Source organism: Pelodiscus sinensis, chromosome 2 (assembly GCF_052426305.1).
Source record: "Pelodiscus sinensis isolate ZL-2025 chromosome 2, ASM5242630v1, whole genome shotgun sequence".
Taxonomy (NCBI): Eukaryota; Metazoa; Chordata; order Testudines; family Trionychidae; genus Pelodiscus; species Pelodiscus sinensis.
In genome coordinates this window covers 114,598,072-114,659,019 of record NC_143053.1, presented here as the reverse complement: position 1 = coordinate 114,659,019, position 60,948 = coordinate 114,598,072, and the positions used below count along the sequence as shown (strand labels likewise).

Genomic DNA, 60,948 nt, shown 5'->3' with positions numbered 1-60,948 from the left:
GTTTACCCAGCCTTGTCTAACGTATTCACAAAGCATATTTTTTAAAAAATTAAGGGAGGTGGAGGGAGGAGATTACTATAAAAAGACAATATTTGTGGAGCCTTTACCTGTCAGATTATACGAAGTAGTCATCAAGTCAAAAATATGGAAATATCTATGGCTTGGGGCATGAAAATCAACATATGTAGTCATCATGTGTTTTTTGGAAGATTTACTAAACAAACTGTGTCACTTTTGCCTTGCAATAGAACCCGTTTTCTCTTTTAGGGATCATTGTGCCATTTGCTATTAGCGTTAGCAGCATTCTGGATTGCAAAATCTTCAGATTAACATGCTGAATCCTGTCATTTTCCCCACAGGCTGTCTAGCAATAATAATGCACTAAAGGATTGTTTCATCCAAGTGGCGGTGTCCAAGTCAAATGCTGGCAACAGGCAGGGAAACCCAAACCTGTTGAGGCAGACTTCTCCTGAGATACAAGGAATTGAAATGACATTCCTTATGAGAAGGGGGTGGGAGACATACTTTGTGAGCAGAAAAAGTCCATGGGCTGCATCTATGATAGAAAACTGAGACTGCAGTCATGATAGTTGGAAGTTTGTGGGCCATGATGCTGATCCTGGTCAAAGCAGGCCTGGGGCTGCATTGTTTGGAGTAGTGCCTTGTCAGATTAGCCGTATGGCTACTGTATTTGATGTTCAACCTGGACAGACAGGCCTGCCAGGCAGAAACTGCTCAGGCAGATGATGTTAGGGAGGACAAAAATTATCCTCTGCAAGACTAAGAAGACAGATGACACCCAGCAGGAACAGCAAGCCAAATCTGCAGAATCCACAATACAGCTGGCTAGCCTTAGGCTACCTGCCTCTTTGAAGTGGAATAGACATCACAGATGAGCTGTCAAATTAGATCACCAGGCTGGAAACATTGAAAAAGATCAGTTCTTCCAATAGAAAAGGGAAAGTTTAATAGATCAACATTTTCCTAAAGGGGCCAAGGTAATGTGGGAGGGGGAAATGGGAATCCTTAGGATGTAACTACAGTAAACAATTACTTACCTACCTTCTCCCTGCACAGTAGAAAATGAGCCTGGCCATCTTCTACAGTGACAGCAATTATTATAGTCACTACCAGTACACAGGCAAATAAAGGTAAAGTCTGAAGGAATGTGAGCTCAGAAGCAACAAGTAATTATTACTGCACAATCAAAGTCTCTATACTATATCTGATATCCCCATTTATTATCCTGGGAGTGGGGCACAAAGTTACAAATCCAGGATATAAAGATAGGAAGCCCCCCCAAAAAGCTTTGTTCAGCAAATACATGATGGCAACTTTATGGCCACTGCTTTGCAATAAAATTGCCCGAGCAGTTTTAAAAACCCTGTGCTCCAAGAAGGGCAAGGAGTATAATTCAGTTGCAATAAATGAGGGATAAAGTGAAGATTACTTGATACACAGAAGTGTGTTCAGGTGTGTGGAGAACATGAAACTAAGAACTCCAGTAGCAGACAGGAGTAAGATGTGCTAAACATGGATGCTAAGAGGGAATAGTGGGGGCAAAAGAGAAATGTACTAATTCTTCAAACAAGCACATGTCCGCAATTCTTATATTGTCAATAAAGACCATGAAATATACCTGAATTTTTTTAATAAAATTATGAAATGGAAAAGTAGAAGGAAAAATAAATATGTATTTTCCATTGTTAAAATCTCATTTTAACTGTGTCAATACAATAGCACAAATTTATTTACTTCTTAGTTTAAGACCACACTAATTCAAATGCAATTGTGGGAAGGGCATAGCAAGCCCACTTCTCCCACTAGCAGATCCATGTAGCAGATAACCATAATTCAGCTGCAGAAAGCTGGAAAGGTGAGAGAAAAATATGCTAGTGGCTCCAGAGACCTGTATAGGGAGAAACAACTTTACCACTATAAACTGGGATGGCTATCCTGGGTGAAGTGTATGATGCATTTGTAGATATCCCATCAATCATTGTCTATGAGTCTGCCTCCAACTTTCTGTGGTAGTTCTCTCTGCTAACAATTCATTGTCGTGGGGAACAGACTCCTCTGCCGAAGCCCTTTTGACAAAGACAAGGGGGAGAGACCCAGTTCCAGAACCTCTTCCTTACAGACCACTTCTGAGTGCATTGTTCCTTTCAGAGGCCAGACCTACGTGAGGGAAATTAGGTTGGTACAGCTACAGCTCTCAGGGATATGAAAAATCCACACTCACAAGTGACATGGTTAAACCAATCTAATTCCCAATGTAGATAGCGCTAAATTGATGGGAGAACTCTCCTATTGACAGAGCCATTGGCTCTTGGGGAAGTGGAGTACCTATACTGATGGCAGAAGACCTCCTATTGGCATAGGTAGCATCTTCACTGAAGTGTATAGAAAAAGCAAGCTATGAACTTCCCATTCTAACAGCTAAATTCTCAACAAAAGAAGATAGAAATGTAGGCAGAAGTATTTAAGACAAAGTGAATCCCATTTGAGTATATGTAGATTTAAATTATGTCCAATGGTTGTTCTAGTTAAGGGTACCTTAGTTTAAATTAAAGAAAACCAATTAATTCACATCTTTCTTGAATAACTTCCTGTTAGCATCTAGTCATCCAGTATCCAATCCCTTGTATGAAGGTCATTCTATGTATATGAATTGCCTCTTACCTTTTCTTGTAGACTTTATCAACCTTTATTGAAGGATTCATTGGCATCTCCATGAAGCTCATTCCCTTCTGCGCTTAACTCATTTACTCAGATCCACAAAAATCCAGATCCAAATACTTATGGTTTAGTGATAGCTATGTTATTTTGTTTTAAGGACCATATTAATCTCAATGGCCCATTTAGATGTTCCAGAGAAGGTTTAGGCTGTCTCAGATTTTTTTTAAAGCAAGAATAGTCATACCCACAATGACCTCCCCTTTCTTTGCAGTCCTACAATATAATTGATAAATGAAGGGCAGGTAGCTATTTTTCTGTTACAATTAGGTACATTAATGGATGCACAATGAAGATTTTATCAGCTTGAGAGTTGGATGGTCATATTATGCATGAATAAAACCTTTATACCACACTATTATGTACTCTTACATGTCACATGTTACAGAAAATCTACTTTAAGAATATTTTAGATAATTTTTAAAAATATTACTAGACTATTTTAAAATATTACTAGAGCAGCGAATAGAGCAGCCGCCAACAGGGCAGTTGATCTGGGAGTTCGCCCTGGAGGGAGCCCCATAGTGTCTGCTGGTTTTTTTTTCTTTTCTGCCCTTCAAGAGGGCATTTAAAAACATCTGAGGAATCTCTCTAAAGGAAAGAAGGTATGGATAGTGATATGTCTGCTGCCATGTTTGTCTTCCTCCTGGAAGATAGAAGGGATTCCATCTGCACTAAGTGCAAGCTCACTGCTGTTTGAAAGAAAAAGTTAGAGGACTTGAAGCCCAAATATCAACCCTATGTTCCATCAGAGAAGATGAAGACTTCCTTGATAGAAGGAAGTATTTAATACTGCAGGCACAACAGGCTGAAGAGCCAGTGAGGGCAGTACAGAACAAGGAAGAAAACTGGCAGAATGTAACCTCCAGGGGAAGAAAGCCAACTCAAGTATCCCCAGTTCCGCTAGTGGTAAGTAACCGCTTTCAGGCTCTCTGCACAGGCACTGTGGTGGAGAATGCTTTGGCAGGGACCTCTCAGAGAAGAAATCTGAAGGAGGCACCCATCTACTAGAAGGCATGGGATGCATAGTCCTAGGGATGGGGGTTTCACGACCACCACCCCCAAAAGATGACAGGTGGTGGTGGTGGTTGGAATTCCCTCCTGAAAGGGATGGAGTCATCCATCTGCCATCCAGACCTGCAGTCTCGAGAAGTGTGCAGCTTACCAGGAACTAGAATACAAGATGTGACCGAGAGTCTTCTGAAACTGATCAAACCTTCGGATAGCTACCCCTTCCTGCTTCTCCATGTGGGAACTAACGATATGGCCAAGAATTACCTTGAGCAGGTCACTGCAGATTATGTAGCGCTGGGAAGAAGGATCAAGGAATTTGAAGTGCAAAAGTGGTGTTCTCGTCCATCCTCCCTGTTGAAGGAAAAGGTCCAGGTAGGGATCATCGAATTGTGTAAGTCAATGTGTGGTTGCACAGGTGGTGTTGGAGAGAGAGCTTTGTTTTTTTCAACCATGGGACTCTGTTCCAGGCACGAAGATTGATAGGAAGAGATGGGATCCACCTAACCAAGAGAGGAAAGAACATCTTTATTAATGATCTGGATGAGGGCATGGATTGTACCCTCAGCAAGTTTGAGGATGACATGAAGCTAGGGGAGGGGGATAGATACGTTGGAGGGCAGGGATAGGGTCTAGAGTGACCTACACAGATTAGAGGATTGGGCCAAAAGAGATCTGATGAAATTCAACAAGGACAAGTGCAGAGCCCTGCACTTGGGACAGAAGAATCCCAAACATTGTTACAGGCTGGGGACCAACTGGCAAAGTAGCAGTTTGGCAGAAAGGACCTGTGGACTATAGTGGATGAGAAACTGGATATGAATCAACAGTGTGCCCTTCTATCCAAGAAGGCGAATGGAATATTAGGTTGCATTGGGGACATTGCCAGCAGATCTAGAAAAGTGATTATTCTCCTTTATTTGGCACTGGTGAGGCCATATCTGGAGTATAGTATCCAGTTCTGGGCCCCCCACTACAGAAAGGATGTGGACGCACTGGAGGGGATCCAGTGGATTGGGGGCTGGAGCACATGACCTATGAGGAGAGACTAAGGGAATTGGGGTTGTTTAGTCTGCAGAAGAGAAAAGTGAGGGGGGATTTGATTGCAGCCTTCAACTTCCTGGAGGGAGGTTCCAAAGAGGATGGAGAGAGGCTGTTCTCAGTAGTGACAGATGGCAGAACAAGGAGCAATGGGCTTAAGTTACAGTGGGGGAGGTCTAGATTGGATATTAGGAAAAACTATTTTGCTAGGAGGGTGGTGAAGTACTGGAATGGGTTACCTAGGAGGTGGTGGACTCTCCATTCCTAGAGGTTTTTAAGTCTCAGCTTGACAAAGCCCTGGCTGGGATGATTTAGTTGGGATTGGTCCTGCTTTGGGCAAGGGGCTGGACTTGATGACCTCCTGAGGTCTCTTCCAGCCTTATGATTCTATTTTTCACACAATCCTGCCAAAAATCAGGTGTCCTAGTCACCACCTGTCCAACTGTAGTGAAGTCAAAAGGGAGCCATAACAATCACATAAAATAGCCTAGTGTAGCATTTCTAGATCCCCAAGTGTAACAATTTTAAAGTCTGATAGCTCATTCAGAACTAGAAGTATGAGCTGTGTCTCTTATTAAAAAGTTAGAAATCTTATATTTCAAATGGTTTGAAGTTTCCATTTTTTAGTATGTGAGATATCAGACTTTTAAAGCAGTGAGATTTTTATATACTGAAAAGCTGTTGAGATATTCCTTGGAGATCCAGAAAGGGAGGCAAGTACGAAAAGGGAAAATTAAGAGTCAAGGATTTAAGACTACACTCCACTATGCCATGTCCAAAGAGTAGTTTACCTGGAAGCAGACATTTATTTTTTAAGGCATAGAAGATGAAGGCAGATAATGCTTTTTTGATAACTTGTTTGAGTGGGCTATTGAATGAACTTTTTTCATTAACCAGAATTCTGTACAAACTAGTTTGTGCACACAATTGGAACATTCTCTGGTGGTTGGTGGGGAGCTCATCAGAAAGAAAATGGTAAATGATGAAGGAAAGAAATCATGAAATCATGTTATACTACGATAGTGACTTAATGCTTGAGATTATGTGCCCCTCTAGTTTCTGCCCCAGTAACTATGACAGTTTATTATTTACATACAGCAACTGAGTTTTTCTTAGTTCATTCTTTGGTGCCTCAAGACCCATATTTTAGTCTCTGTTGATGACCATTGAGTCTGTGTGAATGTGGTCATGATTATTACACAATGTTGTTTCCTAAACAAAAACCCTTGACTGGATTTTATAGTTATGTGGAGTTGTCCAACTTCTGACTTTCTTCTTCACATATTTAATTTGGTTTGTCTTGCAAATTGTAAATTTGCAAATTGTAATTGCTCACATATGAAGAAACTCTTCACTTTTAGGAGGTTTTGAGATTCCTAAACGTAGGGTCTGGTATCCATACAAAAATTAAATTTCACGTAACGACAAAGGAAGTAAATCTTATCTAATTATGTATTTCTAATATATCCTGGGGTATCTGGAAACCAACTTCAACTCTTCCTGAAAGTGGTGATCATCAGCCTGATTTTGATCTCCATTGGAAATCAGAAGTACAGTAAATCAAGTCAGAATGATTAATGGTGGTTTAATTAAGTGCACACTAACAATGATTACATTTATTCTTCTACTGAATTCTTAAGTTGTTGAAAGGTTTTCGTGCAGTGCTATCACACCATATGGCAGCAACCTTAAATCCCAGAGGCACATACTTAAAAGACCATAATGTGTCAGGCCTTTGAATAAATTGGATCAAACACTTATTAAAAAATAATAATAATGCAATGATGAGATGCATTAAATAAGAGTGTCATTGTTCATGATATACTGTGAAAATAAATTCATCACATCATTATGGTCATCATCATAATCATCAGTTTGTGAAGCAACAAAACAAAGTAAAATACTATCTCACTATTTATTGCACCCTTAAGCAAACAGAAATTTAAGAAAGGAAAAGGGGAGGGGGGAAAAGGACAAACTACAGCACTTTTATTAGGTTTAGTGAGTGTATAATGAACTATTACAAAATAGAAGCAGAAGGACAAGGAGTAACTGTCTTTAATGAGAGGAGCATTTATCCATCTGCATTCTTTACAGAAAAATAATCAAAATGTCAATTTCACAGAGATCATTCACATTAATAAAAAAGCATCAGCTGCATATCATGTGAAGGTTAATTTTATCTTTAAAATGCTCCCCATATATCCTTAAATAGGCTAAGCTGCATTATTCGTCATGTTTTCTCAACATTCTCTTATAAGCCTAATTGCTTTAACATTCTAAAATATAAACAGAGACAATACATCAATATGATCTAATTCTATCAGCTTTTTCTAAAGGCAAAAGTACTAGCCCATGCTTTTTCACTCCATTCTGAAATAAATCGTAAGTGGAGAAGGAAAAAAAAATCAAGAATTTTAACAATGCTAGTATATGTTGAATTTAGAATATATGCTGCTTGAACAAATACCTGTCCAATCATTGGGAATAATCTTCAATTTACTAATTCCCTTCTAAGTCTACATTTCTAGGCACACTTTTAAGATGGTGTCAAAAATGTGGCTTGGTCTACCTTACTGCAGTAAATTGTTCTAACTTACATTATTCACTTAACTAAAATTGTGTAACTGTAGTTGATGTTGTTAGGGCCACTTGCCCTGGGGGCTACACTGTGCTGCTGATGAGAAAGTATCTTCTATTGACTTTCCTTACACTTCTCAGGGAGATAGTTGGGAGAAGAGCGGACTCAGGGCAGGAATAGAGGTGGCTGCTAGCTTCACCTTGGAAGCTGCTCAGGGCAGCAGGGACCATGCACCCTGCCTTCTCCCCAGGGGTCAGCGAAGGCTCTCTCCCTCCCCCTTGACCTTTCCCAGGGCTAGTGGGGGCCCTCTCTGGCCCTTCCTGAGGTGAAAGGGGCTGGCAGGGATGGACTCCTGGGAATTTTGTTCCTATTTCCACCCTATCTTCTGTCTGTCACTCTGCCCCAGTTCCTTCACAGACATAGCAAAAGGCACATCTCTGACAGCAGGCAGAAATATTGCCAAATTCCATGTTCCTGTTCCAAAGTATGGGAGCGCTAAGAACTTCTCAGTGAAACTGTTGTAAGAATTTTTTAACGATCAAATACAATGTAATCTTTAACTCCATTCTTGGAAATGACTTCATCATTTTACCTGAAATTCTCATAAAAAATTTCAGCCAGAGGCAGAAAGCCCAGCCTGAATTTGGCAAAGTTCTAAGCAACCAAAACCTGGATCTTATACTGGGCAGCATTGTGTAATCTTTCTTATAAGTGTTGCAAGCTGTGCCACATATTAATAATGAGCTTCATCATCCTGTTCTGTGATAAAATCAGCTAAAGGAGGAATCATTCTGTAGGAGTCCTCTTCCTCCCACTTCCAAAAGGTCAAAGGGGCCTTTGATCATTGATGCCAAATGTTCTCTCATCCTGTATTCTGGGTAGTTCTACTCCACTGGGATTACATTTAGGAGACTCTTGACTGTAATTGGCCTCAAATTCCTTAGGGAGGTGAAATTTAAAGAGAATGTCTTGAAAAAGTAATAGTGTGAGAAATTTTGGCAGACCAGGTTTCAGCTTATGTCAAGGTATCTAGGTCTCAAGCGAACACTGACACACAGCTGGAACCTGTCTGGCTTACTCGTTAGTTGTTAAAATATGTATTAGAGTTATAAAAATGTATTTGCACCTTATGGAATCCTTGTAACTGATGCATGCAGTAATCTCACTTATAATTATATCCCATGTTATAGAACAAAGTAAAAGTTTTTCTGTCCAGCATGTTGGAGGAATGGGAGGTACCAGTAAGTGAAAAATTCTGGTTAAGAGAGGGAGTCTGCGTCTGGGAGGAGATGGAGAGGTGGAGGTGGAGGGAAGACGGGGAGGGTGTGCTGGGTGCAGACTGTGGGGCTACGTCTAGACTGCAGACTTTTTGCGTAAGAAGTTTTTATCAGAAGAGATCTTCATGCGCAAGAGCATGTCCACACTGCAAAAGCACGTTGAAAAAGCGCTGGGCTTTTACAATAGTGTCCAGACTGCATGGATGCTTTCTCAAAAGGAAGCTCTGATTGGTATGCACAGAATGGGCACCAGGGCACCTGTGCTTTTTCCTTTTTCTGAACAACCCTCCTCCCCCCTTCCCTGTCCACACACGCCTTTTTGAGAAATAACTCTTTTGCAAAAAGGCTTCTTCCTTGTAGGAAGAGGAATACAAATTGCCCCAAAACCCCTCTGTTCTTTCGATTCTCTTGCGGAAAAACATGCTTGAGATGTAGATGCTCCATGAGTTTTTGTAGAAAATCAGCTGGTTTTCCACAAAAACTCTATAATGTAGATATAGCCTGAGAGTTTGGGTGTGGGAGGAGCTTCAGGGGGTGCTCACCTCTGGTGGGTTCCTGCAAACAGCAACCTGTCCCTGCTGCTCCTGGTGTAGGCACAGTGAACACCCACTAGACTTAGCACCTTCCCCTGCACCCTAAACACGTGTGGCCATTCCTCCATCTAGCAGCAGGGGCACATTGCTGCTTCCAGTGAGCCATGTGGAGCAAGGTAGGGAGCTTGCCAGCCCTGTGCTCACTAGACTATAAACTGGATTTTCTATGAAAATTAAAAATACCAGTTTATAAAGTTTTCCAGTTACTACAGGGTGGGAAAACAGCATTTACTGTAATATGTGTGTTTGCTCTGTAACTGTAAATCACAAGTCAAGAGTAAAGTATTACAAAGTGAGAAATACTAGTTGCCCCGCCATAGGTTTTTCTTCTCTTCCCAACAAAAGGAGGCCCACCAGCACCAGGTAAGCCACTGTGGAATATCAGAGAACAAAAGATGATTTTTGTGCCACTTGAATTCTAGGAGGCAAGGATTACTAAGCACAAGCAAAAGATCCCCAGTGCTTTGTCTAGGTTAACCATAAAGGACATATAATGCTTGATTATGGAAACTTCTATAGTCTTTTGAAATTTGATTAACTCATTTGTGTGCATCTCTCACCTGCTTTAACTTTCCTTTCCTAGTGAATAAATCTTTAGATAGTAGATCACAGTATTGACTAAGCATTGCATTTAATGAGAGATGTTCTGTGCAACTGACCTGGAGTGAGTGACTTGTCTTCTGGAACTGAGTAAATTAAATATAGCTGTTATCTTTGATGTAAAAGACCATCTGTCACAAAGATAAGTTTGAGTGGCAATATAAATGAGAGTCAGGACAACATTTTCATTTGGGCACAGTAGGCACACACCTTGGAATATCGCAATTCTATAAGTGCCTAAAAGTTAAACTACCGTATTTTCCGGCGTATAGGGCGACTGGGCGTATAAGACGACCCCCTATCTTTTTAATTAAAAGATAGGGTTTCATCTTATACCGCAGCGCCCCTCCGCCTCCTTTGCTCCCGGTGTCCCTGGTCTGCTGGAGATGGTCCCCAGCAGACCAGAGGCACCGGGAGCAAAGCCGCAGCAGCTTTGAAAGCCTCGGGGGAAGCCGGCGGGGGGGCATCCCAGGCGCGCCTGGGCTGCTCCCCCGCCGGAGCCCCTCCGCGGCTTTCAAAGCCTCGGGGGAAGCCGGCGGGGGGGCATCCCAGGCGCGCCTGGGCTGCTCCCCCGCCGGAGCCCCTCCGCGGCTTTCAAAGCCTCGGGGGAAGCCGGCGGGGGGGCATCCCAGGCGCGCCTGGGCTGCTCCCCCGCCGGAGCCCCTTTGAAAGCCGCGGAGGGGCTCCGGCGGGGGAGCAGCCCAGGCGCGCCTGGGATGCCCCCCCCGCCGGCTTCCCCCGAGGCTTTCAAAGCCGCGGAGGGGCTCCGGCGGTGGGGCATCCCAGGCGCGCCTGGGATGTATACCCGGCGTACAAGACGACCCCCGATTTTTGGGGGATGGTTTTTAACATCAGAGGTCGTCTTGTACGCCGGAATATATGGTAGGTTAAAAGTTTCATTCTTTATGGAGAACATTAAGGTCAGCTATAGGTGGCAGAGATGTGAAGGACTAGCCAGACCCCAGGCTCCACACAGGGTTGCCGCTTTAAAAAGCCACCTGCAGCCTGGGGCCAGCTGGGGTGGCCCCAGGCTGCACATGGCATTTCAAAGCAGCAGCTCTGCATGGAGCCCTGATCAGCTGGGGACTCCCCCACTGACCCTGGGCTCCGCAGCAACATCCCTAAGTGTAGCAAAATGCATCGACTATTCGATTAGTCAATTAACTAATACTTAACATTCTTAGTAGGTGGGGGGGATGCTTAAGACATTGTGACCAGGGGCATGTAAGATATAAATCCAGCCCTCTGATTGGAGTACCCAACAGCACTGTTTGTGACCCCATGTTAAGGCTGCTAATAGTGCTTGAGTTCATACTTGATAATTGATGGGTGAATCTAAGTTTAGAACTCTCAACCAATTATGGGCTGTGCCCTGGTTCTTAATAGTCTTCCTTGAGGTTGGTACTCATGCTCTTGAGCTTCTACCATACACTGTGACAGTATGAGAGCAGTGCTGGGCAACTTAAGCGAGTGGGTGGGCTGCATGACTGGCTCTCCATCCCAGTGAGCTGCAAGACTGTCATAACCAAAGGCTGTCTCCCAAGATAGGGTAGTTTTGCTAATTGTGCTTGCATACCTAGAATTTGCAGTGTGCCCATTGAACTGTAGTAGCACTTCGATTGGATGCAGAGGGAGCACATAGCTCTCTCAGTCACTATTATGTGCAATCTGCATGTACCTCATTTCACATGCATATCACTTTAGTAATACTGGTAGGAAAACAAAAAGACATGGATGGAAACCTGTGGAATCTATCAATCCTGTGCAACAGTAAACAAAATGTCTTCTTGGCCATACACAGAACCCCAATAGGCTGCGTGTTGGCCACTTCTGGTCCAGATTGTCCCTCTAGTACTGTTCAGAGACCAGCCCTGCTCTAACTCCCCTACTACCCAAGAGCCATATGGAGCCTACTCCTCTTCAGTGTGCGTGCATCTCTCTCTGATCCTGTTAATTTCAGTCACTGCTAGATTAAGCTGTCAGTGTCCATCTTGAAGGTGAGTGTACTCTACTATCTTGCATAATTTTAGGAGAATCGCTATCAAAAGCTACATTAAAAAAGTTACAAAGTAAAGGAGCACTAAAATTAAGAAGTGCCAGAAATTAAAGTTTCTACACAGCTTCCACATAATGCAGGATATGCATTCTGATTCAGCTGGAACTGCTTGAAACCAAATTATACAAAACTAAACAGTTGTTTCAGTACCAATTTATAGAAAAAAAATAACAGCCTGAAAGTATGAAGATAATGTTATGCAATTAAATTATGCATCTTAATACATTAATAGTGCTAAGCATTTTCATTTTAGATCTTTAATTTCCAAAGACTTGGAAGAGCCACATATTCACTAAAACTATTTAATAGAAACTCAAATAAAAAAGATTTTAATCTTACTTAAGCACACAGAGAAACCCCCTCACTCCCCATTTATTTAAAAAAAAAAAAAAACCACTCACGCACACAAAAATTAAGCTTTGTAAATAAAAATACTTTGGAAGTTGACTTTTTTTAAAAGAATGTTTTTCAGAGTTTTCAAACTTGTATTTCTTTTTGGGTGAAAATGTGTGGACATTCTGGAAATGCATAGGGCTGCTGAGGCAAATTACTTAAGTAATTTTTTAAAAGGAAAGGTTGCAAGATTCTGTCTTGGAAAATAACATGACTTAACATGCAAACCAAAAATCAGCTATCACTTCTGTGTAGTCAGTGCCCAAAATTCCTTGGTAGCCCAAATCAAAATAACCAATGTAAGTAATTTTTTTAAAAAAAGCTTAAAGGTATTTTAACTTTTTATTTCTTAAATTATTCTTTGGTATAAAATATCATAATCAGATCAAGTCTAGACTTTTTAAATACATTTATTAGATCACATAAATAGTTTGCAACTATTGCATTTATCTGTTCCCTTTTCATGTTCTTGGCACACAATATAGCTCTTACAATAATATTTACAAAATTGGTATAAACATCTATGGAAAATAAAATGAAAATAATGAAGTACATAAAAGGTCAATAAATAGCAAAATGGAGTGAATATAGAAGGACAAGTTGTTCATTTGTCCTGTATTGAAGATTTAACTATTACAGGGGTAAAAGAATAATCCACTTAAAAAAAAAAAAAAAAAAAAAAAAAAAAGGTTAAAACTTGATTCTTGATTCCTATTTTTCATTTTTTATTAACAAATAAACTATACAATTTTATGAAGTTCAAATCTTAATTGATAGTTACTGAATGCAATTTTCATTATTTTAGGCAACAGCTGTTCTGGTTTAGATAAGGAAGCTTACACAACACATCTATGCTTTCAAGTTAGTGGTTTTGAAATGTGCATGTTGAAATCCAGATTTCAGTTCCTATTCTCTCTTCCAATATGGCACCAAAGACGCCTTAATGGGCAGTAGTATAGAGTCTGTTCTTCATGAAGATGATACTAGACAGATGTTGCCTGATACCTGGGTAATGTTGAATGTGATTAAACCAGCGAGACACATTAAGGTATTTCTCCTTCTCTTGCACTGTAAGTTCAGCCTAAACAAGGGAAGAAATATAAGATGTCATATTCCTACTAACACAGAAATATGATAAATTACAGAATAAAAAGTAGCTTTATAAAGTCAGTTCTTAAATAGGCTGAAAAAAATTATGACAGTCTAGCAGTACTGTACATTTTTCTATTTTTGGTTGTAGAGTTTTAAAGCCATGTTAGCTTTATGAAAGTCAAGATTTTCAACCATAATTTGCACAAGTCAACAAACATAACTGGAGGCTCAACTGTATAGTTTTAAAGCAGAGATTACAAAGCATACAGGACCGATTCTTGTTCCAGTAGCTCTAAGAAAGAAAGAAAGGCTGAAATTTAGCATGGGGATTACTTTACAACCTCCCTAGGAAAAGTTCTGAAAGACACATAAGTAATCCTCATTGTTGAGCTCTAGTCTAGGAAGCACTTGGTTGAACTGCAGTATTGTATCTCAAAGCAATGCATAGTTTACATTTTAAAAAGTAGTACTGAATAGAGGGATGGGCAGCTTTTGGCTCTCTGCATGTTCAGGCTCTGTGGACCCATTCATCACCCCGCCCCCTTATAGAGGTGGTGGTTGGTGGGGTGGGAGGAGGGCAGGTAAGAGCCAGTGCTGGGTGGAGCCAGCTTAAAAGCCAGTTACCCCCAGCACCAGCTCCGCGGTGCCACCTGCCCCTATTAGAAGTAGCGGCACAGGGGAGGCGAGGCTGCTACAAAGCAGCCTCTGCCTGTGGCAGGCTGAGGCTCGCAGTGGGCAGAGGCTCTCTGGCAGCAGCCCCTGCCTGCGGCCAGCCGCAGCATGGGTGGCTCCTGGAGCTGACACAAGGCAGGACTACTCTGTCCTGGCTTAAGCTGGCTCTGTAAAGCTACAGAAGGAGTAGCTCCCAGAGAGGTCCTTATCGACTAATCATGTTATATCGACTACATGATTAGCCAGATAACTGCAATTTATCCTTTATATAGTGCAATATAAGGTAAGGATATTAGTTTTAAATCTATTTATCCAGATACTACAGACATAACATTCCCTTTGACTGCTCCACTGCTAAATACGGGTTGACCTCTCTAGTTCAGAACTGTCTGATCTGGCAACATCCATCATCCAAAATGATTTCAGTTAGCCAGATGTCCACTTTTCATGGGTGTGGCCAAGTTTCGTGTGGTACCATAAAGTTTTTGTTTATAGCCACCAGTCTTCTCTCTCTGTGTGCTGTGCTGTTATTTAGCTCTAATTTACCCCTAAATTAGGGATGTTTGATAGCATGTAATTGAATAATCATGTAACTGCATGAAATTTTAGCAGTTACATGACTATTCAATAGTCCCTGGGGGCAGGGCTGACAGCCCACACTGCTGCCTCTCTATAAGCACCAGCTCCTGTCCTCTCTATCAGAGGCAACAGTGCGGAGATGGGGGAGGCAGGCGGATCTGGCGTTCATGAGGTGCCTGCTTAAAGCCAACTCTTCAAGGGCACCGGCTCCTGCTCCTCCTCCCCACCTGCTGCCTCTGATACAGAAGTGGGGGGAGAAGAAGGAAGAGTGCGTGTAGTCGACAAGATTAACCGATAAGCCGAAATGTATCGATTAATAGTGTTGTAATCTATGCTTTGACCTCCCATGGTCCAGAAAATTCTCTCGTATAGAATCAGTCAGGTCCCGAGGGTGCTGGTCTAGAGAGGTTCAACCTAGGGATGTTAAGGACTAGTTGACTAGCCGATAAGCAAATGTTATCAGATAGAGGCAGCAAAGAGGAGAGGAGAGGGGGTACTTCAAAGTGGCGGTGCCGAGGTAGTGTTCAAAGGGGAAGCACTGTACAGCTGAGCCTGGGGTCAGCTGGGGAGTCCCCTGCTGATCTCAAGCTCCAGCAAGGCATTTCTGTGAAACCTTGGATCAGCAGGGGCATTCCCAGCTGACCCCAGGCTCTGGGGAAATGCTGCACAGAACCCCGGCTCCACTCTGCGCTGCCACTTTAAAATGCACAAGAGCTCCTGCTGGGGACTCTTGTACGTTTCAAAGCTGGCACCCACTTGCTGCCCAGAGTCAGAGGGACTTCCCACTGGCCCTGGGCTGCATGTGGATTTCTGTATTCCTCCTTCCGCGGGGGCTCTTGTACATTTCAAAGGAGGAATGTGGAAGTGCCTATTGAGTAGTCAATGGAAATTCCATCAACTAGTCAATTAACTGTTACTTAACATCCTTAGTTCAACCTGTATTACTTTAAATAGGGAAGCAAATTAAATCTGAAATACTGACAAAACTCTGTCCTTTAATCCGTGTTAATTACAGAACAGATAAAGTAGTATTTCAATTTATTTGGTAATCTTGTAAAGCAAGAAATGGGTATTCTAATGCATTAATAATTATGACTTAGAAAAATAATCAAATATTACTTACTATGATGTGATGTAGCCCATAGTACATTAGAATATCTGCTAAAGTGAAGTTGTTTCTGGCAAGGTAGACTTTGTCTTCAAGGTATAAGTTAAGATCCTAAAAGAATATAAAAGAATTACAAAGTCAATTCAATTCCAGTTGGATAGAACTTTAATGAAACGAATGAAATACCCTCCTAAGAAATTAGAATGCTTGGAAAATTGCTTCTTACATTAACTATCAGTTTAAAAAACTGTCAGCTAGTCACAATAGCTGAAATGGTCTTAATTATTCCCACTCAGAAGAGACTGTTAAAAAGAGTTTAAGTTGAAGCGTGATTAGGTGAAGATGAGCTAACAACCCACCCCTAAATAACCCTGAATAACTTCCCTTTATAAGCAGAACATCCACACTACCATGACCGTTATTTTGAAATAATAGGCTGCTGATTTCGAAATCCGTACTCTTGGTTTCCTCAGGGAATAACGCTTATTTTGAAATAGCATTAGTGTGCATGCTCCAGTACCGCTATTTTGAAATGACTCTCTAGAGCAGTGGTTCCCAAACTTTTCAGCATCATGCCCTCCTTCTTGATTTTGGAAAAAACCTTCACGTCGCCCCCGCCCAAAAAACAAAAACAAAACAACCCCTCCCTCCCCCCCCCCCCAAACAACCCACAGCAAAACTTGTTGAGAGAGAGAGAGAGAGAAAGAAAAAAAAGGGAACTGAGCGGGGCAGCAAAACTTGATGGCGGGGGGAAGGCTGCTCACCTCGTGCCTCCCTTAGAATTTCTTAATGCCTCCCTCTAGGGGGACACTCCCCCCCCCATGCTCTAGAGTAATTTGAACTAATTACTCCCCAGTAATTCCTGGGGCTCTAAGTCAAGGTAGCGTGTCCACATTAATGGATCCTAATTTTGAGGCTCCCCCGTTGCAGGGACACACTATTTTGATTTTGTAAAAATCTAGAGTTAAGCTGAACTTAGTTATTTCAAAAAATTTCCTTGTGTAGACATACCCTAAATTAAGAGTTAAAGATCCAGCTAGTTCCTTCACAGAATAAATCCTTCTTGTCACTAATCGCTCCTTCTACTTTCTTTATCCATCCAATTTTAACGTTCTTTTTTCTAAAATGGAAATATGCTACTGGTCATATACTGCTTCTTTTATATCTTTTGGTTTGTAAGATGTGCAAAAACTGAAAGAAACATAACTTCGAAGCAGAGCCCTGCAAATCTGTGGATATGAATAGCTACGGCTCATTTTTGCAGTTGTGGATACAAAATTTTGGAGTAGAACTCTGCCCGTATACAAAGTACAATCAGTCATGTAAGAATTCTGTAAATTCTCAAAGTCATGTATTGGTGGAATAGAATATTTATCATAATTTGGAATTCTTAATTCCCCTGTTTACATCATGTAGGTTTATGGAATTTTAATGGGAGAAAGATAGAGACCTTATATTTTTTTAACTCTTCACTATGAAGAGCCTACTCAGTTGATTTGAAATTAATTACACAGCAATGTAGAAATGGTTGGATCCTTTAACAGTTCAGACTAACATCTGGGTTTATTTTAAAGATACAAATATTTTGTAAAGACAGCACAGATTTTATTGGATGTTAGCTAGACTTCACTGCAACACACTCCCAAACAAAACCAAACCAAAAACAGATAGTTTGAAAAATCTCCTAGAATGTGTATCATTTAAAATGTTAATAGACTTCACAAAAGGAGAGCCCAACTCCAATATTTTATGAAACTTGCAAAAGTGCTTGCTCTCTCCCACAGATTTTAGCATGTCCATATGAAAGGTTGTGAAGATGGGTACTGAGTGGGGAGTTATACCTGGTAGGGATTTAGGCCTAGTGAACAGAGGACGGAGAAATGTATTCACAGTGAAGAAGTTCTATATCTAGAGATTTCTAAATATCCAAAGCTCAAAATACATAACACACCTTGCTTTTCTTTTGTATTTTTCCATATCTCCCAGCTCCCTGAATCTCACCTCTCTCTTGTACTTCATCCTGTTCTCTGCATTCCTCCCATGTTCTACCAGTCTTAAGCTCCCCTCCAAACATCCACTACCCTTGAGCCCCCATTCCAACACCAGCAAGGCACAGCTCTATTCTGCTTTCTCATGTCTCTAGTAGATTCTTTCTTCCTCCACATTTCCCGTCTCCAAGCCTCCTCTGTACCCAATCCCACACCCCACTAAACAGCAAGACAAGAAAAGCCAAACAGCAAACAAGAGACAGAGCACGGAGGAAAGAACAAACTGAACAGTCTTTAACTTATTACATCTCTTACACTATTCAGTTTTCCAGTTCCTCTGAGTCTGGGAACTTTCTGACTTTGTTCCTGTGGTAGGTTGAGGCAAGGAGTGTGTGCAACCATGTACACTTCTTTCTCTCCTCAATCTGTTTCTTCCAGCCTTCCCATGCTACTTCCCTCTAGGTCTACTCTAAAGAGAAAATTCAGAACCCCTTACTCAGATATTAAGATTGGTGGATGTTCATCCAATCCCTTACTTATTATAGATCTTTTTAATACCCAACACATCAAACCAGGAAGGCTGCTCTTCTTTCGAAAGCCAACAAAACAACATTTTCAAAAAGGTCAAAGATTTTTAAATACAACTTTACAACACCTTTTCTGATGTTTTCAAGTTTCCCTAAAAAATTTATCCTGGCATGAGATGTGGAATAATCCATTTCAGGCAGACTGGCTTCTTTTTGAGGAAATTTGGGGCAAAGGAAATGGGCCGATCATCAACTTTATAATTAGAAACTAGTTTCAGCATTAACTATGGAGCAGGTTCCATCATCTTTTTGGGGGTATACCACAGCATGAAAGTCAGTAAAATGGTGAGAATTTATAAATATTTTGATATTGCATTTGAAGAATTTGGCAAAACTGACACAATTATGCCAATTTACTATTTGTTTCAACCTTGTCTTGACTAGTCTTTTGCACTTTGGCAACTGCTGAATGTTCTGTTTTGTTTTCTATTTATACAGTAAATCAGGGAAAATGTTAACCCCTACACAGTTAAAATTGTATAAGGTCACTTGCCCCTAGCTAAACAGTTGTTTTTAATTTAAACTATTTGCTGCCTTGTTCATATTATTTAGCTCTCAAATTACTTTAAATATCAAGAGGGGCACAAAGGTATTATAGAAATTATTTAGTCACACAAAAATGCAAAGGCTAATGCAGTGTTAAGGGGAAAAGCTTGCAAAGCTAATCTGTAAATCAATTTACTAAAAGGCTACCTATCACCTTGCATGAAAATACAATATAGAGTCCAATCAACTTTTTTGTTGTGTCACAACTATAAAGCTCTACTTAGTAAGGGTATGTCTACATTGCATTCCTCCTTCGAGAGGAATGCAAATGCAGACAAATGAAAGTGCAAATGAAACGCGGAATTGAATTTCCCGTGCTTCATTTGCATAATCGCGGCTGGCCGCTTTTCCGAAATACTGTATTTCGAGGAAAAGGGGTTATTTTGAAAATAAACCCTTCTTTTGAAATAACCCTTACTCCTTAAAAAAAAATGAGGTTTAAGGGTTATTTCGAAGGAAGGGTTTCTTTTCAAAATAACCGTGTGGACCGCATTTTTTTTCTTGAAATATTGTATTTCGGAAAAGCAGCCAGCTGCAATTATGCAAATGAAGCACAGGAAATTCAAATCCGCACTTCATTTGTCTGCATTTGCATTCCTTTCTTGAAGGAGGAATGCAATGTAGACATACCCTAACACAGTAACTTGTAAACCTCTGTTGAATTCAATAGTCCTTGGGGGAGGAGGCAAGCAGGGCCAACAGCCAGTATGCTCCTGGCCCCACTCCCAGGGCGGTCCCTGCCACTCCTTGCTGCTGCCTCTGTATCAGCTCCCCTTCCAGACTGGCTCCTGCTCCTGGCAGGTGGGAAGCCAGATAGAATAAAAATGATTATTTTAGCAACTGGAATAGGATCAGTGTGCTCTATTCTTAGAGAAATAAAGTTAATTCTCCCCCTCCCCCCACTTCAGCTATCATTTGACAAGGATCTTACTTGGTAAATATAATAATTAAGTTTATATTCTGAAAGAGTAGCTGGTGCTACTTCTATAACACCATAGTACAGGGTACGATTATTTGCTATTTTCTGAATACTTTGAGATTGTTCAGTTAATTTTTCTGCATCGTGGGCTAGTACTAGGCTTCCCATGGACAAGTTCACGTACATTTCTACCCAACAGAATGACGCTAATTTTAAAGTTTCGAGGTTGAAATTTCTAAAAGGCAATTCCCTCTTAAATGACAGGGATACTGAACTGAATTCTTCCTCAGGTCCTGGGAACGTTAGTCAAACCAGTAACCTAAAAGATACAACAAACTAGCTTCCAAAGTGGACTGATTTAAATCAAAGCGATTTCAAATCAGCAAGCAAGAAAAAAAAATAGAATTAAGCCAAGAATAACTGTTTAGCCATTCATACTTTTTATCGTTCTCTCAAAGAAAGATGTATTCTCATTGGCTGGTGACAATTAAAACATGACTTTGCAATTAAAATACAGCACTTTACATATCCAGACATATGTTAGGAAACTAACACAGCAGGGCACAGGCTATCCAATAAGTTTCTGGACTGCATTGGAGACAACTTTCTGTTTCAGAAGGTTGAAAAAGCTACCAGAGGAGAAGCTGTTCTGGATTTGGTTTTAACAAATAGGGAGGAACTAGTTGAGAACTTGAAAGTGGAAGACAGTATAGGGGACAGTGATCATGAAATAATAGAGTTCATGATCTTAAGGAAAGGTAGAAGGGAGACCAGCACAATTGAGGTAATGGATTTCAGGAAGGCAGATTTTGATAAGCTCAGAGAACTTGTAGGTAAGGTCTCATGGGAAGCAAGACTGAAGGGAAAAACAACTCAGGAGAGTTGGAAGTATTTCAAAGAGACGTTAAGGGCCCAAAAGTAAACAATTCCGCTGTGTAGGAAAGACAGAAAATATGGCAAAAGACCAGCTTGGCTAACAAGGAGATCTTGCATGATCTCAACATAAAAAAGGAGTCATAAAAAATGGAAACTAGGACAAATAACAAAGGATGAATATAGGCAAGCAACACGGGAATGCAGGGGCAAGATTAGAAAGGCAAAGGCACAAAATGAGATCAAACTAGCTACAGGCATAAAGGGAAACAAGAAGACCTTTTATAAATACATTAAAAGCAAGAGGAAGACCAAGGACAGGGTAGGCCCACTGCTTAGTGAGGAGGGAGAAGCAGTAACAGGAAACTTGGAAATGGCAGAGATGCTCAATGACTTCTTTGTTTCGGTCCTCACCGAGAAGTCTGGAGGGGTGCCTAACGTAGTGAATACAAGCAGAGAGAGGGTAAGTTTAGAAGATAGGATACACAAAGAACAAGTTAAAAATCACTTAGGAAAGTTAGATGTCAGCAAGTCACCAGGTCCTGATGAAATGCATCCCAGGATACCTCCTCTATCAGCTCCTTGAGTATCTGAGCCTTTAGCTATGATTTTTGAAAAATCATGGCAGACGGGAGATTCCAGAAGACTGGAAAAGGGCAAATATTGTGCCCATCTATAAAAAGGGGAATAAGAACAACCCAGGAAACTACAGACCGGTCAGTTTAACGTCTGTCCCAGGGAAGATAATGGATCAGGTAATTAAGGAAATCATATGCAAACTATATTTATACACATTTAAGTAAATAGCTTAACTCACATTTACTCAAATTAATTTTCACATTTCTATGTTAGAAAACATAGTACGATATATTTCTTATTTATTAGATAGCTAACTATTTGTGTGTCAAGCTCTTTTGATGGAAATTAAGTTATTCAATCAAACACTATTTTATTAGTTAAAACAGACTTAAATGTGCTGAATGCATAAGAAAAACAAATTGAGCAAAAGTGAATTATTAATGCTTGATCTATAGTTGTTGATTTGACATGTTATTTGTAGTCACTATATCTTTCAAGATTTCAGAACTAACAGCTATCTTTTCTCACCTAGTTTCTATTCATAAGTTGGAGAAGGAGAATAAGCTCTTGTAATTTTTAACTTCCATTTGGTTTCTGAACTCTGAATAATAATCATAGAACTGAACTAGAGGAATATTTTCTTCATTTCAGTTTACTCTCTATATTTAAAAGAAAGGCTAAGGATGTCAAAAGCTAGTGCTGTATTTCAGCAAATCCCTGTTACCCACCTGAGCCAGTAATTTTCACCAACTAAAGGATCTGACTTTCTTTAAAGCTTAGCAACAAACATGTAGGCTATGTCTACACTCTCAGCTTCTTGCACCATAAATATGTAAATGAGGTTAAGCGTGGAATATCGCTGAGCCTCATTTGCATACCTAATGAGACACCATTTTTGCAGAAGAGGCTCTTGCGCCAGAAGGAGCTGTCTACACTGCCCCTTCTTGCACAAGAAAAATCCTCTTGCACAATGCCGTTACGCCGATTACTTTTCAGGAAGAATGGCATTGCACAAGAGGGTTTTTCTTGCTCAAGAAGGGGCAGTGTAGACAGCTCCTTCTGGCGCAAGAGCCTTTTTTGCAATGGTGGCTCATCAGGCATGCAAATGAGGCTTGGCGATATTCCACGCGTAGCCTCATTCGCATATTTCTGGCGCAAGAAGCTGTGAGTGTAGACATAGCCGTAGTGTTTAGTATTTCATTTATTTAAATGAAGTTATTTGTAAGTTTAGGCCTTGATGATGGTTGTAATTTCAAATTTAATTTTAAATAATATATATATATAAAAAAATCCAAAACCTGTCTACTTATCTCTTCTTTAAAGGTTATGCTTCACAGAAGTGTTATTTGCAACCTATTACTCCCTTTGTCTTTATAAGTATGTTAATACTGCACACGGATTATACATCCAAGTATTTAAACTACAGGCAGTCCCCGGGTTACGTACAAGATAGGGACTATAGGTTTGTTCTTAAGTTGAATTTGTACGTAACTTGGAACTGGCTCCAGATTCAGCCGCTGCTGCTGAAACTGACCAGGGGCTGACTACAGGAAGTCCGAGGCAGAGTTGCTCTGCCCCCAGCTTCCTGGAATCAGCCACTGATCAGTTTCAACAGCGGCTGAATCTGGAGCCTGGGACAGAACAGCTGGGGCGCTGCCAGGTAGGTCCCCCCAGGACCAACCCGGCAGCACCCCAGCTGCTCTACCCCAGGCATCCACAACAAAAGCCTGGTCTGCTGGGGGGTCCCCAGCAGACCAGGGACACCCGGAGCAAAGCCGCAGAGGCGCGGGACCCCGCCGCCTCTGCGGGTTTGCTCAGGGTGTCCCTGATCTGCTGGGGACCCCCCCAGCAGACCAGGGACACCCGGAGCAGCTTTTCTCGCCCCGGAGGACGCGGTGGCGGGACCACTGCGCGTCTGGGTGGTCCCACCGCCCACAAGTAACTCGGGGACTGCCTGTATATCTCTATTGTTTTAGGATTTGTCTTTCAACTTTAACCAAATGGACTCACTGTAGCAGAATCTCTGCTGATATTTTGGTAAAAAACCTTGCCACAGCATGGCTCTGGATAAGAGGAGGATGTGCAATTAAGGTTGGATCCATACAGAACTGAAAATTCTGATTGTTTCAGGGGTTGTCAACAATCCAGAGTAGTGGAAACAGAAGCTTCCAGGGATTGTAAATAATCCACAATAATGGAAACAGAAGCTTCCAACAAGGACACATGATGCTATGCTATCCAAATAGTAAGCTGTGATTAATGGGGGAGGGATAATATCAATTTCTGGACATTCAGTTAACTAAAATCTCTTTCGGAAATTAAATCTTGGACCTAGTCCTGTCTTGCCTGCAAGGATTAAAACCATAAACAGTGGGTCCTAGAGTCTCCAGGAATGCCAGGGAAGCAGGAAGTGAGTTGGCAGGAAGCCAGGAGAGCCAACGGAGACTGAGTGTGAACTTTTGAATGGAAGCAGTGACCTTCCTGTCCAATCTTTGTAACCAGAGGAGAGCTGGGAGGCAAACTGAGCCAGAGAGCAAGGCATGGAGTACCCACCGATATAAATGCCCTGGGAAGGACTAAATCTTGGAACAACAGATCAGCAAATTTTTAGTCAGATGCTATCAGATTATTTTCAGGTTTGTTGGACTTCTCTGCACTTAGCACACAACTACTCCTTGACATTAACTCTCCAAACTGAATCCCTGGGAACAATTCTGTGTGTTTTAATCTTAATGATTCACCAAGTATGTTTTCTTTGCTTTGTTAATGAAAAAAATCACCTTTTTAAGACCATGATCTGATTCTAGAAGGCAACAGGTTCCAAATGCATGTAACTAAACTGCAAGGCCAGCCATTAAGAAAAAGTACAGCTTTTTCATGCTTGCTCCAAAGGGAGGGTTAAAGAGCTTGAGCCTGGCTGAGCAGCCCTCTACTCACCTCTGTTTAACTAGTTAACTAGTTAATCTTAATGTTTAACCAGTTAACTAAACAAACAGGATTTTACATCCCTAATTTTGAAAGATGTAAATTGCACTCAAGACAAACAGTTACATGAAAAATATAAAACCATTTGTGTATTTTTTTCTAATTTTTCCATATACACAATTTTTGTAGATGCCACAAGGATGTTATTTGTTTGTTAATGGATAGAAAGGTGGTCCATGAAACACTCGGTCAGGTTCTGAAAAAAATCGAAAATCCTAATCACGACAATGCATATAATTAACAAAAAATTTGATGCTTTTTAGCTCTATTAAAAAACCCTAGAAAGATCAGTTTGAGGAAAAAAAAATGCATAGAACATTCAACAAGACCTTTATTTTAGAATATCTGAACAAGCACTAAACAGTTTTGTTACTTCGATTTCACAGAACTGTAGCCTCTCACTTGACAGCCAACAAGAGGCAGCCTAGTAAACAACAGAAGTTACTGAATTGCTTTTGGCACATGTGACACACAGCTCATTACAAATTGCAGCCCTAGGCTGCAACTGTCTCAAGGCTTCCACTATGTATTCCAGACACTAAGGATGTTAAGAGGCAAGTAATTCACTAATCATGTAGTCGATACATTTTATCATCGAATAAATGATTAGTCAATAAGGGAAGGCTCACAGGGGAGTAGGTCCCAGATCTGGCACAAGCCAGGGAGACTAAGAGAAGGCTTGCTCACGCCCGGCTTCCACCAGGTCCAGGAGCTACCCACGATGCGACTTCAGTTTAAATATAAGAGGAGCCAGGCACGCAGGCAGCTCAGCCTTTACTACATTTAAAATGCACAGCAGCGGCGGTGGGGGGGGGGGTTGCTTACTTAGTCCTAGCTCGTACCAGGTCCAGCAGACCCTGTCCATGGGAGGTCTCAGCAGGGAGCTGAGACCTCTCATGGCTAGTGGCTGCTGCCAGAGTAGCCTCTGCTTGCTGTGGGAAGAAGCTGCTTTGCAGCATCCTGCTCTGGCGCCCCCTTGCACTAGGGATATAATAGTCTAGTCCAGGGGTCTCCAAACTACGGCCCGCGGGCCGGATGCGGCCCGCGAGGCCCTCTCATCCGGCCCGTGGAGACTGACGGGGAAGAAACTCCCCGCACTAACAGCCCCTCCCCTGGCGCAGCGCCGCGGAGCTGGGGCGGGGAAGAAACTCCCCACACTGACAGCCCCTCCCCCGGAGAAGCGCCGAGCGGCGCAGCGCAGCGGAGCCCAGGGGAAAGCCCACGGGGAGGGGAGCGAGGGCGCACAGCCGCAGGCGCGGCAGGCGAGGAAGGCGGCAGGACCCAGGAGGAGAAGGGGCAGGGACGCCAGGGTGAGCGGCACGCTCCGTGCGTGCCGGCTCAAAAGGGGGAGGGGCCGGAAGGACAGGGGGCGGCCGGCACTCACTTTCTTTTGGGCAGGCAGCCAGGAGAGGGAAGCCGGAGGAGCCAGCGGGACGGAGGAGGGACTCTGGACCCGCGCAGCCCTTGCCCTGGGCAGCGAGACTCCCCGGCCGAGGGTGCGGGGGATCGGAGCCGCCAACGGACGGCCACACGCCCTGCGGACCGACGGCCGAGCCCGGGCTCTGCGCGTCCCTCACAGCAAGAGGGGTTGGGACTTGGCGTGGACAATTGCTCCCTATTGGCCAGTGCGTTCTTATCCTATTGGCTAGCTCTCTCATGAGGTCACTAGTGGGCTGGGCTCTATTTTGGCATCCAGGAAACAATTTCACCATTCACACTAATACAGGTGTTCATGTGTAGTGTATCAATGTGTTATTAAATAATAACTCAATAAAATAATATTAAATAAATAATTAAAAACAACATCCATGTTTTGATTGTTTTTTATTTGGACCTCAAGTGTGTAGTCGGCCCCCGAACTGCTGTTTGATAGTTAATGCGGCCCTCGGGCTGAAAAGTTTGGAGACCCCTGGTCTAGTCGATTAACCGATAAGCAAAAGCTTATAGGTTAATGCTATAGACTACATGCATTTTCTCCCCGCCCCTTGCCAGTAAATTTTTTAGCAGGCTGGCCAGCAGCCTGGCTCAGTCCTGCCTTGCAGTTGGTCCTGGACCTACCCCCAGCTGCAGCTCTGCATTTAAAGTGTATTAGGAACCAGCCAGGCTGCCTGGCTCAGTTCCGGCTCACGCCAGGTCTAGGAGCTCAGATCCCTTCCCCCAGACAGGGGCTGCCCAGGGACCATAAAAACAGTCGACTAACTGACAAGAATTCATGAGGTTAACCGACTATTCAATTAACCGATATTTAACATCCCTACTCTGTACTGCTGCCTCTACTTTTTAGTGGGCTCCCCTCAGCACTGGCTTCTGCTCTCCCACCTTGCTGCATCTGATACAGCAAGGTGGGGGGAAGTGAGCAGTCTAGTAGCTCCCAACCATTTTTATACCGTTGACCGGCAAACCTATTCACAATTTTTTGGTAGTCTGGTAACTTTTTATATTTCATATTCATTACGCAAATAACAAATATGCAAACACACAAATAAAATGTTACCAGTCTGCCAAACCTTATACCCTCCAGCCCTGACTCCTGCCCCTCACACACTTAAACCCTAACTCCTGCACCCCTACATATTCCTAGCCTCAAGCTCTCCCACACTTATATTTCTTAGTGTAAGACATTTATGTTATTTTCAACCCACCAGCCAAGTATCTCATTAGCAGGACCATTAGTGGCAACCATAAGGCAGACTCCTATGGGGACAGGACCAGAGCAAGGAAGGGACGCAGCTCCCTCGGCAGGGGGACTCTCATGTGACCAGGCTTGTGCAGGCGCCCACCCATAGCCACTTGCTATGGCCAGCCTCAGTGCCATCCCCTCCAGAAATGAGCTGTTTCAGCTCCCGCTTCATGCCCCGCTGGGGCTGCACTGCCAAGAAGAAGCTCCTGGGGCTGAAGTCCCCTCCACTATCTCAGCCTGACTGCGCCAGATCCCTCCCACCCCCACAGGCCACACCGGGTCTCCTTCACCATTCAAGCCCAACCCCCCATTCCTCCTGGGTCCCCTCCACTATCTGAGCCTGATGCCCCACTCCCCGCAAACCCACACCGGGTCCCCCCTGTCATCCAAGCCCGACAATCCCCCCCTAACTCCCTCACACCTTCCACCGAGATCCCGCATCCCCCAACCTGTTCCTGCCCCTCCCTTCTTCCTCCCTTGCCAGACACCTACCCCCAGAGAGAGGTGGTTTGGCAAGTGTAATAAGCAGGGAGTGCAGCCTGCTAGTATAAATATGAAAACATGAATTGAAATTTTCCTCTGTGCTTTCATGCATCATCTCACATATAATACTGCATATTAACTCATCCTGGTATCCAGGGCTCGCCAAGCGGCGACAAGCCCCGCTCGCCAGCCGCGCGGAACCACACACTGCGCATGCACAGATCAGGCTGTGCTGGGCTAAAATCTACTCGCCATGGGCAAGTAGATTGCTTTAATTGTTGAGCCTTGCTGGTATCTATCCACCCAATTGCCACCGTTTCTTTGACCTGGAATTGTTCCAGTAACTATAAAACAAATGTCATCTTGGGTCAAAGTATAATTTATATATACTGGAACTTCAGTAGCAGCTTACTGATGAGAGGAGACTGTAGTCTTTCAAAAGAGGAGCTTGAACAATTAAACATTCTCGGAACTTTATAGGCACAATTACATTCTCCCTCCAATACATTTTAAGTATTAAATTCTTATAGCAAGACAGGAGGCTTAATTTATATATTATATTTCAAGCCATTTCCTTCAGCTTCAGGTTTTCAAGAAAGTAAAAAGAAAGCAATTAATTTAATTTAAGATTAGTAATAAAACTAGTAGATATTGCCAAGGTAAATACACACATGTATACTGTCCCCCACACATGTATACTGTCCCCCAACATAACAGCTTCAATGTCCAACCACTCCAAAATTCAATATTCTGGTGGTACAGCGATTAAGTTATTCTTACCTTCAGAATTATTGTTATATCTTCTTTATTAGAATGTCCAGCTATTTGAGTTACTCTGTATTCTAACCACTGGTGAACTACTGCTTTCTCTTCTGCAGTACTTCCAAGTAGCTGTTCTTTCTTAGCTTGTCTGACTAGATGGGTGGCTATAGTAGCCAATCCTATTAAACTGGGACCATTGTTTGTTTGAAGTACTGGAATCTAGAAGGAAACAAATACCATGTAAGTTTGTCATGTTTAACAAAGGCTAACCTTTGAACAACCATATTATATGGTATGCCAGTATGTTCACTTTGTTATTGAAACATTACGTTTTATTTTTGCCAAAAATAAATGAAAGCATCAGAAGATCTGTCATCTCCCAGAAATCTTCCGATAGCCTCTCACACAATTCCACATTTTCAAGTGTAAAAATACAATTTCCTACTATAAAAATCCATAAACATCCAGCTTTTCTGAACAGCCATAAATAAAATCAGACTCGTTAGATTTTCTCAGCTGTTATTTTAAATAACTACTTTGTGCAAGCGGAGAGTTCACACACAGTTAGGTGCACAGACACCAGCAAGACAGATTGAGTTCTACAAGTTTGGTGACTGACCAAGCTACTGAGAGAAAGCTCTTTCAGGAGGCAGTACATTTGTTGTTTCACCTTAATAAAAAGTTCTGTATTGCACTTCATTATTAGGGTTAAGCTGCAGGTGGTGTAGTGTTGAATTTTAAAAATCTTCGTTTATAGGTGTGAAATTACTTGATTGTTTGTGTGTTAAATATAGCACATATTCTCTCTTCCCATAAATTACTATATCAATAATTACCAGTGTCATTGTATGTAATGATTTTTTTTTTTTTTTTTGGTTTGAGACAAGAACATCATTCTGGAGGAAACATTTATATGCAAAAGTGTGCCCTTACAAAGCTCATTTATTTAACATGATTTGCAAGAGTACGAGATTTACCATTTTCAATAACTCCTACTTGCTTTACTTTCAAAAAGTTGCACAAATATCTAGTCCACATTTAGCTTGTTTACCAAATTCAATAAGTCATGGGATATAGAAGTAAAACCTGTCATTGTCTAATTCTAACTACTGTCTTCATCACTATAATATGACCACCAATTCAATTATGAAAACCATGACATTGAAAAAGAAGTTAAATTTCATGCCAAAAGGATTTTCTGACTCTGTCAGAAAGTTTATCACAATCAGTGAAAACGTATGTCATGAAAAAAGGTAGGCCTTTATGTATAGTTGTACTTTAAAGGAAAAAAGCGTTACCCAGTTTAGTCATCTAAACACTGACTAAAAGTACAAAACATAACAGGTACACATTATCTAAAAATACATCGAAAACTAAAAGTTACAGTTAACATTTCCAATCCTAACAATGATTATGATATACCCATAGAAGTCATCCATGACAATATAAATTTAATCTTGTGTGTACACCTTTTAAAACCAAGTACATTTCTAAACATAAAACATTTTCTTCTGTTTATTAGAGCATCAGTACAGAAAATGGAATATCAGTCATTCATATTGCCTGTACCACAAACTATATGACTTCACACTGTACAGTGTAGGCAATTAGTTTAAAGGAAATCATTAATGTACTGCGAATTAACCCTTTGTTTTTATTTGATAAGAAGAGACAACCATTCTGTCTACAACTTCCAAGAGTAAATGAGTATAGTATACAATATCCTTTGAAGCCATTCAGTAAAATAACAGTTAAGAGTATGATGGCGCTACAGAAAGCATGCAGTTGTGTGCCCGCCCATCTCTCTTCGCAAGATGTTGCCGCTTATTGGGGACTTTGATTTTCATTAAGTATCTTAAACAGGAAAAAGGCAGTAGACAGCATCTACTCTAATTATTAAGCCAGATCACAAACCTACAAATATATTGCTATTTTCATAACACAGACCCAAACTTTACAAAGGGGAATGTCCAATCAAACTGAATCTCCGTATTCTCTATGTAGATTCCACTTAGCAGTGACCAGCATTTTGTTTTGCTTTTTGTAAAATGGAAGAACAAAGTACCTTGGCTAAAGTATGGAGAAAAAAAAAAATCACATAGAATATTAAGTAACACCCACCTAAATTAGACAAGTAGTCTGAATTTTGGAATATTTTTTGTAACATTTCAATTAATATTCTGAAGAAGAATCAAGTTACAATCTTTAATATTCAGAGCCATTTTTAAGTGTATGCCAAATACTGTTGGCATTGAAGCATTAAGTATATTTCCAGAGGGACTAAACTAATTCCTGATCTAATCTAAAAAGAGCATCTACAGTTTTTCCAGAAATAACAGTTACCTGGATGTACTTATTTCCTCCCAGTTTTAAGAAGTTGTTAGTCTCATTTTCACCATCTCACATAGTTAACATTAAAAGTACAATAGATATACAATAAGGATTTTTCTGCAGTATGTTACTATTTTTAGCTGTTGGAAATGGTCAGACCTCCAAAATGCGAATTAAGGAAAGCCTACTTTCCTCATTGTTGCACATAATTATGCATTCACCAGATTTGGTTTCAGCTACAAGACCATGAGTGTTGTTAAATGCATCCTAATGCCAAAATAGAATCGATTTCTAATTACAGGAATCAAAATTCAGTGGCAACATTTTTTTCAGCAAACAACGCATGGTGCACAAATGTATAGTGAGGAAAAGATTGAGGGGCAAAGGTTTCACAAATATGTATTCAGAGTAATTAAGGGACAGTATCATGGTACTCAACATGGCAACTTCTTGTTTACAGTACCTACTGACCCAGGAGTCTGCTTTTTCCAGGCAGTAACAACTGAAAGATTACTATATAGAGAAAAATGGAACAAATAATCATATGCCAATCTTAAATACAAAATATTCTGTATAGCACACTAGATAAAATAGTATCGCAAAAATTTCAGATACAAAAAATTTCAGATGCAAAAAGGAAAATATGAAAAATAGATCTTGTGCAACTGCCACATCTAGTTTGAGTTAAGAGATTTCAAAGCTACCAGAAACAAACTTGAACATATCACAATCTCAAAACATAATGCTGAACAGCTACCTGTTCCCCAAATTGATATTATAAAATAAAATGCTACGTTCCTCATTGGCTGATCAACAATTCTAGAGAACTTGGAATGTTTTCAAAAACAGGAAATGAATACCATTTTAGAATAACTTAAAAGGCCCAAGCATAACTGGCAAAGCTGGGTACACTGAAATTAATAAGTAAATGTTTGGGCCAAATTTCACAGGGTTGCTTAGATTTTATATTGGCAAGCCAATTTGTTATTGGTCCTTTCAGAGAGGTATGTAACATTCTTCTAAACCTGCATCCCATACTACTACAGTAAACTTCCGATAATCTGGCACCCTTAGGACCCAGGGGGTGCCGGATTATCAGATATGCCGGACTATCGGAAGGGGGGGCTGTCCCCAGACCCCTCATATCCCCCCCTTCTGATAGTCCGGCTCTGCGCCAAGCGGCCCTGATTGAGCTGCTGCTGGTCAGTTTCAGCAGCGGCTGAATCGGTGACACCTGCAGCAGAGCAGCTGGAATGCTGCCGGTTCATCCGACCTTGGCGCTGCGAGACCAACCCGGCAGCACCCCAGCTGCTCTTGGGGACGCCTGGGGCAGAGCAGCTGGGGTGCTGCCAGGTTGGTCCGGCAGTGCCGCTCCGCAGCACTACTGGACCAACCCAACAGCACCCCAGTTGCTCTGCCCCAGGTGTCCCCAAGTCAGCTGCTGCTGAAACTGATCAGCGGCTGACTCCAAGAAGCCAGGGCAGAGCAGCTCTACCTTGGGCTCCCTGGAGTCAGCCGCTGATCAGTTTCAGCAATGGCTGAATCGCGGACCGCTGGGGTGCTGCCAGGTTGGTCCTGCAGCGACGAGGGGCAGCGCTATGGGACCTACCCGGCAGCGCCCCAGCTGCTCTGGCCCTGGCTTCCCCGATTCAGCCGCTGGTCAGTTTTAGCTGCGGCTGAATCGGGGAAGCTGGGGGCAGAGCAGCTCCAATGGTCCGGCTGCCCGGAGCACTTCCAGGTGCAGGACCATCAGATGCCAGACCATCGGAGTTTTACTGTACTACTAAACCTTTGATGATCTATGCTCCACTAGGAATACAAGTCTCCTACACTTCACTGTCTCCAGACAAAACTTCTAGCTGACTCCAGGAGTACCCCAGTTGTTGTCCTTCAATCTCAGTAGATCTTCTCCGAGGTCTCCCTTCTTTGCGTTTTCCTTGTGAGAGCTTAATGGACTGTACTGGAAGTTGGTATTCTGAGAACGTGGCCTAGCCATCCCCACTTTCTTCTCTTGATTTGAACGTCAAGTGGTTCTTGTCCTGCTCTGTTCCAAAGCTCCTCATTTGTGACAAAGTCTTGCCATTTGATGCAAAGAATTTGATGTGTCCCATAGTTAAGCACTATTTTAATGCTTCTACCTCCTTATCTAGAAATACGTCTTTTTTTGCACAAATCTGACTATTTCAGGGTGTTGTATCTTACAAATATACTTAAGTTTGTACAATTACCAGAGTGGACAAAGTGCTTTGGACACACTTTCTAACAACTCCTAGAATTGCTGCAAGGCCACATGTTGTGCCACTTACGAGGGCCAAAGATCTCTCTGGCGGAGGAGGAAAGGGTTCTGAACTATACAACTTTTGCAATCATTACTGGTCAAAAGTGTGCTATAGGACAGCCCACATCCCTGTTTAGCTATGAAACTGCTTTTCACTAAGTATGTTGGGTTGGCCCCAGGATACCAAAGAAAACAGGTAAATGAAGTAGTATTACTGGACCCATTTCTGCTAGTGAAAGACTCAAGCTTTCCAACGCCAAAGAGCTCTTCTTCAGGTGCAAAAGTCGAATCAATAAATGAACGCACCCTGCACTGCAGCAAGGGGTGTTTCCTGGTCGACCGCTTGGGGCCCACAGCTGGGGCCGTCTGTGGGCACGTTACCCACATGCACCGTGACCCTAAGGCCCAGCCCAGAGCCCTTCGGTGAGGGCCGCCCCGAAGCCGTGAACGAGCTCAACTGGCTTCATCTATTCGCACCGGGCCACAATCCAATCGCCGCCCTGCGCTCAGCCGGGGGAAGGGGACTGTTAGCCCGCCCGCCCGTCTCGCCTGCGCCCGCTTAGCCCCCCACCCCGGTGAGCGGAGAGAAGGACGCAGAGACTCGCCGCCTCCAACTGGGGACTCAAGCTACCAGTGACGGTGCTGCGGAGCGCGCCCCCGGGAGAAGCACGAGCGCGAGGCGACAAGGGGCGCGAGGACAGAGCCGTTGGTGGCGCGCGCAACAGGCCCGAATCGGTCCCACTGTCTCCCCTCGCTTCCTTCACCTTCCGCTCCTCTCGCGCGCCGTACTTGTTCCCCTTCTCCAGGCCCAGGAGTTTCTCTAACAAAAGCAGCTCCTCCGTCTCCGGCCCGGGCCCCGCCGCAGCTGCCATCTTTGGAAACGAGCCGCCCGGGAAAGGAAGAATGACCCGACTTTCTCAGAGCTAACAAAGTCCAGCATGATTGGCCGCAGGGGTCCCACCTCCGCCAGCCTTCAAGTAAGGTCTCCATCTATTGGAGGAGGGATAGGACACGGCTGAACGCAAGGCTATAATAATCTGCGCCTGCGCCGAGAGAAATGAGGCTCGCTATGCGGTGGGGAAGGGAGAGTGTTACGTTTTTTGGCGTGAAACGCATGCGCAAAGGGAACCATGGGGTGAGTCCGTTCTGTGAAACTTGATTTAGGCGTGCGCGAAGAGAAGGTGGGGCTAGGAAAGAGCGTAGTATGTAAATGAGGTCTGTGATGCAGCCAATCCCTGGGGGGTTAAGTCTCCTGTTTCCCAGCACGAGGGGCTGCTAGTCAGGCAGCCTGGCAGACGCAGCTTCTTTCCCCTTTTTCAGATGAATGGAGTTAAGGGGTCCCCTTTCCAAATAAATAACAGAGAAAGAGAGGGGAGGCGGGAGAAGGACAAAAAGGGGAAAAGATTTGTCAATTGGAGTGTCCATGCTAAATGAAGATGATAGAGTGGGTACTAGTGCTCTTAAATACCCTGTGCTTGGCTTTTTATGTTATTAGGATGTGGTGTGTAGGAGGCCATCCATGCAAGGACTTTGTTTAGTCTGTTACATGTATCAAATGTGTACATTAAATTAAGTACTGCAGCCTCTCAATGGAATGTAATAATTGTTAGGATACAACCTCAGGAGTCTTCTTTCTCAGAGCTAAGTATCAGAGGGGTAGCCGTGTTAATATGAATCTGCAAAAGTGGTGAGGAGTCCTGTGGTACCTTATAGACTAACCGAAGTGTTGGAGCATAAGCTTTCGTGGGAAAAGACCCACTTCATGAGATGCATGTAGTGGAAATTTCCAGAGGCCGGTATAAATATGCAGGCCAGAATCAGGCTAGAGATGACAAGGTGGATCCAATCAGGGAGGATGAGGCCCACTTCTAGTAGCTGATCTGGAGGTGTGAATTCCAAGAGAGGAGAAGCTGCTTTTGTAGTGAGCGAGCCATTCACAGTCTTTGTTTAATCATAAGTTTGCTCACTAAAGCTTATGCTCCAACACTTCAGTTAGTCTATAAGGTGCCACAGGACTCCTCGCCGCTTTTGCAGATTCAGACTAAGATGGCTACCCCTCTGATACTTCGTAGCTCAGCAGTTTCTTTTTGCAGTCTGGTCCTGAAGTTTTTTTGCTGCAGGATGGCTACCTTTAGATCTGCAATTGTGTGTCCAGGGAGATTGACGAAGTGGGTCTTTCCCCACGAAAGCTTATGCTCCAACACTTAGGTTAGTCTACAAGGTGCCACAGGACTCCTCGCCGCTTTCTCAGTGCTGTATTTGTTTTATGAGACCACACTCTTTTCTGGGCCAATTACGTGATTATCTTGTTCATAAGAGTTTCATTGACCAACATAAACACCATCTTGTATGAATCTAATATGTGCTATACAGGTTGAATCTCTCTAGTCTGGCATAGGGTTGTTAAATTTAGATTAATTAACTAATAAAATAGTTGATGGAATTTCCATTGACTAGTCGATTAGTCTATAAGGGCACCTTGCCTTTGAACTGTAGCAAGAGCCCTGTAGGAAGCTCCATAGGGAACGTGGGGCCAGTGGTGGACTCCCGCTAGCCCGGCGCTCCTTGCAACACCTGAGACTTTGAAATGTACAAGAGCCCTGGGACTCCTGATTCAAAAGCAGAATCTTAACAGAAGCAGCATGAGCGGAGATTGCTTCAGTCTCCACTCATGCCGTTTCCTGCTGTGCCTCTACCTCCCCTATTCCCCACGGAGATGGCGCTGGGGAGAACTGGCTTTTAAGACAGCTCCCGCTGGCACTGGTTTCTGCTCTCTCCCCGCCCTCCGCCTCTCTGTGATAGAGGCAGTGGGGGTGGGGGGAGGAGCGACTAGTTGCATCACTAGTTGACTATCCAATAAGCTTATGCTTATCAGATAGTCGACTAGTCACATCCCTAGTCCGGCACACTCTGAGTGTCCAGCAACATCCAAGGTCTGACATGATTTTAGTTAGCTAGATGTTTGCTTATTATGGGTGGGGCTAAGTTTCCTGCGCTCTCCCTTACTCCTGTCTGGATCCCTCACTGGGACCAAAGCTGGGGGTGGCTGTGGAGCCCTGGGGCTGGCAACTAAGACCTGAGACTGACAGCTGGGACTCCAGGCGAAGGGCTGGTGGCTGGGAAGCTGGGGTTGGCATCAGAGCCCCCAGGTTGTGGTTGACCTCCCAAGGTCTGGCAAATTCTCTAGTTTGGCACCGGTCAAGTCCTGAGGTGCCAGACTACAGAGGTTCAACCTTTTAGTCAAAAGATGTAGCAATCCTACAGAATCCTATTTATTAGAATTAAGAAGTCCTGCTATACTGATACATAGCTTCTATTCACTTTTCCTGAAAAAGATGTACCTGGCAAGCATCTTTTAAAAAAAAATAATTCAAAGGCATATTTTGACAAAACGCAATGTTCAAATTGTTTTTATAAAATTGTGCATGAATTTGAAAAAATTGTTCTACCTTGACACTGGTGGTTTTAACTGTAAACCTTTAAACTCTTCAGAGTTGATTTCTGCTGTGGTTTTGGTGTCCCAATGTTCTACTGTACTAGCATTTCAATACAGTATCAGTAAATTACACAAGGAAATTATGCAAAGTTTAAGTTGCAGCACAGCAGTTAAACAGTCCATCCCTATATATTTTTAAAGTCACTTGTTCCAGATGCTGAAATACATAGGAAAAAATGACACGTGACTCTCCATGAGCGGAAAAATAAACAATATACGAAAGATGTACCTATATATTACTTACAGTTGCTTCGTAAGTTTATTCTATAAATGTTCTGGATCTTTTAGGATGAAAGCCATATAAATAGACATTATTAGTAAATATCAAACACTACATCTGTGACGATTTTAAAACTGGGCTTCCTATTTAATTCAGATGAAAAGGTTTGTAATAGTTGTTTCTAGTCTTTGTTTTGATTTTAATTTCTTTGCTCTGTACTGCAATGGAAATGGTTTCAGGTGTTTGGAAGAGGAGATTTTACACATTACAGATGCATAATTGTTTATGGTTTTTTTTCTTTTGACCAAAAGGCTGTTTGGCAATAATTGTAATTCTTTTTTCTCGTGTACAATTCTCCATCCATCCAGTAGGTGGAGCTTTGTGATTACTTCTGCAAAAGAAACTTTACCCAAAGTAAAATAATTCACCACAGGGTGGGTGGGGGAGGAGGGTGATGATGAAATGAACTTTGCTTAGAGGTATCAATGTCCTGTATTCATGCTTGATGCACAAAAATTTGTATCAAGACTCTCACTCTCAATGAAAATAACTTGAAAAAAATTGATTCTGTCAAATGGAACTCTGCTCTCATCTGCTGTTATCATAGTCAAGTTTTAAATCTAAAATACCTGAGGTTATAAATTAAATGTCAAATATAATTAATTTGGCACTTGAAACATAAAGTGGATGACTATCCTTTGGAGAAAGCCTGACAGCTTTATTTATGTCACATTGGTATCTGTTAAAATGAGCTTTACATGCCAGAAAATCCTAGTGTGTCATATTGCTGTTAGCTGTACCGTAATTTTGTCAATTTAACTTTGTCTCAAAATAGTTCTTGCATTAATTGTCTGAGGCATCTGAATAATAATATAAATAGGTACCGTCTAGCTAATCTATTGATGTATGCTAAATATTAGTTTTCATTATAAATAGAGTGTGGAATGTACTCCTTAGTGTATTACATTTTATCCTGCAATTACCTTCTGTAGTATATATCTGTATTTTACATATATTTTCTGCCTTTTGCTGAACCTGGATACAGACCTTTACAATTACAGTTGGGATACAATTCTTCTACTGTCTTCTGAACTTTGCAGTAACTTTCACACAGCCCCTACACTGTTTCTCTGCAAGGAGGTTTTTATGATGGATATATGCAATCTAAGGCCTTGTTAACATTAACTCCTGCTGTTGATCTAATCTATGCACTACTATAAACACAACTGCATACACCTTATAGCTTATTTCTATTTCTTTTGCTAGCAGCATAGGTTTTAATTTCTTCACATTCATACATTGAGTTTTGGATTAGCAGTTCCCCACATTTGAAAGGATTTAGTTGACAGGCAGGAGATAAAAAACACAAAATGTTCTCTTACAATAAAGCATATAGCAGGTTCCATTTTGTAATTAAAAATGAAGATTTACAAAATATACATCTTTAAAATGAAAAGAAAAATAACAGCTTTGCATACTAAACTGCATGACATAACCATTCAGTAGCAGTTATGGGACCCACAATACATGAGCAACCAAAACTTTGATTAAAATATTTTGAGGTGCAAAAGTAATGCATGTATTTGCAAAATGCTATTTTCCTATGTAATTTCCAGGCCTATATCTTTCAGCATTGATGGTACAGATGGCCCCCTAGCTAGCCAGTAGTCATCCTTCTCCGCTGTACACCCCTATTACTTCCATGGAGTGGTAGAATAGGGAATAGAAAGCAAGGAGCAGAAGTTAGTGCTGCTCTGACCAGGGCTTACTTTAATGATTTATTTTGATGTAAAATGTGGATTTTCCAGAAAAGCTGCTCCCCAGCACCACCCCCTTCCTGTCATGTGTGTCCCTTGCTTTTCTGAGGCACTCCAACATAGAGGGTTTTATGTGGGCTGATGTATACGCAGAGATGAAAGTAAGGGTGTATGCCCTGGTGTCTCTTTAGTTAGAGGGAAATAAGTGCTAGGTTTTCCATCTAAATTTTTGAAAACAAACACAATTATAACACAATCACTGCCTGCGGGCTGTTCTTTGGGGGATAGAGTATTTGCACAATACAGAGTCCTGTGATGAAAACTTGAGGTTATTTTCAGCATACATGCTCAATAATGTGGTATATGAGCTGGGATTAATGCTGTTCTTTGTTCTATGACTGTATAGCCCATGATGTGCTGGAGATACACTAGATGACAAGATGCTCAGATGTATAAAAATAATCCTCACTGGATTGCACCATAGCTTTTTCTTTCGCATCTAGAAAAGATCAACTATTCTTCTTTGAGACATGCACAGAAGCACTCCTTGATTACTGTATTAGATGTGTATGTAGTCACCAGACTTGTGGATGATCTCGCCCTCTCCCCACAGGACACCAGGCCATGTTTTTACCAACAGGATTGCTTTTGCTTTGTAGCCAACAAAGAGAAGATGCCCAATCAGCAGCATCTTGATCAGTAGCAGCTGTTGTTGGGAATGAAGCTTGTGTTAGAGAAGCGAATGTGTTAAATAAGTGCTGTCAGCACCTAACGCAGACTCTGATGGCTCGTTTTCAACACTAGACTCCTGTATTTGCCCTGCAGGAGATGATAGCAGCTTGTCGCAAAATTTTTGTAATAGAACGTCTTTCCAATGCTCAGTGTTTGCCCCAGGATGAAAGGTGTCTTCAGTGTTCTCCTTAAAGCCAACACACACACTAGTGTTCATTCTGAAACATAGATGTTTATCCTTGGATCACTTGGAATATTAACAGCCAAATTAGGTGCTTGTATAAGATGGTGGAATTCCCATTTGGCCCCAAACACTTTCATATAACAGTGGTTTCAGGGTTTGCATCAAATTCTTTCTTTGCATCTTCAGAAAATGTGTGTTTAAGGTAAGATTTGACTCTTAGTCTATGCTAAAGCACAGGTGAAAGTAAGTGGATGTGCCTTGGTGCACAGCTTCAGCAAGAGCTGGCTAAATTTACTTTCACCAATGTGCTAAAGTCACAGTTGAGTCTTAAAGGGCTATAACACATGACCAGTTTTTTAGGAAAAAACTTGTTTCTTTTCCTTATGTGTTCTATAGTTTGGAGTATCCATGTATTACTTTTATCTACTCAAGAAGCCCGCTTAGTGTAAAGTTTTAGCCTGTCACTTTTGGGCTTTCTGCTAGAGCAATAATTTTTGATGGGGGCCACTCCAAGATTTTGGTAAGTGATCAAGTGCCATACTTCCCTATGAAGGGGCCTGGGGTCCTGGATGGAGGTTGGGTGTGGAAGGGAGCTCAGAGTAGGAGTCTGGGGTGCAGGAGAGGATGTGGGGTTTGAAAGGGAGTTTGGGTGAAGGAGGGGGTTGTGATCTGATGCAAGGGATTGGGGTGCAGAGTCCGGGAGGGGGTCTGGGTACAGGAGAGGATTTGGATCTGGGGGAGCAGTGTAGGAGGAAGGGCAGGGTCTAGGAGGGCGTTGAAGTGTGGGAGGGGCCGCGGTGCCAGAGGCAGGCTCTGGCTGGGAGATGCTTACTTAAGCAGCTCCCAGCCAGGAGCACTCTCTGGCAGGCTTCTCTGCTTGCCAGCAGCCCCAGATGGCTCTGTTCTGTGTGATTCCCTGCACTATGGGGGGAGGCTTTACGCCAGTGTTTCTTAAACTTTTTAAGACTGAGGAACACCAAACAATTTTTTTATGAGGAACACAAAAGACTTTTTGTTGACCAAAAAAAGGGGGGGGGGAGTAGGAGGAGAAGAGTCAGGGGGATAATTATTGAGGGGGGGGGGAAAGAATGAGGGGAAGGTTACTGAGCAAAAAAAAAAAAAAAAAAAGGTTGGCTGCCCCTTTAAGAGTGGCCATTTTGAATTCTGTTGTTCTCCATGGCACACCTCCGACTGCCTCACGGCACACTGGTGTGCCATGGAACACAGTTTAAGAAACACTGCTTTACTCACTGCCCTCACCCTCAGTAGGGATGTGAAAATGTGACCGGTTACCCAGTTAATTGGTAAGCATCACCGTCAATGGGTAATGCTTACTGGTTCTGGATATCTGAAAATGGTGGGACAGGACAAGCTTCCTGCTGTGGGCAGGGGCTGCTGCAGCCCCGAGGGCGCCCACTGTGAACAGGGGATGCTCTCGTTTGGAGCAGCCCCTGTCCATGGCGGACCGGGGCGCCCTGTAGGCAGGGGCTGCCCTGGTGTCTGGAGCAATCTGTGTCTGTGGGGAGCCTGGGTGCACCGCAGGCAGAGGCTGCTATGGCGTAGCAACCTCTGTCTTCAGGGAGCCAGAGCCTGCCACGAACAGGGGCTGGTCCAGAGCGGGCTGGGAGCTGGCAGCAGCGTCAGCCTCCACGTGGGGGCTGGGAGCCTGGCAGAGCCAGCCCTAGCCCCAGTGCAGGCTGGGGGCTGCTCTAGACGGTCTGGTGTGGTTCCCAGTCTAGGATCCCGCTTTAGTAGGTTAACTGGTTAAATGCTAGGCAGACCTAATATTTAACTGGTTAACTGATTGATCAGGATTTTACATCTGTAGCCCTCAGCAAAATCTCTCAGCTCCCATTAGCCGAGAGATTTTGCTGGGGGCATGGGCAGCACATGAAGCCTCCCCTCCTCCCATAGTGCAGAGAGCCACAGGGAGCAGCCAGCTCTGTTCCCTGCTACAGTGGCTTGCCATGGGCTGGATGGAAAGACTTTGTGGGCCGGTTCAAGCCCATGGGCTGTATCTTGGCTGCCCCTGTGCAAGAGCATATGTAATTAATTGTTATATTGCTTCCAGCTTCTGTTATGAACTGTGGTAGCCTTTTACGGTGCACTACCGTAAGAACCACGTCTTAGTATGGTTCCTACTTGGAACATATCTATCCTAAGAATTTCAGGGAATCTCCCAGAGTTGCTATGGTTCTGGTGCACATCTTCGGAAGCAAGACAGTTTTTATTTATTTGTTTGATTTTACCACAGGATCATCTGACTGTGTTCAGACAGTGCAACATGGTGATGAGATTAGCTAAGAAGTGCCTATGCCACAGCTTCCACCACTGCTACCAACTGTGTAGCTACCCCAGTGGAAAATTATATTGACAATTTTTACTGCTTTGTTCACGACTAATTGTGATCCCTGATACACAAAGGTAGTACTTCTGATGATAACTTGGAGAGTTAAATGTCAGCCTGTTCTGGTTGGTCTGCTATGTGAAATTACTCTCAGACATACCGCCTTTCAGAGGCCCATTTCATAAAATGGCATTAGTTGAGATTCATCAAGGCAGGTATTGCTTATCCTGTTTTGGATGAGAATCTGTATGATCACTACCTCTTGCTGTAAATTAACTCTTCTGCTCTCAGAAACCTCGTGACAGAGCTATTGCAGCTTCCTAGAATTAGGAGTACCCCGTAACTAAATCAGTAGGAAAGGAAATATGGCATCCATCAATCTCTATAAGAAATCTTTTTCTATTGATGTCACTGACACAATCCCAGTTTACTAGGTCAAGCCTGTCACAGGCTGCTCTCTGCGCACCCCCTTTGGGCAGGTCTGGGGATTAGTTCTGCCGAGTTCAGCACTCCCATTCTTCTCTTTCACCAGTGCAGCTCTCCGGTAGCTGATGGAGTTGCAGTACTGCTGTGCTGTGACTCAGCCCACCAGCCAGGTCACACTGATTTCCCCTTTCAAAGTTCTTATACACAAGCAGCAACAGACAGTCTTCACATCCACTGCCCTGACTTTGTCATTCCTGCAGTGACTCCAGAGTCTTCCCATTCACTGCCCCAAAGAATATCACACTGTGGCAGATGGTAAAAAGAAACCTAGGGGAAGGACAGAGTCACATTGGGGGGGGGGGGGGTCACGTCGGGAGGTTGGCTAGTAATTCCCACCCATACTAGGAAGACATTAATTTTACTTTCAACTCTGAGTACATCACATTCACAATCAATAAAGTACTCCACAACTATATTCAGTCTTGGTGTACTTCCATTAAAATTAGTGTGATTATGCTGGGAAATTATCAATTATTTGTACTATGGTGGTGCTTAGGAATTCTAATTATGAAGCAGAATTCCCTTGTGCAAGGCACTGTTCAAACAGAATAAAAAGACTGTTCTTGCCTCAGAGAGCTTGTTGGGTCAACTACTGCAGGTGGCTGGCAGGTATAGCCTGCAAGAGGCCAGCAGGATGGCGTGGAGAGAAGGATGGTGAGTAATTGACTGATCGCAGAGCAAGTAAAACGCCTCTTTATGCCATCCACCACCTAGAGTAGGAGGTGAACTCTGCAAATGTGCCTCTGAACTCTGGGTCTACAACTCTTGTGAGGAGGGGGGTGCATAGGGTTGCCGGATACTTTCGCAAAAAATCCCGAACATGGCAGGGGAAAAAAATTGGTTGAGCAAAAAAAAAAAGGTTGCTGTGCCTTTAAATTCCCTTGCTCCCTACTCTCCTATCAGAAACAGCAGGGGAAAAATGTCCCCACTGGCCATCCATCTGAGAAAAACAGAAAATACCGGACATTTGACATATATAGTATTTTCTGTTTTTTTTAACTGGACAGAAGATGCAATGACTAGACTGTCTGGGTGAAAACCGGACACCTGGCAACCCTAGGGGTGCAGAGGAGGGTTGGGCACATGAGAAGACTCTTGAGTTGTTGGACTTAAGCACCTGAGGCAAAAGGACACTGTCCAATCTACTTGGGGGTGGCAGCAGAGGGGCTGCCATTGACAGAATGGGGAGGGGTACTTGGGGGAAGAGAAAGGGTGGATGTGGAGCCCCAGGGAACGCAGCCCTGCAGGCATGTACCAAAGCCTGTGGCATGTGGGCTGCACATCTGGCTCACCCCCACCCCTTCCAGTGAGTGTGGGGCTGTACTCCTGCATCTTTCCCGAGCATCCCATGTTCCTGCATCTCCTCCTTCCCTGAGCTTGTACTTCACTTGAAGCTCTAGGAGTGTGGAGGAGTCACTGAGAGGGGCCTGGCTTTTCCCCATAAGTGCTCCAACCTGGGCGCATCCAGCGGGTTGCTGGACCACAGATGCTGCTGAACTATAGAAGTCTGGACCATAGAGGTGGAACCTGTAGGAAAAATAAAAGTGTTATTTTCTCTGCATTTTGCACTTTATATTTAGTCATTAGAACAGTAGCCTTCAAATTGTAATAGCAGAAAAAGCACTCAATCATTAAGTCACAAAATAATCAAACATATTTCGAATACAAAACTATGAATAAATATTTTTATGATGTGTTTTTCCCATTAGAGAAACTTTTTAAAGCTAATATATGATCACAATGGGCACAATCATGTATTTTATTAGCTACCTAAACAAATACATGTTCATCCATCTGTTTGTGTGAGTATATCTCTGTGGGTATGTCTACACTAGCCCCCTAGTTTGAACTGTGAGAATATGTACATATGAGTACAAGTCTGTGTATTTTAAATTGACAGTTCCCCCACACAAGAAAATGTGTGCACTGACATCAGCATATCACATAATGCCTGATCAGGATATCACATGATACAGTACTCTGAATGAGCTGAATCAGAACCTCATACAAATTTAAGAGGAGCCACAAATTAGAGAACCTCAGGTTGAGCAGCACTGCACAAAAGCTGCATGCTTTTGGACACTACTTTACAAGTATCAAAACAAAGCCACAAACAGGAAATTATCCTCTCCTGCACTTCATTTTCCAAAATATGCAGCTTCTCTGTTTTTGTTTTTAAATCACTAACTCTTCTGAATGATTTCCTTGTCTCAAAATAGTTCACGATGCTCTCATTACCAGCTCTGTATTGGATGGGCTAAGGTGATGGGAGGTTGTTTCTGTTGAGTACAGGAAGCAAGTATTATGAATAAGGAGGTTCTAGTTATAAGGAGCACTATGTTATTCAACATCAGTGACATTTTGAAAAATTTGCTTTTAAAATTACTTGAACACACAAACTGAGGCACTGTAATTGGTTTTTACTCCACAGGGGTTCACAGGGGACCAAGTAATAGTTTATAAAATATACAGAGAGATCAAAGTGGTTTGAAATTCAGACTGATTTTCTATCTTTTTTTAAGGGTTGGGGGAGAAATGAACAGACCTTCAAAACACTTTCCTTTAAGGCTGGTTCCTGCCAGCAAGGGAAATTTAATCCACTCAAACCACCACATCACTGAGTACATTTATTCATTAAAGTAATCAATCAGTAGAAATAGGTTTTTCTTTTTATATATTAAATGGCAAAAATGATGAGTTCATAAAAATGTCAAGAAATTTTCATCTCTGCTATCTCTTTTCTTTGGTCAGCTGTCTTCAAATGTATTATCCCATTTGTGGGAGTCCTACTTATTCTGTCTCTCTCATAGAAAGCAAATACAGAGTACTATACAGAGATTAAAATTAAGTAGAAAATATAGAGAATGTCAAACATAGCAGAAATCATGATACCTGTTTTTTTTACTGGACATAAAGCATCAACAGTTGTAAATTTCTGAATATAGTACACTGGCAGCATTACATTAATACATCAGTCATTGCAACTTTTTGTATACTTTGGCAGATGCCTACACATTTGTCAGGATCTAGGTCTCTTTCCCTAATGCAATTGACTTCCTTCATTTTGAAAAATGAATGCTTCAGAAGAAGTTATGCATGTCCCTTGCTCATCATCATTTGATAACCAAAGACAATGTTGCAGTCATCATATTACTATACTATTTATAATGCAAGTAGTTTCCTGGAGATCTTTTAATAAAGAAGAATAGTGAGTAAAAATGTCAACTGTACACTTACAGGATGAAATCAAATAACATGCATTTTCTGGATATAACCATAACAACAACTAATACTCATTTCCATTTGGAGAAAGTGGAATACATTTCATATTCTTCTTCAAGTGCTTGTTCACAGATATATTCCACTGTAGGTGTTCATTTACTCTAGACCAGATCCTTTTTTGCCAGTACAGGTTGAAGCTCTGTAGGTCAGCACCCCTTGGACTTGACTAGTGTTGAACTAGAGAATTGGTGGACCACAGGAGGTCAGTCACAGCTAGCCCAGATACCCAGCCACTGGCCCCTAAACTGGGGTCTCAGCTGTCTGCTACAGGTCCTGGCTGCTGGTCCCTCTGCTGCTGCCCAGGGTCCCTGCCGGTGGACTTGGGGCTCCACAGCCTCCCCCCCCCCCAGCTCTGGTCCCGGCCTGAGGCAGTGAGGGTGAAGAGAGGGGTAAGGAAGGTCACAGAAAACTTGGCCACACCTGCAGCAAGTGGACCTCTGGCTAACTAAAATCATGCTGGACTATGGATGTTGCCACATCAGAGAGTGCTGGATTAGAGAGGTTCAACCTATAGTGTCCATTGGGACTATTCCTGTGCTATGAGTGTCTTCAGATGCCTCTTTATTTGAGGGCACAAAGTGGGGTCAAATAATCCTTAGCCCCTGTGGCTGCAAGACAGAACTGAGAAAACAGTGTCCCTGATTCTTGCGCACTCATGATTACAACATAAATGTTTGAAAATTAGGTAGTTAATTTAGTTATTTGAGGAGAGTTTTTATTAGGTTTCCATTCCACGTAGTTGTTTTACTGTCTTTTAGTTACCAGATACTGGGCTTCAGCACTGATGACTGAGCAAAAATCATCTGGGTTCAAATACTGCCCCTCAAACCAAGGTAGCTATACTCATCAATGATGAGTATATTAGATGCCTGGTTTGTTTCATTGACAAGGCTTTGTTTGCTGAGTTTTTTCTAACAGAATCAAATCGCACGGGAAGCTGGAAATAAGGTGCACATTTTAAACAGGATAATTAACAACTGGAACAATTTACTGTGGGTCATGGTGGTTGCTCCATCACTGACAATTTTTAAATGAAGATTGGATAAGCTGTAAGAATTATGTTGGGGAAGTTCTACCGCCCATGCTACATAGGAAATCAAACTGGATTACCACAATTGTCCAGTCTAGTCTTGGAATCTATGAATTGTAAGGCTTTTTTTTTTTGGATGGAAAAGATAGGGAGGCCAGCCTTGAATCCGGGTAAACAAGAGCCACTCAGTTTTGAACCATCTTTCACGGGAAGTATTTTGGTCCATGTTGGGCTTTTCTACACTGGTTAAATACTGGAATAAATTGCCTAGGGAGGTTGTAGAATCTCCATCTCTGGAGATATTTAAGGGTAGGTTAGATAAATGTCTATCTGGGATGGTCTAGACTGTACTGGGTTCTGCCATGAGGTCAGGGGACTGGACTTGATGACCTCTCGAGGTCCCTCCCAGTCCTGTATTCTATGATTCTATGATACACTATGGAGAAAATCGACCTTCTGGAAGTCAATCTAGCATTCAGTTTAGCAGGTCTACTGTAGACCCTTAAATCAAATGCTGAGGGCAGCTCCCGCTGGTGTTATGTACTCTTCATTCTGAAAGGAGTAAGGGAAGCCAATGGGCACGTGTAATCCTGTCAGCCTCCCACAGCATAGACACAGTGTTGGGTTGACTTAAGGTAAGCTGAATCCAGCTACGCATTTTGGAGCTTCAGCACCTTAGAATTTTTCCTCTGATGCTTCCATTTCTAAAGCCTCTTCATCAGCAAAAAGGGTAGGACACACCACAGCTCTTCTAACCAACCAACAAAAAACAAACAGAAAGACATGTCTCCTTCTAAGAAACCTGCTTTAAAAAAAAAAGAGACATAGATTGCCATATGTCTCTTCTCACCAGCATAGCACAAAGCCTGACTTAGGTCCCTGGGGCATCTGAAAATAGAATCACAGAAATGTGGGACTGGAAGAGACCTTGAGAAGTCATCAGGATCCTGTGCTGAGGCAGAATCAAATAAATGTAGTCCATCCCTGACAGGGGTTTGTGGGTCTAGAAAGAAGCCGGGTGGGGGTGGAAACCTGGAGGGAGGAGTGTGTGGGGGTGGATCTGGAATGGAGTGGGCACCCCTTGGATAGAAAGTAAGTCAGTGCCTATGCCTGGGCATATCATAGATTTATATAGTGCCTTATGATCTAAGTTCTCTCTAAACTGCACAGCTGCACAACTACTCAGCAGCCTATCAAAGACTGCACAAGTGCTCAGGGCTGTGGTGGGGAGGGAAGGCACTTATCCTCTAGCCCTGGAGCTGTTTTGGTGGAGACAGGTGCCTAGGGTGTGTGTGTGGGGGGGGGGGTCAACTATCCCTGGGCAGCCTGCATCCCAAACTCCTCATCTCCCCCAGTGCCTGCACTGCCTGCTGGAGCCTTCACTCCCTTGTTCCCTAACCCTCTGTCCCAGTCCTAATCCCTTCTCTCACACTACAAATCCCTTGACCAAATTCCCACCGCATATCACCTCCACATTGGTGCATATAACAAAATTCATTCCACACATGCATGGGAAAAATTAGAGTAAACATTAACTATAATATTTATTGTTTTATTATTTCTCCCTTTCCTAACAGGTCCTATATTCTGTGCACTCTTTTGACTTTCACTGCACATTCAGTGGATGTTTTCAGAGAACTACCAACAACGACTCCCCAATCTCTTTCTTGAGTGGTAACAGCTAATGTATTCCCCATCATTTTGTATGTATAGTCGGGATCATGTTTTCCAATATGTATTATTGTCCATTTATCAACATTGAATTTCATCTGCTCCTTGGTCACTACCTGAATGTCACCAAGAATGGAATTTATACAGAGAAGAAAGAAGAAATAATAACTTATCTTATAGTAACCCACACTCCATTCCAGTTATAGAGACTTTAACACCCAGATTCTGTAAGGCAAAGGAATTGAAGGTTGGTTGGCTCCACTCTGCCCTTAATGCTCCCAGCTGGTGGGGGAGTGAGGACACTCTGGGCGTGACCCTAACAGACATGACTGGACAAAGGATGTTGATCTCTAAATCATGGGGTGGATGCACAACTAGAGTGGCATATAAATAGAAAACACATCTCAAAGAACCAAATTTTCTATAAGGTAATTAATCATTCTTTTCCTATTTTAATATGTGGGTTGGGAATTTTCCTATCAAAATTGCTGTTGTAATGAAGGGTATGTCTACACTGCAAAGTTTATTTGAAATAACAGCCGTTATTTCGTATTAACTTTAATAGCGTCTATACATACAAACTGCTATTTCAAAATTAATTCGAAATAGCGGAGCACTTAATTCGAATTTGGTAAACCTCATTCTACGAAGAGTAACGCCAAATTCAAAATCGCTATTTCGAATTAAGTGCTGTGTAGACACTTAATTCAAAATAGGGGTCCCCCAACCCTTCCCAGGGAGCCCTGGTGGCCACTCTGGGCACAACCAGAAAAACTTACTCTCCTCTCCCCCAGCCCCGGAGCCACAGTGCCTGTGCCAGCTCCAAGCCTGCCAGCCCAGAGCCAGCAGTGGCCACCGAAGCCCCTGACCCAGTGGCCCCAAAACATGAGCCAGCAAGCCACTGGCACCTCCCCAGGAGCAGTCTGCCAGCTCCCAGGAGCCTGACAGGGGCTGGAGAAGGTGGGTGCCTTCCTGGTCCAGGGTGGAGATCATTCAAGTTTGGAGGGGATGCCCCCAACGTCCATGATCTCCGCACTAGATGGAGAAATGCGGCCGTCTATGGCAGGATAGCTGCCAGCCTGGCCACCAAAGGTCACATGCGAACTCAGGAGCAGGTTTGCATGAAAATCAAGTTGGTCCGGCGAGACCCCCAACCTTGGGCCCTGAGCTTTCCCTCCCCTTTCTTCTCCTTGCTTTCCCCTTCCAGCTCCCTCCTCCCAGGTTTCTCCCTCCCCTCTCCCACTTCTCCTCTCCCACCTCCTTTTCCCAGTCTCCCCAGAGGTTCATCCCCACCCAGTTTTGTTCAATAAACCCAGTTTCTATTTTTGAACATGCGTGTCTTTTATTTGACATCAGGAAGGGGGGCTAGGGAGGGGTAAGAGGAAGGACGTGTGGGAGGAATGGGGCACGAGCCCCTGGTGGGGAGGACCAGGGTGGCTCTGAGGGCTCCTCAGGGTGGACGCTGTCCCACAGGGTCTCCTGGATCCTGACAGCCCCCTGATGAACCCCCCGGATGGCAGCCTGCAGCAAGTGCAGCTGGGCTGATGGCAACGACCCCATGAGATGCACCGGCATGCCCAGGGGCAACTCTGGCTCCATGTGGCTGAGTGCTGTGGTGTCCCGAGTGCGGGTACTCAGGGCACTCCAAGACAGGACTGCTTTGCTGTCCCTCATCGAGGTAGACAAGCAAGTGGGGAACCCTGAGAAGTGTCTGTCTGGGGGGGGGAGGGGGGAGCTCAGTTAAGCACGGAGCTCAGTTAGCCTCAGGCAGCAGCCCCACACATTAAGTCCTAACCTGATGCCCTGCTGGAACTTGTTCCGGCCAGCCTTAACTTCGGTTCAGGGTCCACTCAGTGTGGATGTGCTATTTCGAAATACAAAATGCTATTTTGAAATAGTGTTTGTATGTAGATGTGTTAATTCGAATTAGCATCATTTGAATTAACTATTTCAAATTAAGTTAATTTGAAATAGAGCTGTAGTGTAGACATACCGGCTACGTCTACACTGACCCCTTTTCCGAAAGGGGCATGCTAATTTTCAACTTCAGAATAGGGAAATCCCGGGGGATTTAAATATCCCCCGCGGGATTTAAATAAAGATGTCCGCCGCTTTTTTCCGGCTTGGGGAAAAGCCGGAAAAAAGCGTCTAGACTGGCCCGATCCTCCGGAATAAAGCCCTATTCCGGAGGATCTCTTATTCCCACACAAAGTAGGAATAAGAGATCCCCGGAATAGGGCTTTATTCCGGAGGATCGGGCCAGTCTAGACGCTTTTTTCCGGCTTTTCCCCAAGCCGGAAAAAAGCGGTGGACATCTTTATTTAAATCTCGCAGGGGATATTTAAATCCCCCGCGGATTTCCCTATTCTGAAGTTGAAAATTAGCATGCCCCTTTCGGAAAAGGGGCCAGTGTAGACGTAGCCACCCTGAGATATTAAATGAATCTGTAAAATCACAAAGAACCGTTTAAGAAAATGAATCATTAAGGGACCAATTCTGCTTCCATTCTAGTCAATGGAAGAAGGAATTAACTCTGAGGACCTGATCCAAAGCCTACTGAAATCTATGATGGGTTTTTTTCTACTTACAAATAATTATACAACACCAGAACAAAATAGTGTGAAAACTTTAATTAGTTTGACGAAGCCTATGAAGATTTTCAGCCTGTGAAATCAGCACAGCTCCAATGTGTGCCAGTTCACACCTGCTGAAGTTCTGACTGTCAGAGTCTTAGCTCAACATCCTGTAACGATGTTGGAATACATATAAACTATGGGCAAATGCATCCCTGAGGTAAATTCATTTACTTCAGAAGTGTTAGGGAAGAATTTGTCTCATTTTACTTTTAAAAATACAATCAAAGTTTTAAACATTATTTAAAAAAATACAATTAAAGTTTGCAAGTTATTTTAATTATTTTCCATAAGTTAGTTTCACAATGAGATATGAGAGAAAAAGGAAAATATCAGTGAGCTCTAAACTATGAAATCAGTGGAGATCATTGTTATCTGTATTGCCATACAGTCCAAGACTGGAACACCATTGTGCTAAGTGTGATCCATACACAAAGGCTACGTCTACACTGGCCCCTCTTCCGGAAGGGGCATGTAAATTTCACTAGTCGTCGTAGGGAAATCCGCGGGGGATTTAAATATCCCCCGCGGCATTTAAATAAAAATGTCCGCCGCTTTTTTCCGGCTTTTAAAAAAGCCGGAAAAGAGCGTCTAGACTGGCCCCGATCCTCCGGAAAAAGTGCCCTTTTCCGGAGGCTCTTATTCTTACTTTGATCAGCGTCTAGACTGGCGCTTTTTTCCGGCAAAGCTCCGTGCGGAAAAAAAGCGGCAGCCATTTTTATACTAATGAAGCGCGGGAGATTTAAATCCCCGCTTCATTAGCACTTGCGATACGTCTAGAAGATTCCTATTTTGTTTTTATGTAATACTGTTTCAAATGGGGCTACATCAATACACACTAGGTAACTTTTAAAGCACATCAGCAGGGTCAACATGGGGCAATGGAGTACAAAACGTTAGAATACCCTACAAATTACACTCCTTTGATGCTCATTGGTGCTCCATGTAGATAAGCCCATAATGAGACTCAGTGCTTGTCCTGAAAAGCTTACAAAATAAACAGATGAAAGAAACTGGAGTGTTAGCATTCCTATTTTACAGTTAGGAACTGAATCACAGAGAAACTATGGGATAGGGTTTTTTAAGATTTAGGTACCTAATGAGGCAGATTATCTAGTAGGATTTTCAAAAATGCATAGGCACCTAACTACCTTTGAAATTAATGGGTGGTAGGTGCTTTTGAAAATCCCATTAAGTATCTATCTGCATAATTCAGTGCCTAAATATCTTTAAAAAATTGGTACTAAATGCCTTGCCCAAAGTCACACAAAAAGCTTAGAGCAGAACCAGGAACTGAACCTGTCTCCTGAATTCCAGTGTTGTCAGTGTCCCTCTCACCAGTAAGCTACAGTGTCATGATGTAGTTGTGTAATGTAGAGTGAGATAAAGGAAAAGACGGCTAGAGAAACAGAGGCTCAGAATTAACGGGAATGGATGAAAACTGAAAAGTGCGCAATGCCAACTGAGACCAGAAATGATCTTTCAGTGCTACTATTATAGAAAGAACTAGCATCCCCCTTGACGAGGGTTTAAGATATGGCAAAGGATATAGCCTCCAATGTCAGAATTTCATAGAGTAACATTACATATTTGTTACTCTATGAAAAATTTGCCATAGGTTTCTGCTTTCCCTTTTTATTTTGCAGTATACTCCCTCTTCTAATACACATTTTAGTACAGACATGCCCTATAGCATGATCTTCTTGTGTGAGCTCACTGAAGAGAAAGGAATGTAGGATCTATTTTCCCTGGAGAGACAGCTTGAACACTTCTATGAAAGAATAGAACTCAGATGCTGGACCTGAGGCAGACTGGCAGTTTATTCCTTCATTTTCCTCATAAGCCTCAATGCTGTCTGCAAAACCTTAGCGATAGATAGAGAATAATTACATATTTTAAAATATTCAAAAGAAATGAAAAGTAAAATAGGGACATAGGAAAATATCAGTATTCAAAATGTGACAATTGTCTGATGCCTAAGTGAAAAGCGAAACAATCCATAATGCACCAATCAAAATATACCACTGCTTTGATGGGGAGGGGGCTAAGGTAGTAGTGAGAAATATTATTGCTAACTCTTACTTGTAACTAATTTACACCCTGAAGCCTGAGGTCTGATTATCCCTACCAGTGTTTTAGCTTGAGTAGTTGTGAAATAAATAAATAAATAAATAAATAAATAATAACCAGTGTATAGCAGATAAATTTCTTCTTAGGCAGGTCTGATATCAACTTAAACTCTGATCCATATCTCCTGATGATGCAGAACTGCAAGCTGACAGGTTCAGTTAGTAGAAACTTGAAGGCAAATGCTGAATCATTAATGCCTCCAGGGAATAAAGGGATAGGATGTTATAGGATATCTACTTTCTCATTAAAACATTACTATTAAGAAATACAAAAAGCAGTACATAATATTAAGCAATCAATAAGAAGTGGTGCTTACATAATGCCTTTCATTCATCACCCATGTGAAGTAGAGAGACAGCCTCAGATTTTATTCTTGAATTTTCTGGATTTTGTAAGCTTAACTTTACTATTTCTTCAATGCCTTCTGCAGTCCTCGGTAGACAGTGCTCAGCAACTTGCAGGACTAGGCCCAAAGGATGGACGCAATCTATTATGACCCACTCTAGAAACTTGTTGCAATGATATCAGGAAAGGATCAGGAAGGCAATCCTTAGCCCTGAGCAATATTTACAAATGAAATAGGGGTTATTGGGGGGCAGCATAATTCATTAAATGTTCCTTCTAAATGTAAAACACCAAATTCCCCTGACATAATCAGCTTTTGGATCTGCAGTCTGGTTGTGACATAAAATTATTAAAATATGTGCAAACTTAAATTCATAAAAGAAAGTTCAGAATTAAAGTTCTGATATGCCTAGGCAGAATATTGTAATTGATATGGCCCTTTAAGTGCTCCCTATGAAGTGGCTGATTTTACAGTACTGTACTACTAGGCTGCGTCTAGACTGGCATGATTTTGCGCAAATACTTTTAACGGAAAAGTTTTTCTGTTAAAAGCATTTGCGCAAGAGAGCGTCTACACTGGCACGGATGCTTTTGCGCAAAAGACATCTTTTGTGCAAAAGTATCCGTGCCAGTATAGACGCTCTCTTGCACAAGAAAGCGCCGATGGCCATTTTAGCCATCGGGCTTTCTTGCGCAAGAAATTAACGTTCCTGTCTACACTGGCCCTCTTGCGCAAGTATTCTTGTGCAAGAGGGCTATGCCTGAGCGGGAGCATCAGAGTATTTGCGCAAGAAGCACTGATTTTGTACATTACAAAGTCAGTGTTCTTGCACAAATACTCGTGGCCAGTGTAGACAGGCGGCAAGATTTTGCGCAAAAGCATCTGCTTTTGCGCAAAATCTTGCCAGTCTAGATGCAGCCCTAGAGTCTCAGATGGTATAAATCAGTATGGCCCTACTTACTGCAGTGCAGTACTGTATAGCTACTCTGCTTTATGTAAGCTAAGAATCTGGTTCAGGAACTGTGATAATTAGTTTAAACATATTTGCATTAGACCTTATGTATGGTTTCAAATTTCTTTTTTTCTTTCGAGTATCTTTTTTTTTTAGTGTTTCTCTATTTCTGAACAAGATATAGAAAACATTGATCAAATAATGTGGCCAGATTTTTTTAAAGGGCTTGTTAAATGAACAATACATTTATTTTAAGGAAGTGAATAAAGAGGTCAGAGCATGGATCTGGGAACTGTCTGCTTTTGTTGTAGCATCTGAGCACCCCACAGTCTTTAATGCATTTATCTTCACAACACCTCTATGAGATAGGGAAGTGCTATTAGCCACATTTGTAACAGATGGAGAAGAAAGGCATAGAGAACCTAAGACAAATAACGTACTCAAGGTCACATAGGAAGTCTGTAGCAGAACAAAGAATTCAACTCGGTAATTTATCTCCCTGTTTATCCAATATAAAATGGGTAAAATAATGTGAGTCTGCTTCATGGGTTGTTGAAAGGCTCTACAAACATGCCAAAGTTACCATTTTTTGAAAATACTATTTGTTGGCTTTGTTTTTTCTCAGTTGTCATGATTTTAATGAAAGTGACTGTTCCTGATTACCTCAATGAATGTACAGTAGAATTAGACCCTTAATTACCCCCCTTTTCAAAAGATGGGAGAGGATTGTAAAATAAATTCATTCTGAAGTCTAGCATAAATCACTAGGAGCTCAGACTACTGGAATTCCCCGTAGAAAACTGTAAAAATAATACTTGAATTATATACACATCAGAACAGAAGGAAATAATATTTTGCACAAGAGTTGCATGCTAGTTTGCTTTTACTTATTTCAATTTTCTGAAAGTATATCGGAATTCACACTCTTTGGGTATGTCTACACTACCCTCCTAGTTCGAACTAGGAGGGTAATGTAGGCATACCGCACTTGCAAATGAAGCCCGGGATTTGAATTTCCCGGGCTTCATTTGCATAAACTGGGCGCCGCCATTTTTAAATCCCTGCTCGTTCGAACCCCGTGCCGCGCGGCTACACGCGGCACGAACTAGGTAGTTCGGATTAGGTTTCCTAGTCCGAACTACCGATACTCCTCGTGGAATGAGGAGTAACGGTAGTTCGGACTAGGAAGCCTAGTCCGAACTACCTAGTTTGTGCTGTGTGTAGCCGCGTGGCATGGGGTTCGAACGAGTAGGGATTTAAAAATGGCGGTGTCCAGTTTATGCAAATGAAGCCCAGGAAATTCAAATCCCGGGCTTCATTTGCAAGTGTGGTATGCCTACATTACCCCGCTAGTTCGAACTAGGAGGGTAGTGTAGACATACCCTTTAAAACTGCATTGTGTTGATCAATTTCTCTGGGACAAGATCAGTGGCACCGCATCAGGGCTGAAATAAACAGTTGCACATGCACGCATCAGTGTTGAGTTTGCCTGGAGATTTTAAAATGCTGATGGTCCTGTAAATATTTACCTAGACTCTTTCAAAAATTTTGATTATATTTTGAATTGCAAACAATACTTAGGTATATTTAAAAATGATGAATATAGCAACAGTGTAATAGTCCTGGCAAGATCTAGCTAGTTTCCAGACCCTTTATGCCACCAGAGCATTGTAAAGAGACCACAGAAGATCAGAGAATCTGACTCTCCTTGTTTATTCCCTCCTTTAATTTAGTGGAATAAAAATAGAAGTGTTTGCCCTTTTTCTAAAAAAATATTTTTTCCCCAAAGCCATGTGAGATTAGCTAAGTGACATACAGAATCAATTGTATACAATGCTCTCCTATTTCATAAACTGTTTATTTGGTTAACCTAGGGTCACTGTTTCTTGCTTGCCATACACTTTGGCATGACGAAGTTCTTGGGGCTTACAGCCTTTGATCTGGAAGAGGCTCACATATGTCTTTAATGGAACTCAGGGTACAACACCCAACGCTGAAAAATCACTTCCTTCAGGTAGTCAGTTTAATAACCTTTCTGGGCTAGCTCCTCTGCTACTGTAAATCAGTAGAGCTTGAAGCTAACAAGTTGGACGGTTGGTAGTTCCCTTCACATCTGACCCCTTGTGGCTGGGCTGTGATCTGGCACAGTGTGGTGATGCTTAGAAATTTCCCATGAAAATGAGACATGTTATATACCACTTCTGTGTCAGATATTCTGTACTTCAAATTGGTGGAACAAAGCATGTTATTTCTACTTAGTGGGAAGAAACAAACATTATTATTTCTACTGCTCTAATGTCAGGACTTTTTATTTCTAATTGGATGACTACACAGGCTTCCATAGCCACATAATCCAACATCCACCCCCATGAAAAAAACTTAGCCAATCTGAAACACATTAGAATACACACAACAACATTGACTCCAGGCTGCAGTTAGAATAAAAATGTCTATTCTTCTGATAGCAGTGGGTGGAATTTGCCTAAAAATGACAATTCTCAACACATCAGCAGCCTCTGGATCTTCTCCAGTTCACAAGATGATGTGAGCAGAAAAGCAGACTCTAAACTAAATTTTAAGAAAACCAACACAGGCACACAACTTGTTTGTAGTACTGTAAAATAAAATGCAGCTGACAATGGCTGTACAGATACATATAGCCAACCTGGTCCCCTCAATCCCAAAGAGGAAATCCCCTGACAGGGAAGAGGGAACACGTCCATTGCTCATGCTCAGGATTTCCTGCTGTGAGGAGCAGTTTTAGACTGAAACTCAGACTCCTTAGAAATCTCACTGACATAGGAGCAGAGGTGATGCACTGAATCAAAAGTATTCACTGAGCACTCTGGCTGTGCCCTATTCCTGGTCACTATGGCCCACTTTTATGGCCTGATCTATCCTCTAGCCCTTGCTCTACCCTCCATACTGCAACAGCTTCCTTCTACCAACAGATTTTTCAGTCATTGTTTCTGGATCAATGGCTATATGGCACAAGGTGACATAGATCCTTGGGGGAGGGGTGGAGTATGGACCACTGAATTTATTTACAGGAAATAGATAAATAAGGGGCCACATTCTCAGTAAATGTAACTCAACAGAGCTTCACTGATTTTAATGACACTGGTTTACACTAGGTGAGGACCGAGCTCAGAGATTTTTATCAAATTTATTCATCTTGATGGAGAGAAAGTATCCTAAATATTTACTCTTGTCATCTTCACTTATGAGCTGAACGACTGCCCCAAACCCCACAAATCAATAAAAGTCCCTGCTAGCTGTGAAAATGACAATTAATAAATAATTAGACGAATCAGGTTTTCATGGATACACTGACTGCTAATGTCATATTTTTAACCTCTAACATTTTTGTGAGAAAATAAAATGCAAAAGAGGAAAATTATAATTTCACCGTGGAAAGTTTTTTTTTTGTTTGTGGAAATGACGTTTGTCTGTGAGTATTGTCATAGGAGCTGGAACTAGTGGTGCTAAGGGTGTTGCTGCTTGAAGTGGTTACCATTATGTACAGGGTTTGCAGTTTGGTGCAGTGGTTCTCAGCACCCCACGTGTTTCAGCAGATTTGACTATGGTGATCTTCTGTCCCAGCTGACAGTCTGGTTTAAAGCAGGAGTAGAAGAGAAAAGGCAGCTGGAATTTCATTATTTTTGCCACCTATACAAAGCTGTGCTAATTGGAAGAAAAGGTGAAATTTCACATTGGATCAAATGTTCAAATGCCCATAAAAGTATTGCACTATCATGAGATTATATTTAATGCCTCATTTTATCCCGTGAAACCGCAATTTAATCTCTCAAGCAACTGAAATTGATAAATAGATCATAATCCATCCCAATAAATGCTATTAAAACAATTTAAGCTTAGTTTTTGTACATGCCCAAGTAAGGTTTACATTGCTTATAGATACTTTTGGCCACATTTTGAAAGGGCCTCTGATTTGTGCACATATGCTTGTTTGTATATGTAAAATCAATTTGTAATGAATGCCAGTCCAGAAGAAGATCTCAGCTGTGTCATCCAGTGCCCATCTAATTAATTTTGTGTGCTCTGGTCCTGCTGTAATGGATCTGAGGCTCACCTAAACCCACTGTAAGGGCACATCTACATAGCAGGGCTAAAGCCAAAATAAACTATGCAACTTGAGCTTTGCAAATTGCATAGCTTAAGTCGCTGTTTCAAACAAGCGCCACTTCAGAACTGAAACCGCAGTTTAGATGTGGTTTTTTCAACAATGGGGTGCCTTTTCAAAAGATGCAGGCTATTTAAATCCCCGCTTCATTTGCACTTTCAAAGTGCTTCATTTACATCCCTCTGCCAACAGAGGGGTGTAATTTAGATGTAGCCTAAATGTTCATTGGGGTTGAAGCAACTCAAATTCCATCATGGATTGGAATATTCTGAATCAGTGATGAGTAGTGACAGCACACTGGGATCCAAGGCAGTGGATCATCATTGAGGGTTCTATACTGAAAAGCACTGACTGCATTCAAACTAAAAGTTGAGAATGCTCAGTATTTGTTAGGAAGTGTTTAGTTTGTCACAGTATCGATGTCTTAAATAGGGGGGGAAAGCCTAAAATACTGTCACAAAAGTCTAATTTACCAGTAGTGGCACATAACTGGACACTGATGTATTTAATATGAAAACAAGTACTCTTACCATTTGCACATATCTAAAATGCAAACTGTCATTTAGAACTTGCTCTCAACACTAAGAACTTTTGTGTTCTTTTCCCTGTCTTTGTTGCTGTCTCTCAAGTGGCCAGGTGAGGTCACTGTGGTACTGTGTCCCAGACAGCTCTTTTGGTTGTTTTAGAAAAGCAGCACATTGCTACTGAAAGAAAGGGCATGACAAAATATTTTCCCTCACACATAGTTTATAAAAATGGGGACTAACTGATAGTTGTAATTTTGATGGAGAATTATCTGTAGACAAGACTGCAATCAAACCCATACTATTAGCAGAAAGCTAATTGAATGAACTATAATTCTTCCAATCTACAAACTGGTTCAGTCTGTCTCATGTCCATCAGTTGTATTTCCTCTTGCACTTTTCCCCTACTTATATTTTGCTGTTTGTACTATAGGTGAACAGATGAAATCTCTATAAATATAGAATTTTTAGAAGAAGGCAAAGATGGATGACTGGGAAAGAAAGATACATCTGCTATTCAGTGAAATGAAATTCATCACTGTTTAAGAATAAATGGTGAAAATGGGCTGTTAAGGTATACTGATGATTTAGTGGATACCATTACTCACTGACCCATGGTATACAAGTATTCTGGAGTGACCTTGGATTTCTTACTCCTTGGACTGCCATGATCTGAAAGCAATAGTTTTTTTTTTAACTGAGGTAGTCCCGGAATATTAGAGGGACAAGGCGGAGGAGGTAATATCTTTCATAGGCCTCGCTTCTGTTGGGAGAGACAAACTTGCAAGGTTACACACAGCTCTTCTTCTGGTCCTGGAAATATCTGGAAGTGTCATACCAGTGACTTCATAGGCTTTTAGTTGGGTGAATGGGATTTGCTGTGGGTTCAGTTAACTTCAAATGCAGCTGATTTGAGATTGCTTAGTAAAGTAATAAGTACGCCTGTGGAGGGTGGGGGATGGGGAATGAGGACTCTGGAAAAAGCTGTCAGAAATGAAGTGACGGGTGAAAGCTTTGGGATACCCACTTGATAACTACACTATTGCGGGACAGCTCCAGTCTGTTTTGCCATCGATTTCTTGTCTTGCAAGGTAAATTCCACTGAGTAACAATGAGCTCCTGTACAACAGACACTATTATCCTTCTTATCATCCAGGCCTGAAACCTGGGGGTCAAAAGAGTAAGTGAGATTCAAAGGGCTCATGGAGGTATAATGAGAAGCCTGGGTCATTCTGCATTATTGGTGGCCTATCCCCCTTATATTGGATGAGATTTGATATAAACTAGATTAAGGATTGCACTGCATGAAGATGGGTTCTTAGGTTTCTATTCAAACAAAAATGTTGAAATGTGTATTTCAGGGGAAAGGTTACGTAGAATCATGTGGTGAAATCAAGCCCAGGTAGGAGTGGATTCACCTTAACTTTAGTTTGAGGATCCCAGGGCATTAATACTGAATTCCAACAGTTAAGAGAAAAATAAAATATTCCAGGATAATGCAAATGTTGAAGAAGGTACATAGCAGAATTTTAGTAGAAGATACTGGGGCTGAGGTGTAATCTCATTGGGATCACCATCATGCAGAAAGAAGCATTTATATAATTTCAGTGGTCTTACATTAAGGATACATTTTGCCTAATGTATTGATCTAGTGTCAGTGTGACTACAGATATGTTTACAGAGAGAACATAAACCTCTTCTCTTAAAAAAATCTCCCAGTTGTTGAAGTTCTTAAATCTGCTTATATCTAGCTGAGTACATGCTGTACTCTGCTTGCGGCTATATTTTTCCTCCTGCTGTCGTACACATTCTTCTTTTTAAAATGCACATGATGATAAGATGAAATCTATGTGAGCTAGGACATGAAGTTGCTTTTATAAAGCTTAGGCACATTAGGTGTGAGGACAGATTTATATCCCATTTTCTCATATTTAAACTACGCCTTACCTTGCTCTTACTAACAGATAATTCCTTTTATTTTTCTGGAGAGTAATATGATTGCAATACAACATTACAAGCATGTTTCTAATTTTAAGGCTTTCACTCCTTCTCTAAAAAATGTTTATATTGTGTCACAGCAAAGAACTGACTAATACATAGTGTCTGCACAACTGTGTGTTTATTATCAGGTTAGCTGGATTGGACATGTGATTTTGGAGAATATATTGCCATTGGATGCACTTACTTTAGATGTAACCTGAAGTTTAATCAATAAAAATATCAACAATAAATTTGTCATTTTCTTTTTTATACTGTAGAAATCC

The 60,948-nt window shown here is 42.2% G+C and overlaps 1 protein-coding gene across 1 annotated transcript; it reads right to left on the bottom strand.

Annotated features, from left to right (window-relative positions):
* Positions 1-12,978: 12,978 nt before the first annotated feature.
* EEF1E1 (eukaryotic translation elongation factor 1 epsilon 1) lies at positions 12,979-33,674 on the bottom strand. The gene is made up of 4 exons (XM_006138783.5): positions 33,515-33,674; positions 28,160-28,360; positions 15,755-15,850; positions 12,979-13,369 (listed from the first exon to the last, which is right to left on the bottom strand). The coding sequence occupies exons 1-4, from the start codon at positions 33,620-33,622 to the stop codon at positions 13,229-13,231; spliced, it is 546 nt and encodes a 181-aa protein (XP_006138845.1). The 5' UTR covers positions 33,623-33,674; the 3' UTR covers positions 12,979-13,228.
* Positions 33,675-60,948: the final 27,274 nt, after the last annotated feature.

Coding starts and splice junctions, on each gene's coding strand:
- EEF1E1 (XM_006138783.5), bottom strand. CDS start 33,622: ATGGCAGCTGCGGCGGGGCCCGGGCCGGAGACGGAGGAGCTGCTTTTG. Junction 28,361..33,514: donor GCGCGCGAGAGGAGCGGAAG/GTGAAGGAAGCG, acceptor GTTTCCTTCTAG/ATTCCAGTACTTCAAACAAA. Junction 15,851..28,159: donor ATATAACAATAATTCTGAAG/GTAAGAATAACT, acceptor ATATTCTTTTAG/GATCTTAACTTATACCTTGA.